Source organism: Uloborus diversus, chromosome 1, assembly GCF_026930045.1.
Source record: "Uloborus diversus isolate 005 chromosome 1, Udiv.v.3.1, whole genome shotgun sequence".
In the NCBI taxonomy this organism is placed as follows: domain Eukaryota; kingdom Metazoa; phylum Arthropoda; class Arachnida; order Araneae; family Uloboridae; genus Uloborus; species Uloborus diversus.
In genome coordinates this window covers 163,056,829-163,128,917 of record NC_072731.1, presented here as the reverse complement: position 1 = coordinate 163,128,917, position 72,089 = coordinate 163,056,829, and the positions used below count along the sequence as shown (strand labels likewise).

Sequence of the window (72,089 nt, the reverse complement as noted above, 5' to 3'; positions counted from 1 at the left end):
CTTTTCGAAAGAAACTAAGATTTTTTCCCAACATTCTTTTTTTTTTTCGTAAAATAACTGCGTTTTCCCAAAATGAGATCTTTTCTTCTCTTCAATAATAAAGAATATGTTTTTAAAAACATCCACTTAGCATTTTGTGGGGAGGGTCACCAGTCTTGTGCCCCCCTGGATGCATCACTGCAGCAAAATGTCCGGGAGTCCTCCTTCAAAAATTTTTGAAAATTTACCTTAAAAATGATGGTTTTCGGTTGTTTTCGGTGTAGATTTTATTGATAAAGTTTCTTGCAATAGCCATGTTTTTTTTTTTTGGACTTTATTAGCCATTGTTGTTTCAAAATGGAAGAATTGGTATTGATATACGAATAAACACCCAATTACAAAACATACAATTATTCTATACGATAACACAGCACTGAACAATAAATTGCTTGAGAAGTTACCTTATTTGCATGAAATTATTTATTAGGTTTTTTTTTTTCCAAAAGGATAAAATTACTTTAATTCTTAATATGAGCACAGTTATGTTTTTCTTGCACTAGCGACGTGTGGTGATACATTGGATTCAAGTAAATTTACTAGTATGGCAGCTATGAATTTTCCCCCAACTGCGTTTCTGAGTGAAATATACTAAACTAATTTTTTCAAAACCCAACCAAAACTTTTGGGGATGCGGCGCACCCCCTGGCACCCCCGTAAATCCGCCTATGCTAAAAAGAGTGCACCGTTTGCGGAAATCAAAGTAGGGGATTTAAATCACCCTAGGACAAGATTGAAGAACTAATATGTATGGGCCATGTAAAGAATTTATCGCTATTGAAAACTAATAATTTCCTCTTAGACAACATTCTACAACTGAATGGTTACCTCCGCCATGTTGGGTCAAGTTACATAAACACTACTTATTTGTCGGTATCACAAGCTATTTTTATTTCTAAAATTTTTAGAAATACAAAAAATATTCAACAGTTTTAAATGTTCCTTTAAAGTGTAAAATAATCTGCGAACTAAGTGAGCAACAGTATCAGCTTCCTAAATATGTACAAAATAATCCGTCAAACACATATATACAGCATTTTTTAACATAAAAAGTTGCATTAAAAGGTAAAATCATACTACCAGGAAGAAACATAACGGTGATATGACTATCAAATTTTGAAGAAAATACAGCATATAGCTTTTTCAAGACTGCAATGGAACCTCTTCATCAGTGCAAAAAGCTCACCAACACAACCAGAAGTAGCAAGAAAACTCTCTCGGACACTCTCAGGAGTTCTCTCGCAACTTCTGGTTGTGTTGGTGAGCTTTTTGCACTGATGAAGAGGTTCCATTAAAGCCTTGAAATAGCTAAATGCTGTATTTTCTTCAAAATTTGTGCTTTATTTTCGTTGTTTTTTTTCACTTTAATGATAACCGGCATTAGCACCCGCCTGCGTAAATTCAAAAGGAGTGCCTTCAACTGCAGGAAACTTGTTCATTAAAATGAGTTCCAGGCTTATTAGGGACAATTCAATAGATGCATGATGATTTTTACTATTGCTGATTTTTTTATTTTGATATTCGTTTCTTCATTTATATTTTTTCACAATAAGTTTTCAAAAATAATGCACTTTTTGCACAAAAGTATGAAATATGGCAAAGAAACAATAACTTTTTGATACATTTTTGAGAAATTTCTAATACTGGTATTTCGCTATTCCGTTTTAAAAAATACCGAATACCGATATTGCATTTTTAGTCCGGTATTGCAGTCCCTAAATGTACACCTCTTTACGTTCTTACGTTCTAGCAATTTAAAAAAAAAAAAAAATGAGGCTAAAACAATCTACTAAAAATAAATCGGAAGGCGACATTGTCTTGAAGATAACAAATGGTATATTATAGGAAAACGATTTGGTAAATATCTTTCGCACTTACGTTTACAATTTATGTTTAAAAATTTACTTCGTTTGTTCTTGTCGTGTGCCAGCCAGGCTGGCAATTTTGGGGTGCGCTGCTTTACTTTTCCAACTGTACCGTAATTTGGTTAAGTCCAACTTCCACAATTCACACATGCCATAAGTACCCCGTTTTTAGGGTAGGCAAACATTCCCAACACATTCACACAAAGGAAGGATTAGAAGAGAGATAAATTACATCCATGCCCGAGACGGGATTCGAACCCGGGACCTTACCATCGCAGTCTGTTCTGACGACTAGACAAGGCGGGTCGGTGGTAGAGCCCTTCAGGGTGTCTTTGAGCCAATTTTGATAATATTGCGCCACTTCATTCTTGTAATTTATTTGATGCAGAGAAACAAAATTAAAGATCCCAGTGATGCTTTCTTGCTAGCGAAGTTGTAAAATAAGATTTCTGCTCTGTATAATCTTACTACTATTATATATGCGAAAGTTTGTCTGTATGGATGTATGGATGTATGGATGTATGGATGTTTGGATGTATGGATGTTTGTTATTCTTTCACGCAAAAACTACTGAACGGATTTTTATGAAACTTTACAATAATATAGCTTATGCATCAGAATAACACATAGGGTAGTTTTCGTCCCGTTATGGGGGGCAAAACCCCTTTAGGGGGCAATAAAACACAATTTTCGTATAAATTCTCTAATATAGGGATGAAAAAATACTTGCACATATTTACATTATATGTGCATCCAAAGCTCTGATTTTTCTGCTGAAGGTGGCACCTATTCGAAATTTCTAAGTAGAATAAAAAACGAGTTATGAGCTTTTTAGTTCCATGTTCGAAGGCTTTCCTCAATTCAGTACAGTATTTAGTGTATCATCTCAACTCCCTGTCGATGGCGGCAATTGTTGTATTGTTGGCTATCTTTGCTTTTCGTGACTATTCAAGGCTTTTCTCGAGTCAAATCTTGAAGTAAGATTTTTGCACAAGATTGGCAAATAATACATGATTTGGCTGATTACTTTCCATTTAAACGGAACTTTAATGTAATTAATGGTTTTTATTATTATTTATGCTGATTGAACACTTACTCATTATCTAATCAATCAGCAGATCGCCAAAATTTTTGCAGAAAGATTTCCGTAGCTGATGCATTTGGCAGTTTTTTTCAACGTCGCTGTTTTTGAAGCCGAAGACTATGTCATAATGTTTCTCAGCTTTCACCATGTAAACAAAATATTGCCAATCAAAGAATCTTTAAAAATTTTTTTACTGTGTTAAATAATTCAGCAACTAAATTAGGCAAATCCATAAACAGCACAAAAATTTCCATTAATTTTCCTTTTTGCACAATGTCAAACAATCGCCAAATTTTACTACTTATTTTGGAAACATTTCGGATGAAACTCTTTAGCGCGATTTTATGGTGACCAAAAGTATCTCAGCACCTGGCAATAATATCTCAACGAAAATTAATATCATATCGTTTCACAAAGTAAGGAAAGAAGGGGGGAGCATCATCGAAGGTATCCCAAAACGATTCAAGCAAATTCGGTAAAATCGCACCAAGAGCTCACAATGATTGAAATTTCCCAAAATAACTAAAGCAAGTATAAGGGGATTACGAGCGCGGCTATATTTTTTTTAAAACTTCGTACTTCAATAGGTATACAGAGAAGGTTTTAGACTCCATGTTAAAAAAAAAGTATCAAGAGATTAATCTTTTTAAACACGAGAAGATTAATTTCATGTTTTGGAAATTTGTTTATGCTTAAATATAGTGCTTTCGTTTCTAAATCAATACTACTTTGTTCTTTACACTTATTGCTATTTTAGTTTTATGGGTAAGAAAGAAATTCGATTTTTAATCAAGTCAAAAAGATGTGTTTTAAATTCTTTCACTTAAAACGGAAAACAAAAGCAAGTAACGATTTTTTCTTATAATTATTACTGACCCAGGCAACGCCGGGTATTTTTGCTAGTTTTAAAATATACGAGTACTATGATATAAAAGATATGAAGTGACATGAAGTTTTCCGGACTGGCTCAAAGATACATTAAAGGACTGTGGTAGTTAATAGTAAAAGTTGAGAATACTTACCATTACTGTATCTTTTATGATTTAAGGTAGGTGTGTCAGGCGTTACGTGAACTATACTCCCCCTTACGTTTTCGCTAATGTCTCGCACAACTTCAGCAGTTGTCCGTTGAAAACGAGACTGCTTTACACCTATAAAATTATCGAATGAATTATTTACAAGCTGTTTTCAATGATAAATATTACAGTATAGTTGGTTTTTATCTTTAATTGTTATGGTTGTCGGTTTGATATTGTTGGATATAAATTTATTGAAAAATGCTTTTAAGGGAATGAAATTTCGATCATTTCCAACATTTATTTTGTTTTCTAGCTACTTGTTAGCAAATAAATTCGAATTGATTTCTGCTTTTAAATATGAGGTTTTCCAGTTTGTAAAAAAACGCAATTTCAAATATTATTTTACAAACAAAACTTATAAAAATTTCGGCCAAATTTCAATGAAATTTCTAATTACAGTTAACATGTTTGTGAAGGGCATAGTTTTATACGCAGTTTTGTGCCTGAGTACGAAAAAAGAAAGAGTCAACTGTTTACGAGAAGTGATGCGTTTTCGTTGATGCTTCATTAAAAAAAAAGAAAATTGCGATAGCATTTTAGCTCGTTAGTGGTGCGATAGCACGTAAACTATAAGGTATAAACCAACCTAAGGTAAGGAGGAAGTCGGGAAAGTGTAAACCAACTACCTAATTTCGTATATAAGTTTGACTTTGTTGTATTATGAAAATCAATCAAACTTTATTAACATCACTGATAACGTTGTTACACCTCAAGAAGTCGTCGCTCAATTAAATTAAAAATCTATCGAACACGATATCGTGCGTCTTTTACTTTTCAACAATGATGTGTTGCTATTCGGCAGTTTGTGTAAAATGAAATAAATACATATATTTAACAATTGAAATACATTACAAATATGGATGAGATGTTGCCTTATATATTACTAGAGATATTCATTACGTGGGTACATTGAAAAAGGAACTGGAGCGTCAATCGCGGTCAAGTGAGGAAAACAAGCAATTTGGATTGTTCAAAAAACATCTACATATCTAAAATAATAATAATATCCTCATATAAATAATAGCCGATGATCGAGTAACCCGCGTGTTTCAACAATGAAACTCGCACCACGGCATGATAATTTGATAATATGTTTTGGCAATGTTTAGCGTGCAGGGAAAAGCTTTATTTTGAAAAGGCTGAGCTCAATCCGGAAGCTTATTTGTTTTACTGATAAGACTGTCATTTCAGGGGAATGAAGAAACGAAAACAATGAACGTTATCTACTGGAGTTTAGGGTTAATCCACTGGTGTTAGGGTTAAAATTTCAACTATGAAAATATCCCCAAACAGGCAATTGCTTCGTTAAAATGTAGAAGAAGAGAAGCAATTTTCACCCGTCATAACTTGACGGGTGACTTTCTAATTAATAATATAATTAATAGCAAAGCAATGACATTTAATTAATGACCATAATTTCAACATATGTGCCAATCAACCATACACGTCTTGCGCGAGGGTTAAAACTTTAATGGTAGCAACTATTTATTTACACCAAATACAAAAGTAATACATGCTATCGAGGTTTTCTACCGAGGAAAGATATAGGGCAGTTTACAAGCAGTGTCAGTTAGTCTGATGCGTAAACTGAATCTAAAATGAAACATATTATGTTATTTTGAAACGCGAAAAATTACTAAACTGGCATTTTGCTTAAACATATATGGCCTCTTCATTCCAGATGCACTCGATTGGATACAGCGACAAAATGTTTGCAAAAAATTTTCCTTGGTTCAAATATCATTTAAAAGTGGTGAGCTCTACCAAAAACATTACGATTTCATTATCGTCGAGTAAATGACTGCATAGGTTACATTTTTTACACTAGTACCGTAAATGGTCCAACTATGGGCCACTTTTCGATGTTTTCAATGAAAATTCCGTGTACATTTTTGATTTAGAAATTTGAGGACTTTAACAATGGTAGATATACATCCCATCTTTCAAATGAAATGTTAAAAAAAATCTAAGTTGGAATGAAGAGGAAGGGGAATTTTTTCCTCGTGACCCATAGTTGTACCGGGGTACAACTTTAGGCCACCACATTTTAACCTAGAAAACACATTCAAAACTTCATCTGGCCTATTGTTGTCTGAGGCTACAAGTTGAAGTCTGCTTGCAACTGCATAAAGAATTTTATTAGAGAGTCTATCATTTACCTTTTTTATAAAAACTTTTTAAATTTTTTAAATATCACTTGTCGTCTCCAGTGATCAATACAGTTCAACATGGTAAATGTAGGTAATGTTCTTTTTTGTCTGCCTAGGTTTGACATAGAAACATTTGAAAACTAGAAAAATCTCACCAACTGAAGGCTAGATACCTAGGTACCTATACCTAGTCTCAGAAAATACAGTGGCTCCCAAAAGTGTTCGTACACCTTGAAATTTTGTAGTAAAACCAAAATAACGCAAAACTGAATTCGAATAGGAAGTCGAAATTTTTCCCCACCATTCCAATGCCATTTTGAATAAAACCCAGTAGTTTTTTTTTTTTTAAATTGCCAGATTTTTTTTGAAATTTGCCTAAAAACGAAGAGACAGAGAAAAAATTCGCCACAAAAGTCATTGTACACTAAATATTTTCGACTTAATTTATGATTAAAATTATCATATGTCATGTTTTTGTTATTTTTGCATTGTGATGACACTGTAAAGTCATTTGGCTTTCATTTTTTGTAGATTTATTCCCTAATATTCTGCTTATTATTTTAAAATGGCAAGTATGCCTAAAAACAACAAACACGATTGAAAATTTGATTTTTTTCCCTCACAGTAGCGGTAAATTGGTTAGAAATGACTCTAAATTGGTTAATTTATACCATTTTATAGTGAGGTGCTTGATAAAATACTTTAAAGATAAGAATCATATCGAAAACAAGGTAAGAAAAGGTCAACTGGCAAAGTTAACAAAGCTTGATCGGAGATTTACAGTTAAAAAATTATGAAAAATACACATTTGAGTACTGAAAAAGTTTCTGCAGAATTGAATGAAACATTTTACGTTTAATTGTCACCTAAAATTGTTCGCCGCGTTCTCGGAGTAGCTGGATTAAAGTGGACCTTTTTCCGCAAAAATTTTCTTGTTCATGCAAAAAACAGAAAGCTTACGCTTTCCGTCGTAAAATCAATGATAAATAAGCTCAAAACGTTTTGGAACAAAGTCTTACTTACAGATGAAAATAAATTCAACATTTTGGGTTAAATTGTTGTATAATTGCAAATAGAAGAAAAAATGAGGAATTTAATCTTAAGATCTTAGTTGGACCAGTTAATCAGGACGGTGAAGGTGTTCTTGTGTGAGGGTGCATATCAGCATCAGGACTTGGAAGTTCGGAATTTTTTGATGAAATAATGAATCATGCTGTTCATTTAAATATTTTAAGAAACAATTGTAAACTATTAGCCCAAAATTTGGTAATCGGAAACAACTTTGTTTTTCATCAAGATCACGATAAGAGGCACACGTTTTCCTTTGGTGCCTCAAAAATTGACCTTAAGTTTAGAAATATCTCCTGAATTGCTAAATTTAAACTTAATAGAACATATTTGGAGATATCTGGGGGCTAGATTAAGAAAATACACCATTGAAACGAAAAGTGAACGAGAAACAGTAAAACTCGAAGTGCGGCTGAACTCTTACTCAGAAATTGCACAAAAAAGAAAGAATAAACAATGAAATCTATTCCCAGACGTTTAAAAGCTGTTGTTGATACTACATGATATTCTACTAAGTAATAACTTAGTAAAAATTCAGATTATTTACTAATTTTTTGACATTTTATCAAAGTGTGCGAAGACTTTTGTGAGATTAAGTTTCTGGCACTTTTTGATTATTGATTTCTTAAAAGTCAAGTTTTATTGTGTTATTAAAATTTTTCATGTAGTATTGTTGAAAATAGCTTATAGATCTTGTAACTAAATACTTATTCCAAAATATTAATTTTAACAAATAGATAATGGCGTATTTCATTAAAAATTGTAAGTGTACGAACACTTTTGGGAGTCACTGAACGTAGGACAGACAAGTTTTAAAATAGATTAGCAAAAATTTTGAAAGTTGAAATATGAATTCATATTTTACATTCCGAATCTCATCAAAATAAATAATTTTTAAAAATTATCTCAGTTTATATTTGATCCGGATTTCACTTTGCACCTTCTGCAAAAACTCCCATGAATACGGACGATAGGGTGACCCCCAAGTTTTCTTCTGTCTTTTCTTGCCATTATTTACAATAAAGAACATAAAATAGGACAAAAGCATCCCTACAGAGAACAAAATAAAGCTTCAAGCCACTAAAAACCGTGAGAAATATGTGACCTATCGTTGTACCCCAATATTCCCATTTTCGATAAATGTTAAGAGCTTGTGAAAACTATGAAACATTTTAAGTCAATAAGCGGCTTAGTTCATAACTGACAAAATAATAAAGCAAATTTGAGCAGATCTTGGAAAATAGCATAAATGGTTTGTCCAAAGGAGACTTTTGGCTCTTCCACGAGTGAGTCGAATCATGCACTAAGAACGAGTAAGTTATCTAAGGTATATATAACTACAGTGGCAATCTCTGATAAAACGTATTTAACTACTTAAATGGTTACACTACCTGGGGAGTTTTTTTTGGATCTCATAAGTTTGAAAAAAAAAAAAAAGCGCCACTAGAGAGCAAAATCATCACCAATACAACAGTGGCCCATTATTGCCCCCTTGGCACAAAGTTGTATTATCTTACGGTACGTGCAAACAAAAATGGTATATGATAACTTTCTGAAAACTGGTCCAGCTTGTGATATAAAACGTAAGCTATTTTCTGATTATGCTTTGATTTATTTCTCTTGCATTACAGCGTTGTATTTTGTTAAGCTATTCTCGAACTTAAAACTAAGCGGAAATAAGTTTGTATCCATTTTTTGTTGTATGCTCTGTTTCAAAAATTAAAAAAATGATACTTCATTTTTGTCAGTCAAAAAACCATATCCCCCCCCCCCCACTTCCTCAACCTCGCACCCAAGTATTTTTCTGGTTTTATAGTCAAAAGAAGAATTTTAACCATAAAGATTTTTTCAACAGTTTTTTTCCACATGTCTGAAGAGGAAAAAATGTGTGAAAAGATTTTTAATTCTAGTAAGTGCAGGTAAATAGGGATACATTTTTCGTGCTTAAACTTAGTGCTTAAGATTTCTATCAGACATTTCTATACGAAGCCCTTTTTTCACCAAACTTCTGATGTACAAATGTAAAATAAACTCAATATTTACACAAATTAGAAAAGGACAAAGTAGGGTAATCCGATCAGTGAATGAACACTAAGCACGATTTTTATTTTTAGAAATTCATAATGTCATCAAAAAGTGTAGCGTTGTGTATTGTTGGACGTAAAAAATACTTTACTGATATATGTAATTTATAAGATACTAGAGGACCTGACAGACGTTGTTCTGTTCAAACTTTGTAAATTGAAAAGTTAAGAAATTTCAATAAACTATCAAGTGTTTGAACCGTTTTGTTGAAAAAAATAAGTGAAAAGAAAATGTTTTAAGCTGCTTGGTGTCAAAATGCTTATATTTTTTACAACTTGATTTATCTAATGCCCACTGGGCATTTGTTTCCTTAACTATTTTTTCTCCCGTACTTGATGGTTTGTTCCTTCAGTCATACTCAAAGGATAAAAAGCGTCCTCAGATATTAAGTATAAAAAACTAACTTCCCCTCTAGAACAAACGTGAAATCCCGCTGTAACATCCCCCATATGAAAAAGAATGAAACAATCGAAAGGATATCATTTAAAAAAAAATGATAAAGGTAAAAAAAAGTTCTCTGAATAAGCGAAAATCACTCATCCCTCACCCCCCTTCCGATAAAAAATAAACATTCTTCAACTAAAATGACTAAAAACTCTTTAAAAAAACGAAAATCAATTATTTGCAATTTGAAATATTTCGCCAATAAATTACATTAACAGAAGCTTTAAAATGTAAGCAAATGATCACGCAACTCTATTGTTTATAGCCAAAGTCTCCAAGCCACCAGGTTACTGTAATCCAGTCGATCAGTGAGCGAAGTTAACTCCTGCCGATTAGCAGTCCGATCTTTTGATCGAAAACTTTTTAAACTTCATATATTGCCTAGCTAGTTCTTTCCACCAAAGATGAAGATCTTCCACTGCACTAATCTTTTGTGTACATAACTACTCTGTTGTAATTTATCTGGACGAAAATAACATTTGTTTCGTCTTTAAATTCCATCATCTTTTCCTTTATTAATGTACTGATTAGTTTGACAATCCTTAAAGCATTCTTGACATTGGTGCCAAAACTCAGATGGATTTCAGCCGAGAAACAAATGTTGCTCGGAACGGTACCTTTTGATTATTTAGTTAGGAAAATCTAAAGCACCGATCCGGTCACATGGTTCAACCAAGGAAGTTATCGCTGGTTCAACTACGACGACAGAACACACGTTTTACGTGAATCTGTTCCAGTACTTTACTTTAAAATATATCACGGGACCTAAAATCGTTGCTTTCAAGAAATGTGTGTGTGTTGTGAAGGCTCCATTCTCTCTGAACGTTTTATCTATTCTCAACTGACATATTACAGTAGGAAATTTTATTACAAAAAACAGAGCTGGCTTTCTTATTGTCCTTTGGCAACGGATTAAATATTTATTTCAGTTCTCGCTCAACAATAGGTTAAAATAAATATTAATCATTTGGGAGACATAACGATGCAATGTTTAAATTAATTAACAAAAACGTTTCCGACTCTATCCATCGCGATTCGAAAAAAAGCTTGCCACAACTTAATTACAAAAAAAAAAAAAAAAAAAGATCAAAATCGGTCCATCCGTTTAAAAGCCTCATGGTGACAAACGTCCGCACAGAAGATTTTTATATATTAAAAAAAGCGGAAGAAATTAATGGTTATAAAGTAAAGCATCGTTTTTACGTCATTTGATTACACGTCTTTTACATTTATGCATCGTTTTCATAAAATTCCAGATGTATTCCTATTCATTTTAATGCAAAAATGCATTGTTTAAACTTTGCAAAGTATCGGTTAAACGTTATTTTCATCGCCCTAAAAGTCAAAAATTTTCTGCCTGTTAGTCTTTTCTTGGTTTCTACGGGTGTAGAAATCTCTTCAATCGTGGAAGGTCAAGCAAAGGAGAAAAAAGCTTTTTTCTTTTGTCAACACATGAGTACAAACACATTTCATTAATTTAATTCAATTCGTAATGCTTTAACCAATGTGCAAATGCAACTAGCACGTCTGACGATTGCTTTGTGTGTATGTGTTTGAAAATCTTCCCATGCACATATGCCGAATAAAAGTCATATAATTAATCACCTTAATTCTAGGTATATGCAAGGTATTTTTTACTTAAAAGATTTGTCTTACTTAAAGAGTCAACTCTGTTTATTATAAAACTAGCACAGAGAAAATTATAATTATAATAATATATGAAACTTTTTGGGGCATTGAAACTAATATCTGCATAAATTTGCATTATTTGGGTTAAACCCTTAAAAATCTAAGTTGTTTGTTAATGTTTTGATTGTACGTCTTTTCCATTTATACGGCGTTTCATATCATTCGTTTGAAAAACGAAAGACGTATGGTCAATGCTTTACTGTATATCATGCTTCTTTGAGGTGAAAAAGAAAAATGTTGCAGCGAACCAGTAAATACACCAACCTGACCAAATAACAAATATGGAAATTTCTTGCTGTTATCTGTATGGAATTGTTTAAAAGATACTTTTTCATATTAATCTAAGGGAAACAATTTTGAAATCTTATTTTTTTAAGAAAAATACGAAGAAGCAAAGGGATGTAAGTGGACATTTTCAAGTTTTGAGTAAAACGGTACTAAATTTCCGGTCTTAGCGTAGGTATACTTTCCTGATCATGATGTATAGCAGCACCTATCAGGGCTACTAGTACAATTGCACCAAAGAAGAGGAGAAGTTCATTTACCATTTGTATCGATTATCTTCATTTTTTAAAATTTTGCCACTTACAGCCCTTTGCTTTTCACTGCCTCAATTGTTCGAATTTCACTTAAGAGAACTTATCGAAGAACAAATTTTTGTCATCTCGGCAAATGTCGGAAAATACGTACCTGAATAACCGTTTGCACTGCTCTGTCGTCCATCTTCTGAGACAATCTCCTCGTAATCGCTACTGGTATCGTCAGGACTGTCATAATATTCGACATATTCTTCTTCCGAGTCCGAAGAATCTACATTTCTTTCATGTTTGGGCTCCTCAGACGACAATCCAGAGGAATCACTGCTCTTATTTTGAGAAGAATAAGTGTCACTTTTCAACGTCATGTTATTTTGGAGCGCATTGTCAGTAAAATTTTCTCCACTGTTTTCCGAAGTCACATTCGTGTACTGATATTCTGTAGTAATTGTACTTTTTTCTGTACTATTTTCAAATGTATTTGACTGGCTGTCTTCTCTGGATTTCACATATCTGTTGCCGAAATTAGTGTAAGGTTTTTTAAAAACGTACTCAGTGGAAGAATGTTGTGAGCCATACATTTTTGTCTCGGGATATAATCGTGATACCTCGTTGCTGTTGTCTTCTTTAAATTTGAAGTTTGAGTTTCTTTTATTGTTTTCACTGTCATCTTTTGTCAAGTTCTCATCAAAATTTTCTAAATATTTATTTTCCTTTTTTTCCTTGACTAGTGTCTCTAGGTAACTTTGGTTACCATGTCTGAATTCCTTTTTCTTTTCCCCCAAAATTCGAGAGCTTTGATTCTGTTTGGATCCAATTTTTTCGATTAATTTAATTTTCTTTTCTATTATTTCTTCTTTTTCATATTGAGATTTATCTTTCGCTATTGGCATTTCTAACTTATAGTCAGGTTTTTCATCGAAATCTTTTAGTCTGCCAAACTGGAACATTTTTTCATCTCCTTTCAGATTTTGCGACTTGAAAGTCGACACATGATGCGGAAAGCTGTCTGAATCTGATTTTTCTTCCGACCCGATAGGTAATTGGGAGGGAATCGGAAATTCTTCTAATTCGTTACTAATTCCTACTTTTGATTCATCAATGATTTTAGGTCTTACGCTACTAGCCGCAATTTTTGATTTATTAGTGCTATTTTTTTTAGGTAAGGCATATTTATTTGGAAATTCTTTTACGCCACTCTCCTCGATAGTTTCAGGTCTGATGTTTTTTACATTTTGTGGTAGAGTAGTTGGAAGTGGAAAGTCTTGAATCTCGGGTTCTTCACTGGAAACTAGTTTTTCTGTAGTGGTTTCATATTCATTACTTTTTCCCGATGTAAGTATAAAACTATCTTCGGAAGAATTTTCAACAAAATTGTCAGCTTCAGAATCCGAGTTGGTTTCTGATTTAGGTGTACCGTCTACCTTTTTTGTGAAACTTGAACCTTCATCTTGAGGTTGAATTTCATCTATTTCGTTAGTTATTGCTTGAATACTCAGCTGATAATCATCAACAGATGTTGTGGTATCCGCTGATGATAAATCATTCATTTTTTTTGTATTTTCTGCTAGGTCATCAGACGTTAAATCAGTTGTATCTGAAACAATTTCGTCTTTGCTGTTAATACTTGTGTAGGGATCTTGTTGATTAGTCAGGCTATTTTTAGTAGTAAATTTCTGATTCTTCGAATTTTCCTCTTTTTCTGCTTTTTGGGAATCGTAATCATTCTCAGTATTTTCATCGTCAATATTTTCTGCAATTTCATTTAGATTTGATTTGGTAAGGACTGTTGTTTTATCATTATTTTGAGTAAAATACTCAGTAGGAATTGCGTCAGTGGCTATAGTTGTTCGAAATCTATCATCAATTCCTTTTTTATCAATGTATCGAATGTCATCTGAGAACTTTTTCTTTTCTCGCTGAACGAAGTCAGTTTCTTGAACTTCACGTTCATCTTTGACTACAGTTTTCTTTGCCTTCAGATCTTCTACGACTCTTGACACTTGTCGTTTCAGCTCAGGTACTTGATCAACAAGAGTTGAGATATTTTTCGTGTCTTTCCTCGGTTTCTCAATTTTGCTGTTAGCATTTGTTGAACTGAGTCTTTGAGTATTTACGACTGATTGACCATTTTCTTCAATAGCGTTTCTATGTTTCTTTTCAAAAGGAGAGCTCACGGTCCCGATTACTGCACCATTTGTTTTGCTTTGATGTTTTGCAAGATGTTTAGTTTTAGCCTTTGCAGAAGATGTTGTTTTCAGAAAATTTCCGATGCTTTCTTGATTTGTATTGAGGCGATGTTTTAATCTTTTCCACTTGTTTTGACTTGGATGAAGTGGTTTTGCTAAATTATAATTGCTCATGGGGTTTTCTTTGTATTCATCGTCAGAAGCATCTAAAATTTGGTTCTTTGGTTTTACGTTTTTATTTCGTTTTCTTCTCTCCGTTTCTTCTAAATGATGCTTATTTTCATTTCCTACTTCATACGACTTAATTTTATTTTGCTCATGATTTATGAAATTCGTTTCTGTGTGCGGAGGTTCTTTTTCCACATCATGTGTAACAGATATATCTTCGTTTGCAGTTGAAGGAAGTTTCTTAGATGTAGGGAGTCTATTCATCCTGTCGAAGTATTCACTATGAGGGTATGCATTTCTTTTCCAATTAGGATTTTTCTTCCAATTTCTGTCAATATCACTCACACCATCGGAGGACATTGCAATGCCGAAAGAAGAATCAGGTGGAGAAAGTTGCGCTTCTTCAGAAATTTCTTCAGAGTTTGGTGGAATTGCATAATCATTATTGAGTCTATGTCTGGATGGAGAGTAAATTGTTTTGTAAAAACTATGTCTTTTTCTGTCTTTTTGTGTTCTAGATTCTTTGCTGATTAGACTCTCAGTCAGCACAGTTGTTTCAGTTTCAGAGTAAGGAACAGTTTCTTTTTCTGCTGGAAGATAGTTTTCATTTATATCGGAAACACTTTCGTCATTTGAGTCAACAGAAAGTACCTGATCATTGATTGTTGCTTTTTCAATCCTATTGACTTCTTCCGTGACAACACTTTCATGCCTTGTATTTTTCTGTAAGCCCAATCCATAATCAACATCAGAAACCTCGCTTGATAAACTGTTTGCTGTTTCTTGAGGTTCATAGTTTACATCCGAAGTAATTTCGTCATTTTTTGTTGCTACAACGTAAGGCATTTTGTTGGAAAGTTTTCGCTTACCAATATTCTTTACAGTCACCATACCAAAATTTAGTTCTTCCTCCGCTGGGACTTCTTTCTCGTTCAAGGAAGTGTCACTTTTTGTTAAAACTTTCCCCCTTTCCTTAAACTTTTGGTTTACATTACTGTCGCCTTTATTATCCTGTACTAATTTATTTTTTGGTGATCCTGAGTAAGTCTTATAATCTTTATTCATCATTTTCTCGTCCAGTGATAAACCAAGGGGTTCAGTTATTTGATGTGCTTTATTTTTGTGAATGTTTTTGTAGTTTGGAAAATTAATTTTTTTATCTAAAATTTCTTTTCGGTCAGCGTTTCGAGTATCTGTTTTACCTGACAAAACATTCGGAACCTCAGTAACTGCTACAGAATGATCCGTGGTGGGATCAAAATCCACATTCTCATCATCATTACCAAAAGAGTAAATAAGGGTTCTTACTGCAATGTCTTCATCTTCCTCTTCTCTAAGTGAAATGGTACTAAAATCTTTGGAACTATTACTTTGTTCTATTGTCTTGGTGAACTCATCATGTGAATCTTCGTCTTCAACATTCCTTAATGCTAGACTTTCGGAATATTCACCATCTTTTATTGTATCTGGAGTGATTGTTTTATTTTCTTTGCTGAATTCATTTTCACTTGTTGGGGTGATTCCGCCAAGGTACGTATTACTGTTCTGAGTACTTCCATTGACTTCGTCTTGAACATCCGTTAAATCAAATTTAGTCCAAGAATCAGTAACTTTCTCCTCATAAGTAGCTCTTTCACTAGTACTATCAAAATATTCACTGGAATTTTCTGAAACAGCAGTCGTAACTTCTTCTCTAAAACTTCTATGTGTGTTTTCAATCTCATACGATTGCCTTGGTGGATCGTCAAGTATTTTAGAATCCCTTTCTGTACTTTCCATGCTTGCAATTTCCGAAAAGCTACTCTGGGAGTCTTCATCAAATTCCTCAGCATCATTGTTGTACTCTCTTCGATTTGGATCTTCGTCATAATTGTTTTCCATAGCATTTAGTGAAGTGAACTCTTGAAGTACTGAACTTGAATTTTCTTTGGAGCGTACAAAAGTACTTTTGCTTGACGGATTTTCATATGCATAGTTACTATCCTGGTTGTGTTTTGAAACCATTTGCTTATTTATATCGTCAGATAAGGTTTCTTTCAACTGCACTGATGAAAGATCAGTTATACCTGCACTATTTGGTATAGTGTTAATATAATTGTTTTCGCGAATCTTTGTTCCTTTTGCATACTGAGAATTATCTTCTTTGTCATAATTTTTAGGATGCTGTTGATCGTCTTGTTTTAGGTGAAAATGCTGAAAAGAGTTGGAATTCGCCTGATTTTGGATTTTTGTTGGGGAATGATCTATATTTCTATGTGCCTTTATTGAATATTTATTTTTTATCATTTGACTGTCGTCCTTAAATTCATCTGAAGAAAATACCTGTTCGTCATTTATGTTGTTGTAATGTTTGCGTTTAAACACTGGCTGTTTTCTTTTAATCTTTTGCTTTATTTTACTTTCCAAAAAATCTCTTATATTTTCTTCGATCTCTTCAATATTTATTTTATTGCTGCGGTTTACTTTGCGTTGTGTTTTCAGGTTTTCAGAACCTTCATTTGTTTTTATCGCTGAATTCGGATGTTCATCCCCCGCGACCACCTCGTCATAATCAGACTCAAAATGCACCGCATTGCGAGGCAAGATGTGATCTGATTCTCTTGGGAAAGAATCGAGAGTTCTTTTCATATTAAATGATTTTGGCTGTGTTGACATTTCTGAAACATTTCTTTCGTTCTGTATTTCTGCAGTACTAGCAGTGTGTCCTAACCCATTTTCTTGTGTGAAATCATTTGCGTTCTTTTCACTAATGGAATTTAGGTCATGTTTCAATTTTAACTTAGGTAGATTTTTGTCTTGGAATATATCTGTAGCTTTACTCGGTTTCAAAATTGTGCTTTTACTACTGTGGGGTCTTACGCCTCGTATATTTGCGTGCATAGGAGAGTTTTGCATGTTTTTAAAACGCTCTTTTTTCTCACTAAAGTCACTAAATGACGGTTCTTCATCAAATTCTTCTTCGAAGTTAAAATCTTCTTTGAACTTCGTCGGTTTTTTAATTTCTTCATTAAGTAATGATTCAAAATTTTTCTCTTCCTTCAATTCATCTTGAGCAGGATTATGTGATGATATTGTTTTACTCTGATCGAAATTATCGTCAAAATCGCCATCGATATGCAAATCATCATTTTCCAAACGACCATTGGTTGTTGTTTCTTGGACATATTTCTTGTCCCGTTTTCTAAAATTTTCGCTCTTGTCCTGAAAAGCCGACTGCTTTAGATTTTCATAACAACTTTTCTCACTTCTGCTTTGATGTGGACCTATGTTGTCCTTTTTATTATGAAATTCAGTCTGGTGATGATTTCGTTTTGCTATTAGGTTCTTCTGAGGATTTGTATGTACATACTTTCGCTGCTTTTGGGTCGAACTTTTTGCATTCATTCTCAATTCTGGAACACGTGTATAATGAGCGTTCATATTATATTGACTGTCTTTATGTCCAATAAGCACTCTATTATGATTCTGTTCTTCAACATCTACTTCATTACGCCGATGACTTCCACCAAAGTGACCGAAATGATGCCCTCCCTTCTTACTTCTTTTTTTTCGTTCGTTGTCCTTATTTTCAAAATTTCTGAGATCGTTCATACTTTGTGATATCAATAATTTTTTAAAGTTATGAACGCCATGTGTGAGTAGAGCTCTTCTTTGCCTCAAGGCCTCTGTATGCTGATTTTCAAATTGAGGAGTGAAGTTCGATTGTTTAGAGATATTTCTTCTCCGAACAGTGCTGTCAATTGACACTTTTATTCCGGCCTTTGGATTAACAGAGCCTAAAAAGAGAAGAAAAGAAAAAATGGACATTTATATTTTTAAAGAAAGAAAAGAATAACAGCAACAACAACAACAACAATGAAATAAAGGAGAAAGAAGATAGTCTTCCTGGGAGCGTGCCCGGCTTAAAAATTTTGAATTCAAATGTTGAACGGAAGAAAGAAAGCATTTGTATTCCTATTCTTGTTTATTTCATACACTGGGAAATGCTGTTAAATATTCAACTATCTCACTAGACATTTTGTCCCTAATGTCACTTTGTCAATAATGCTCTTGTTAAAATATTGCTATTTTTTAAGACTAGAAAATCACCCGTCAAGGTATGACGGGTGAAAAACTGCTTCTACATTTGAACGAAGCAATTGTCAGTTTGGTGATATTTTGATAGTGAAAGTTTTCAGCAGAATTCCAGTGGATTAACCCTAAAATTCAACCACTTTTTTGTTTCTTCATTCTCCTAAAATGACAGATTAACCACTAAAAGGGTAAGTTACCGGATCCAGTACAGCCTTGTCAAAATGAAGCATTTTCCTGCGTGTCAAACCAAAGGCTTCAGCCGATTCGCAACTTCAGCGCTCGAATACGCTACCTTGCGATGATTTATAAAATTAAAGAAAAAGGTAAAACATTGCGTTCCACATGTGTCTGTTTGTAAACATAGCCCGCATTCGATGTATCTTAGATTGCATTCAGGAATAGAAATTGTTTCGTCCCTTAATGGTATTCTTGAGCTTCTCAAAATAATGTTAGTTTTTATTATTTTCCTCTAAAAAGTGAGTTTATCGTCGTAAATGGCGAAAGCGTAAACACAAGAAAACTCTGGATTAACAAATTTCTCATTTGCACGGAATTATACTCGTCTGTTCGATGCATTTTTTTTTTTATTTTGAAAAAGGATAACGTTATACCTGGTAATTTTTCTTTTTATTGTTTTGTGTAAATTTGTAAGAATGTGGGTTTTTTTTTTAAATCTTAAGCTCGAAAGAAGGATTTGATAATATTAGCAGAAGAATTAGAGGTTACATCTCCGCCTAGTTTATAGATAATTAATTTAACTAACCTTATTTTACTGCTGCATTTAGTTGGAATGGACAGTAAGCAAAATATTTTCTTGAATATATTATCGTAGAGAACGAAATGAAAAATGTTTAACGCTGAGAATTTTCATCGCCAAAATAGTGCGCCAACTTAATTTTATTGCTTACATTATCAGCTGAAGAGTTTCACCAAAAATTTGTTTAGGGTTATAGTTTTAGTATTGTGTCAGTCATAAACCATTTTTATTTTTTATCATGCGTGGATTAAAATGACAGAAAGATTACAGAATTCGATAAGTTTAAAGAAATAACGGAAGATCAATTAAAAAGAAAACTACCACCATGTATCCGAGAGAATTTTATTGATGACGTATGAAAGAATTACATCATAATTCAGAAATCAGAAATATTCGAAACAAAAAAAAAATATAATTAAACGAGTCGGCAGTTTGAGAAATAACTCAGCTATAAATGTAGAACAATTAGCGCTAGCAAACAAGACAAATAAGTATCATCTTCCTCGTTTGATAACACAGGTAAACAAAGGTTTTGCTGCATGAAATATTTATCGTGTTCTTATGGCTACAATGAAAATGTAGTTCCATCAAGAATTGATATATATCGAATTCAACATCGTGGAAATGGCTGCTTACAACTTCGAACTACGAAATTTGCATTAATTTCTAACGTTTAGTAATGCTTCTTGAATGGTCATTTCTTTCTACGTGGACCAGAATATCCACAAGACTTTAAAAGTTAATTTAAAAAAAAATAAAACAAAAAAAGTCATGCATACAAACAAAAATTATTCTTTAAAAATAAAGAATTATTTTTAAAAAAGAGGCAAAATAGAACAGGGTCATTCTTTAAAAAAATGTAACTCTTCCTTCACACGCCTTTTACAGTAAAAACTTTAAGGGACAATTCATTCAACAATGTTTTTTAATTTCATCCAAAATATATGTATTTAAACTTGCCAACAATCTTTTAATAATAATTTTTTTTAAATATATTTTTGTTTCACAATATGTGAATTCCCACCGCCGCGGCTTGTCACACACCTGGTGTAACTGTTTATGTTGCTTAATAACTTGTTGAAGTAAAAGTAATATTTATTTATTTCTTACTCCATTTCCAAGTGTCTCAAATACTAATTGTATAAGTATATTTAGTTTTTTAATATTGTGTTTTTAGTTGGATGAAGAATTATGTCACACAATAAATTCTCATTTTCGTTACCCAAACACAAAAGGCCATTTCTCATAAAGAGATGGCAGTAATGACGTCACATTTTATTTTTAATGATACAAGAGAGCCCCCTTGTTTCTTTTCAGTCATAAAAAAGTTGTGAGATTTTTGTTAAGAAACAACAAGATAGATTTTGTTTTATAAGCCAAGTCTAGCTATTGGGAGTTCTTGCGCCCGTGAACTTGAATTTCAGGCATGTAAATTAATGTAAAAAAAGAAGTGCACATGTTTTCGAATGTTTAACATGTGCAGATTATAGAAACGAAGAAAAGGAAAAATTCTCTGAAAAATGTATCCATTAGGCCTATATGAATGGAAAATTCCTGATCTCCGTGACAGACCTTATCAATGTCATTATTTCTGAGATGAGAATAAATGATGGAGGGGAATTATAGGCATATTATAGCCAGTCTACCAAACTTATAAATTACCAGTATATTTTCAAATTTGTTAATTTGGAAATATATTAATTATGTAGGGGATACTGGGGATACTTGGTCCCCACTTTAGCTTTCAATTTTTTTCTCTGCAGCAAATTATCAATTTTTTTCAAAAATCGTACGCGAACAAAGGTAAATTTTCCCTCTATCTTACAATATCTTTTTAAGTTTAAGTTAAACAGATAGTTTTGGTAAAATAATTTTTTTCAATAAGTTTATAAAAAGATCATGTATTCCCGCATCAAGGGATACATGATCCTTTCATGGGGGATACTTGATCCCACTGAGAAAATACATACAGTTTTCTTTAGATCAGCAATTTATTTATGAATTTTAGTTTTCTACATAATGTTTCTAAAAAATAACACTATTTCTAGTTTTTTTTAATTAGATTATAATAATGTGAACACAAAATAACATTGTTTTAAAATTCCACTAGGACATTTGTAAAAAAAAGAAAAAAAAAATGTACACAACTTTTTGAACTTATGATGCTTTTGATCAGTTACTTATCCTCCAATACAGTTGTAAACAATATATTTGATAAATAAAACTCACAATTTTTTTAAAAGTAGTGTAATGAAGCTAAAATTACAAAAAATAAAAGATATAGGATGACAAGCACAAAAATCAAGTTATTTGTTTCTTGTCTTGCAATAATAAAATTAAGAGTTTTATGAATTGAATTAATTTAAAAAAAAGGAAGAAAAATGTAAGTATCAGTATACTTATAAAAAAGAAAAGAAAGCCTAACACATGTTTTCAAAACCTGAAAAGTCAAATGCCAAAAATTCCTTTGTTGCAGTTCTTAAAGCTCCGTTGATCCCAACTGGATGTGTGCCATTTAATACAGTCATTCTCATTTACTGTACTTTCGTCAGTTTTTAAGGAAAAATAGATTGTTTAAATAAATCAACTTTTCGCTTCAGAAAACTTATTTCAAACTCTAGAAATCCAACTTGGCATTCTATCCGCTAATGTGTCTACGTAATGGGCAACTCATTTTTTTTGTTGTGAATCAAACTGTAGCAAAATCATTTTTTTTAAAATTCAAACAAGGATTTAACATCTATTTCAACTTGTTCAAGCTCATTTGGCTGTTAGAACATAATGCATCAGTAGAGTTAGTTTATGTTTACATGCTTGAGGTGTTATGTGTGTGGATTAAAAGTGCGAACTGATATTTTAATTGTTTAGCATATTTACTGCAGTGATCGGAAATTCTATCACTCATCTATATATATAAAAATGGACTTAGGTAAATTTGTTCCCTAAGATCTCAGAAACTACCCGGCAGATTTGGCTGAAACTTTCACCGTTTGTTCTTTTTGGTACTGGGGAGGTTTGTAGACCAGTTCGATAAAAATCCGATTGATAGTTCCTTTTTTATTCTAATTTGTCCAAATTTTCGCATAAATGCCCCAATATGACGGTTAAAAAATACGTGCACATACTAAAATTAAGTGTCCATCGAAAGCGCTTATTTTTCTGCTGAAGATGGCATCTGTTAGAAAGTTCTAATTTGTATGAAAAACGAGTTATGGGCTTTTTTTGTTCCATGTTCGAAGGCTTTCCTCTACCCAATTCATTTTTTAGTGTATCATCTCAACTCCCAGTTCATAGTTAGAATTGTTGAATGTTTTTGTGTTTCATCTGACTGTTTGAGGCTTTTCTCAAGTCAAATCTTAAAGTAACGTTTTTCCCCCAAGATTGGCTAATAATAACTAGATTTGGTTGATTATTTTCCGTTGAAACGGAACTTTAGTACAATTAATGGTTTTTTTTATTATTATTTGTGCTGATTGGAAAGATTTCTGTAGCGGATGCATTTGGCAGTTTTTTCAACTGTCGCGGTTTTTGAAGTCAAAGATTACGTAATAATGTCTGTTAGCTTTCACCATGTAAACAAAATATCGTCAATCAAAGAGTCTTTAAAAACTTTTTTTACTGTAAAATAATCCAGCAACTAAATTAGGGATCACGGGCGCGCGGCTACATTTTTTTTAAACAGTTCGTTCTTCAATAGACATACAGAGAAGGTAAGACTCCATGTAAAAAAAGTATTAACCGATAAATCTTTTTAAACCTGTGAAGTTTAATTTCATATTTCGGAAATTCTTCAAATTTGTATACGCTTAAATTTCGTGTTTTCGTTTTTAAATGAATACTATTTTGCTCTTTTTACTTACTGCTACTTTAGTTTTATGAGTGAGGAAGAAGCTAGATTTTAAATCACGTCAAAAAGGTGTGTTTTAAGTTCTTTCACTTAAAACAGAAAACAAATGCAAGTAACGATTGTTTCTCATAATTATTGCTAACCCAGGCAACGCCGGGTATTTTTGCTAGTACTATGATAAATTTTATAATGTTAACATGGTTTTGAATGTTTAAAGTTAATGTCATCTAAGTAAACAACAGTTATATTGTTTTCATTGTGTTTTGATTGTCATATCTATACTTGATCCCTATTATCATGTATCCCTCTAAAAGAAGGGATCAAGTATCCCTAATATGCGATTTTTACAATTATGCTTATTTTATTATTAACAATCAGTGGCAATTTACTAAAAATATGTCTCAATTATTAAAGACTGACTATACTTTAGTATTGCACTTTGGTATTTTTTTTAATGTTGTATATAACAAATTTTGTAAACTTCAGAATGCTCTCCTGAAAAATAAGTTTCCATTGACACATTCAGACATTCATTTCTTGAACTAAAACAAAATGGCTGAAAAAAAAAAATAAGAAAGCGGCACAATACGAAACTAGAAAGCTACATAATTATGTTTCCATCGACGAAAGTAAAAAAAAAAGAAAAATTAATTTGAATTTTGTCATATTGAGTTCAAATTATGTTTTTCGCAATCACGAGTGTGTGTTTGTATGTGTGTGTGTGTGTGGGGGGGTATGTGTATGTGTGTAGGCATGTGTGTTTGTGTCTGTGTGCAGTCATGAGTGTGTGGGTAGTTGTGTGTATGAGTGTTTGTGTGTGTGGGGGCGGGGTATGTATGTGTATGTGTGTGTGTGTGTAAGCATATGTGTTTGTGTCTGTGTGCAGGCATGAATGTGTGGGCAGTTGTGTGTATTTGTGTGTATGTGTAGGTGTCTGTATGCATGCGTGTGTGTATGTGTTTGTGTATGTGTAGGTGTCTGTATGCATGCGTGTGTGTATGTGTTTGTGTATGTGTGTGTATGTGTTTGTGTATGTGTGTGTATGTGTTTGTGTGTGCGTGTGTGTTGGTGCGTGTATGTATGCGTGTGTGTGTGTAGGATATGGACGCAACCTGGAGACGGTTTTCGCTAGAGGAGCAGCATCGTGAGGCCGGCCGACGCGACGGGTGGTGCTGGCAGAGGGTGGCGCCGCGCCGGTGGGAAAAATGGTAGCACGCCAAAAACAGTCAAATGAAAGCAATAAGCAATCGTGATTGCTCAAAAAAAAAAAAAAAAACAATGTGTTGCTAGCTTTTACGTACAAGTATAACTTGAACATAATTGTCAGGTTTTAAATCTGTACTTAATAATTTTGGGACATTTTTGGTTGTGGGATCATGTATCCCCAGGTATCAAGTATCCCCAGTCTCTCCTACTATTTTAACACAAATTTGAATTAAATGGACAACTAAAGTTTAAGCCGTATTTTAATCAAGAAATATTAAGATTATATTCACAATAATCATTAAAATAGCTCATTGTTTGCACAATTAAGAAAATTACTACTTTGATATTCAATTGGCCTCTGCTTTCAAACACTAAACTGTTTTTTTTTTTTTTTTTTTTTTTTTTTTTTTTTTTTTTTTTTGAGTAATCACGATTGCTTATTGTTCTCATTTGACCGTTTTTGAGGTCCGTGCTTTTTTCAGCTTGAACCAGAAGCCTCTGCAGCACCACCGCCCACTGTCCTCTGCAGGTGGCGCGGCGCGGCTGCTCCGGTCCTGAGCTATCCGCTTCTCTTGGTCGGAGGCGTCCATGTCCTACACACACGCACGCTCACACACACTCACACACGCCTACGTGCATACACACAGGTCTACGCACACACACAAGCCTACACACTTACACACACAACTATGCACACGTAACCGCCCAGGAGGAGAGGCAGGCTTGGTGGGGGGAGGGGGGGGGGGCAAGAGTTGCTTCTAGAAACAATAACTCCAATGAGAAGGGTCCTGTCCCAGTTCGTGATTGCGAAAAACATAATTTGAATTCAAAATTTCGGAATTCAAATGAATTTTTTTTTTCCTTTTTTTTCATTCCCGTGAACAAGGTATTTTTTTATTATTTTTATTTATGAGCAAAATAATTGGAAATTAACTGGGTCATTGTTTATGGTTACTTTTAGAAGGTAGCACTTTCATGTAAGTATGAAAAAAAAAAAGGAAGAAGAAGAAAGCATAAGGTTTTGAAATTGAAAAACATTTTCGTTCAAAAGTTACACATTCTGGAGAATGACGCAAGAATAATCTATTGCGTCAGAAAAAATACTTCATTTACTTTTACGCAACAGTTTTAGTTTAGGTCTCGTCTCTTTGCCCTTTTTAAAAGTTTTTGGTATTATCAATTTCATTTCCATCACCAAACAAAGGTACTCCTTCACTTCACAGTTATGAGACTTTGAATTTAAACTTTTATACTATTCAGAAGAGGGTTCGAAAAGTAGAACTAGAAGATAGAAACGCTTACTTTGTAACAAATTGTTAATTATCATGAAATTAAATTTATATTGTCTACTCTATTCAGTGATCTTATAGTTTAATACAATATACAAAACGACACACTTACTTCGACTTCTGTTATCTGTCCAAAGCGAACTGGAAAATGGTATGTCTATGACTTTTTGAAATGGATGTGCCAAACACTTTTTTTGAAAATATAGAAATAGGAGCAAAAAAAGAACCATATAAGGTAGATTTTTTGAGCACTGTTTTGGAATCTAAAGAAGACAAGAAATCAATATCACTAATATTAAACAGACCAACATAAAAACAAATAACTTTCTTTCCATATAACTGGTATATGAATTCCAAAAAAAAAAAAAAAAATGTTTGGTTGACAAGCACTTTGATCAAAACTAGAATGTCTATTTGTTTTCGAATGCAGACATTGGGAGCAGAGTTTTCCCCCCTCTGATTGATCTACTTTGCTGGCTCTGACAGATGAGACGTAATACTTAACATTGTAATACACTACACCCAAGAGCCAAAACAGTTAGATCACCCTCACATTTTTCGATGAATTCGTCTGGATAACATGGACGGCACATGATTAAGTGTGAACAGGATTTAACTGATGTTAGAGAATGTAATAAGACATCCCTGCACTTACTTTTGCAAGTGATGAGAAAGGCAGTTGATCTAAGTGGATTTGATAGAGGACAAAATGTATTGGCTTGAAGACTCGGATTGTTTATCCCCGAAACTGCGGGACTGGTAGGTTGTTCATGATTTCTACACCTCAGAGCCAGAAGGACGAAAGTCCAAAAATTTCGATTTTCTGTTTATTATGTCATTGTATGTAGAAGCCAACCCCGCATCGAACCATGTGAAAGTAATTCTTAAAATAAAGTAATTTTCAATCTTTTACCAGGGTTAAAAGAACTCGTGTCACATCCTTTGCATGCGGCAGAAAAAAGTTTTTCCTCTCTCCTGTAAAAGTATCATAACTTTTACAGGACGGCTTACGTTCCTCTGTCTCTGAGGTACAGATTTGACTTTGTTAGTTTTATGAAAAATGAGAAAATAACAGTGAAACCAACAACAGACGCCAAGGTACAGGACGTTCACGTGCCATCAAAGAAAACAGCTTGTCCCGCTTGGTAGAGCAAAAGTGACGCCAGACAGTTGCTCAGTTGACAGTCTATTAAAATGCAGAATCAAGTACAAGATTTTTGGAACACACAGTTCAACGGACACTGTTGCCTATATGGGACTGTACAGCAGTCGACCCAATCGTGTTTCTATGTCGAACCGGCGTCATTGTTAACTACGGCTATAAAGAGCCAGGGAACATTGAAACTGGACCTTGGCTAAGTTAGAGTTGCCTGGTCAGATTTACCCCTATTTCGTCTTCATTACATCGATGGTCCTGTCTTTGGCTGATGTAGAAAATATCTGCATCAGCCAAATCAATTATGCGAGCAACATTTGTAACTAAACAATAATGTTATAGGAAATTATCCTCTGTAGGAACCAAAATGGCATTAAAATAGCTGATATTGAAGAAGTTCTTGGTGTTCCAGAAACATACACTGCTACCCGAAGTTCAATCGCCAAGTAAACAAGTAATTAACTAACATAAGAAGCACCATTTTGTGTAAAATTAAAGTACGAGGGGAAAAAAATAAAAACAGCTTTTTCTGAAATGTTTTTTTTCCTTTTTTTTTTTTTTTTGCCAATTTGGCATGTTCCACTTGACAGCAATAAACTCGTCGATTTGTACGATATTATTGTTCGATAAAATTTATATGCTTAAATTCAAAGTATTAAAAAAAAAAAGTTTTTTTTTTTTTTTCAAATTTGGTTGGTATTATGGGATTGAGGATATTTCGATAATTGGGAATCTGGCGCGGTAGTTTCATTTTTGGTGTAAATAATTTCATTTTGGTAACCCGGCTGATTTATAGTAACCCTATGTGAATAGATGTTTCTGATCTCTTTGTTTTGATTTGCAAAGAAAAATACCTCTCGCGCAGGCCCTGAAGCCAAAAATTGATGCCAATGAAGAAAGATCGCCAGATTCCCGATTATCGAAATATCCCCCATCGCATTTTCTAAATAGTATGGACCTACCTGAAGTGTCTTCTTGTTAGCAAAAATGTGAACCATTATGTTGCCACATTGACTACTTTTCATCTTTCAGACATAACTCTAAGCTCAGATTAGTAAAAAGCGGATTCATCTAAGAAACAGAAGTCAAAGAGATGTTATGAACTACCAATTGGTTTTTTTGAATGTTAAGGTAATGAAACTGAAGCTCTTAACATACTAGCTACATTTCCGTTTTAGTTATGTGCTAATATGTGCTAAATCTTCAGCGATTCAAAATAAACAGCTTAAAAACTTTATGTTTATATCGAATGTGCAACTTCTGTTGCCATTTAGCCTTAAAATAAATTTTCTGATATTTTCATTTATGGCCCCACTTAATTCTTGTAGGCCGTGACAATCCCTAAAACTCATGGCAACAAAGAGGGCGCTACAGGGAACCCCTGTTTCCATCACGCTGCCATTGATTGGTGGATGCAGGGGTTCCGTTCAGCGTCTCTTTCGGTCAAAATGGGCGACGTCGGTATAACTTTGATATACCCCCCCAAAAATTATGCGCCAAATATGGCACTACTACGGACTTTTTAGTGTTGCTGTTTCTTATTTTGGTTTTGCGAATTTAAGTTTTTTTTCAGATTTTAGGTTTTTGCTGTTGCCAAATTTAGTATTTTCTTGTATTTTGTATCATTTTTTGAGTTTTTAAAAAAAAGTTTTGTGAAAAAAAGGCGCCAAAAACAGGTATTTCCCTTGGCGAGAAAAAAAAGTCGCCAAATTTCCGATTTGGGGGGGGGGGTATATCAAAGTAGTTCCGCGACGTCAAAAAAAAAAAAAAAAGAACAAACTTTGAAACGTTGACATAAATTGTCAAGGCCAGTTAAGCGCCAGCGCCATCTAGTGGGGCCATTGTTTCAGGTTTAAATATTTATATTGTTGCCAATAGAGCATCACCGTACTGACTCTAGTGCGGTGATGGGCGGTGATGAATAGAGACGGGTTTAGGCAACACCAGAGTGTGCTGTTGGTTTGTTTTGGCAGTTTGGCGAGACTGTCTAATTTCTCGCGTGTATGATTTCATTTTGATGGCCCTATGATTATAATCATACGCGAATAGATATAAGCCTATTCTTTGTTCAAAGGAAAAATATTCCTCTCGCAGGGCAGTAACGCCAACAATGTGACGTCAATGAATAAAGATCGCCAAACTCCCAGTAATCGAATTTTTTCCCTTTTACAGAAACACTCTTGCGTGAGTACAGCCGTGGTACAGCATTGCAGAATATTAAAACTTCCTACGTAAAAGTCCATCTGACGGGGAGACGGTGATGTGGTCCTTTGGCAATGTATGCGATAAAATAATAGTTGGCGGATTATTTTAGATTTTACCGGAATTTATGCTATAAAATGTCTTTTTGGATTAATTTGGCGGGTTATTTTAAATTTTAATGAAACAATGCAGTTTTTTTTTATTTTTTTTATTTTTTTTTTACAGTCTAATTGATTTATTTCTTTGGGCATTTCTTTTCAATGAACCGTTTTAAATTGCTGTGACGCGAAGTTTCTTTAAAAAAAAAAAAAAAAAAAAAAAAAAAAAAAAAAAAAAAAAAAAAAAAAACCCTCGCCACCACTACGTTATCATACCTCTTGTTGAATTCATACACAGCCCAAGTAGTAAGCTTGAAAATATTTGAAGAAAGAAAAAGTCCTCGATTAAAACATGTAAAATATTGTCTGCGAGAAATCGAAACGAAATATCGTGTTTTCAGCAGTTTCACCATTAAGAAGGAATCCTTCTCAATGGGTTTAACCAACCTCATGCAGCCCGTGATTTCACTATAATTAGGCTTAGAAAAACGTATTTGACTTATAATTTCCCTTTCGCATTACATCGATGGCTGAATACAAACTACTCAACTTCAGTAGTATTCTTCCTCGAGGTACAAAATTTTTATTTAAGTCTACAAAGTGAGCTCTTACAGCTTTTCAAAATAGGTTAATTACAATGAAGACTTGAAAAAAACATTCAAGTACCAAACCCATTTTATCATTTTTGACTTGCATTATAATTTTCCATGAATTTCAGAAAACTATTCCATAGTTTTTTTCATGCGTCATCAGTTAACACAAATGACTTTTCGAGCTGTTGTGAATCCTTAAAAGAAAATGAATCTCTGGAAAATCATACTTGTGTCAAACAACCGACATTGGGAAACAAAACGGATGAAAGCAAGCAATCTGCGAGTTTTGTGCCCCTCGTAACCTCCGAAAAGAACTCGGATACTTTTGACTTAATGTTCAAAAAATCATTTGGGGCTGATGTCAAATCAAATCCGTACGCAGTTGAAATACATTTTCAGAACGGAAATGAAATAGATGATTCATACGAAAATGGTACTTTTTGCAAAAATATTGATGTTGAACCTGCTAAAAATGCTAATTTAGATAACTGTGATATGAGTTGGTGTTTGAAAAAAGATTTAAGGGAAGAAATTCGACATATATTTGAACACGAATCAAAAGCTTTGCACAGCACTTTCTTATCCGTAAATGAAGAGGTGCAAGATAATGTTACGCTTCAGAAAGATTTTTCCCGTGGTAATGTAGCTTTTATAAGCACATTTGAGACCACTTGCCGAAATATTGACAATCATTATGATTCTTTTACGCAGATCCCAAAGTGTGAGTTAAAATGGAAAATAAGTAGAATTGAATTGCCAACGTTAAGTAAATGTCACTTAACAGCATTTCAATCATCTTCTAAAATTAATGAGGAGTGACGAATTTCGGCTAAAGTTGTGTTTTTGACACGTATTTCATTGCAATCTTCAGAGTTAGAACCATAATTAAATTTATTTCATTGTTCTAATTCAAAAGTTTCTTCATTTTTTTTCACACACAATTTCTTTAATATTGCCAGTTGTATGGGTTTTGGAGCAAAATGACATTGATATTCTTTGATCAAGGTTCTTATTATGGCACATTCGTCATTTTTACGCCGTTTTGAAACACTTAATTTCAGAACGCATTTACTTCATACGCGTTTCTTGCTTTTGAGTACTTAAACTCTTGCTTTTGGCTACTTCTAATTTTTTAATTCAGTGGTGTGTGTTAGTGAAGTGGATTTTATCTTTACGAGGGAACCACACAAATAGTGAAATAATGAAAATAATAATAATAATAATAGTAATAAGAGTTAGCAATCGAAAAAGCATTTAAGATATTTTTTGAGGCAAAAGCTGTCTGTCCTCGTCTGTCTGTTGTCCAGATACAAGGTCTTAAAGCCTGCTGACATTTTAAGAATAGTGATAAATTTTAATAGTTGACAATAAATTGAAAGTTTCACTAAATTTTTCGATCTGCACGGTGTCGGACATCCATCTACAAAGTGTATAAAAGTTGTATCCCATTATTCACTAAAATTTGCTTAATTTGTCAATTTTTCTTAAAACTTTAGCAGATGTCAATAAATTCAATTAATCTCTGTTTCTCTAAATATTGAAGTAAATACATTTCTTTATTTGCATTTAATTCGCTTGATTTGATTTGGATGCCTTTATAAAATTGATTATTGAGCAATCACATTGCTTATTGTTCTCATTTGACTCTTTTGAATTCCCATAATTTTATTCCCCCCCCCCCCCCCCCACCAGCCCTCTGCAGCGCCAACGTCGACAGGGCCCTTCTGATGCTGCTCCTCTAGCGAAAACAGTCTCCAGGTTGCGTCCATAGCCTACACGCACACATTCCTACATACACACCTACATACATACCTACACCTACATACTCACACCTACACACACACACACACCTACACACACACTCACCGACAAGCCCACACCCACACCTGCACACACACGCACACTTACAAACACACACACATATTCGCACATTCATGCCCGCACACAGTCACAAACATACACGTGATTGCGAAAAACATAATTTGAATTCCAGATGTCAAAATTCAAATTAGGATAGTTCCTCCAAAATGAAACGGGATTTTACTAACAACAAATGGGGGGGGGGGGGCTTATCATTACACGGAACAAGCTAAATAGGCGAAAATGCAGCTTTAGTGTAATCCCCGGTTTGGCGACATTTCCACTGGACGATATTTTGTGATCCCAAGCTGTGCTAACACATTTAAATTTTACAGCAATCCCTGTAAGCTGAAGAGGCAAAACAAAAGACAAGACAACACAATTATTGACAAATTATCACCAGAAAATGTTGCAAAAACCAAAAAATGTCGCCAACCCGAGAATTATACCAAAGCTATGCCATGGGGGAAACATTTTCTATCGTTAAAGTTGCTATCCATTTTTACTTCTCATGATTGAATTTTTCATTTTAGTGGAGCATTCATTGTTTTTTTAAGAAGTCGATATATTTATGTTTGTTGATTCGTTTTACTTTTCAGCATATTAACAAAATATTTCGCGGATTATTTTCCATTGGGAAGGAGTTTTTAGGGTATATCTTTCTCTTTGTAGGCACCATTCTTTTTCTGCGACTTTTTGCGGTGCTAACTCGCCAAGAGTGTTTGTTGCAAGTGGTTTGTGATCCGAAATTACCGAAAAGTTTGGGTTGAAGTTTCTGAAAACTTTGAGCGAACGACATAACGTAAAACTGAAAAATTATTAAAAAAAAAAAATCTTTTGAAATGTTTTTTTTTTCTTTTCAATGATTTTTGTATGCATATTTGAAGAGTTTTTTAGTTGGGGTTGGGTAGAAAAATCGAGCTTCCTCTTAGTTTCCAAAAATTTTACACTGTCTTCAGAAAATTTTACTTGAGTCCACTTGCACCCTTGGTTTGCTGTCTTGTGTTTCGGTTATCTTTTACAGCTTCTATAGCCATTCTGCGGCTAAGTTTTTTTTTTTAGTTTTTGACGTCAAAAAACACACGCCTAGCCTAGAAGTTTCCAAACCGGGGATATCACTAAAGCAGTTTCATTTGTTAGTGTGGTTTAACAGCTAAGTATTAAACATTTAATTCTAAGTTGCAGCAGCAATGTTTTTAGCCTCGTTTAAGAAACAAATAAATGCAAAAACTTTAAAATTGTCCGAAACATTCCACGTTAAGACAATTCAATGAATATCAATTAGCAAGGGAAAACTGCGATAATGGGATCGTTTCCAAAATGATGAATGGCATTTCATCATTTGTGATGTCATCAGCAGAAGCGTAAACAATGAAAGCACGTCGGTTAAAGTATTTTTTTATATTAAACTGAAACAAATTATTTTAAAAAAAATTAATTTGAATTCTGAAATTATGAATTCAAATTATGCTTTTCGTAATCACGAACTGCGACAGGATTCTACTCATTGGAGTTATTGTTTCTAGAAACGGCTCCTGTCCCCCCAAGCCTGCCTCTCCTCCTGGGCGGTTACGTGTGCATAGTTGTGTTTGTATGTGTGTAGGCTTGTGTGTGTGCGTAGACCTGTGTGTATGCACGCAGGCGTGTGTGAGTGTATGTGTGTATGTGTGTGTGAGCGTGCGTGTGTGTAGGACACGGACGCCTCCGACCAGAGAAGCGGATAGCTCAGGACTGCAGCAACAGCGCCGCCTGCAGAGCACGGTGTGCGGTGGGTGCTGCAGACGCCCCTGGTTCAAACTGAAAAAGGAACCACAATGCCAAAGACTGTCAAGTGAGGACAATAAGCAATCGTGATTGCTCAAAAAAAAAAAAAAACCCTTTTGAATTTTCAAAATTAATTTGACTGAAATTTTGAATTTAAATTGTTTTTTGTAATCACGAGTTGTGACAGGACCCTACTCATTGGTTACTACCCCATCCGATTGTTTCTAGAAACGGTTCCTGTCCCTCCTCTTGGGCGATTACGTTTGTATAGTTGTGTATGTGTAGGCTTGTTTGTGTGCGTAGACCTATGTGTATGACGTGGGCGTGTGTGTATGTGTGTGAGTGTGTATGTGAGCGTGCGTATGTCTTGGACATGGATACCAACGACTAGGAGCAGCGGCTACCGCGGGACAGCGCTCAGGACCAGAAGAGTCGCGTCGGAGTCGCGCCTGCAGAGGGGCAGTGGGGTTGAAAAGGAACCAGACATCAAGGACGGTCAAATGAAAACAATTAGCAATCGCGATTGCTCAAAAATGGTCAGATCCTATGTTTTTAAGCATGCTCTTTCAGAAAACAATACTTTTTAAAATTTTGGAAACGACTCTATTATTTTAATCGTTGAGCAGGTTCAGTTTATTTTTTTTTACTCGTCTACGCATGACATCACAAATGATGAGCTGCAATTCACTGTTGCCATTAGCGCATAGCGTAATATTTAATTCAATTCTTTACTCATTTGTAGTAGCAACGATATGGTTGATAGCAAGCGTAGAGCGCAATGTTTAATTCGCTTCTGAATTATCATAGCCTGGGAAAGCGGTAGACAGCAAGCGTAAACATTCAGGGCGCCAGTAAAAGCACCAAAGTACATCATTTGTGACGTTATAAAGACGACGCTTTTTTTTAAAATCGGACATTTAAAAAAATAATTATAAATGAAACGTTTGGAAAATAAAAGCTCCTTGCTACATATTGCTTTTTTTGCTTATTCCATCAACTTCAGTGACTAAAAGTAGTACTTTTGTCTGATGGAAACAATCTCTTTGCAACAACGGGAATTGTTTTTATCCTATTTAAAATGTTCGAGGTTATGACAACTCGCTCCCCCCCTCCCCAAATAAAACTTTTGGCTCCTTTTTTGTTTGTCCAACTTTTTTGACAACGAAGATGATTTACTATTTTGACTTGACTAATATTGCCAGAGTTTAAACGATCATCGTTCAAAATTAAACGATTATTAAGCGGTCATTGCAATGACTGCAGCTTCGAAATTTCATAGACTCAGCCAGTGGCTCGCGAACACGATCCTGGTGGCCCTCTAAGAATCGAAAACTGTGTTCTGAAAACTTCCGAAACAACTGCTCATCTTCATTCAGCTTAAGAAATTATTGAAAACTTGGTGCCAGATGAAAAGAATTAGGCTTCTGAAAACAGATGGAAGCTACGTGTTGATAAAATAGTATGCAGAAAAGTTATCAGCAGCAATTTTTGGTTTGTAATTTTCCTTACCTTCTCATTTTTTACCCCTGACACACAAAAGAAGGTGAGTTATAAGTTTGACGTGTCTGTGTATATCTGTCTGTGACTAACGACTAAACGGATGGACCGATTTTGAAAAAAAAAAAAAAAGTTGTTCGAAAGGAGAGTTGATCGAGAGTGTTCTTAGCTAGGTTGCATCTTTGGATGACATTAATTAACGAAGATATTAGTTAAAAACCTCTAAAAGGTTTTTCGCTTTTTTGCAGTGAAAATATAGTTAAAAATTTTTAAATTTAATACCAAAATAAAGGGAATTTTTTTTCTGCGTCCGATAGAATGTGTTTGGAACTTTCATGTTTCATAGAATTTGAATTATAATGTTTTTTAAAAGTAGGTTTTAATAACGGCTAAGCCTTTATTCACGCGATTGATAACCGAATTCATTGCTGTCCGATAAGGAAATAAAACGCGTTGATTTAAAATATTTATCTGTTGCCAATTTCGATTTACTAACAAATAAAATATTTGACATTGATTTTTAATGATATAAGGCTTTCAAAAGGATTTTCAGTTTTCCCTCTTGATTCTACAGTTGCAACTCAGTCGGGATTTTTTAAAATTTTTAATTTTATCGTTGCTTGTTACTTCCCTTTATATAGGAAAGGAAGTATTGTATTCGCAAAAAAACTTACCCTCAAATTTACGTTAATTAACCTCTTATTTTCATTAGAAAGAATAATAAACCTAAATGATCATTTCGACGATCCCAGAGTTAATTATCACGAGTTGTCTCGTGACGTCTGTATGTGCATATGTATGAATGTAGAAATTAAATATAATGTAATGATTCTGTGTAATATGTCTTTTTAAAAGAAAAGTAAGTATATAAATGTTTGACTTTTTTAAAATAATGGTTACACTTTTTAATTAACATTCATTTCTTTAATAACAATCAAACATGCTGCAACAGTCTTTCATATTCTTCCAGTTGAATTCAAAAAGGAATTTTGAAAGGGTATTCCGGATGGTCCGTTAATCTAAAATAAAAATAAATATAAATTTTAGTAGTGAAACAATTTAAAACAACAATGAACTCGAAATGGAACGTGTCCTTGATCACTTTGTTGTTTATTACACGTTGCACTATTACATTAAATTTCGAGAGACCTCGCTGGAGCTGTTTTAAACTATACATCAAATTTAAGTTTTGAATACCTTATCGTGCAAAAAGCAAAGACCACGATCCAAACTACAGTTTTATTACATCAAATATACCGACAGCCCAATTATACAATGCAGACGCTGCAGTTTCGTCCTTGTTTGGACATCACTCTGGAATAGGGAATAACCAAGCTGGTGGCAGATGTCACCTCCATGAAGCTGAGAGTGCCGACAAACTGGAAATTTATCTGACCAGCGAGAGTCCGCAGTCATGATACGGTTGAACTCGTAAATTGAAGGCAAACTTTGAGTATTAAACAGCAAGTTACTGTCTCTAAGCCAAAGCTAAGGCTGAACTACATGCAATATAATACCGACAGCGCAGATATATATATATATATATATATATATATATATATATATATATATATATATATATATATATATATATATATATATATATATATATATATATATATATATATATATATATATATATATATATATATATATATACACAGTCGACGCTCGATATAACGACCATCTCCGTGCCAGAGAAAAAGGTCTTTATAATGAGTGGTCATTATAAGAGATAGAATTTTTTTAAAATATGCACATGCTTCATGCATGTTCCGTTGTTCCAATACAATTGGCACTTTTTTAGATTCCAGTAAAATGCCCATATTATATTTTATCGTAAGATTTTTTATTTTTAATTATGGGTGCAAAATATTATGACAAAATATTTCTAATTGGAAAATATAGGAAAAATTGTATTACAGTACTTACAAATCATTTATTTTCTGAAGATAAAATCAGAAAGAGTTGCTTTCCCTTTTAGCACATGAGATTTTTGCAAAACATAATTTTTCATTTCAGTTATAAATGATAAATAGTGTTTTTCTTGCTTTTCAAAGAAACACGAAAAAGTCTCTCGATTATTTGAAACATTTTTCATACTGGGAACTTTGGTCTCAATTTCTTCTTCTTCATCTGATCATGATACATTAATTTGTTTTTGTGCACAATACCAAGAGGTTCTTCATTTTCTGACAGACACATGTTTGACACATTCTAAACCATAATTGATTTTAGCATAACAGTCAAAATTTAACACTTCTCCCAATTTCATTTTTTTTTTAGAAATTTTTTACTGCATTTCATCTTTTTCGTCAAAATTTTCATTTTGGATTGTCTGACAAATCATTTAAGCATTTTTCCTTTGCTTTTTAAAATCAACATGGTGGAGGCAATTCTTGATGATCTTTTCTGAATTCCATCCTGATTTAGAAAGATGTAAAGCTGTAAGGATACCCACTTTGTAATCTGCACCTTCTTCCAGTCCGTAAACGGCAATGAAGGTCATTTCAAGTTACATATTAGTATCATTGGAATAATAGTGTTCGCTGAATTCGGTCGTATTGGATTAGATGATGCAGAGCGGTCGTTATACCGGAAGCAAATTAACATAGAGTTCATTTGAACAAAGTTGGGACTATTACCACTAGTCGTTATAATGGATTGGTCTTTATAATGAGTGGTCGTAATAATGAGCACCGACTGTATATATATGTTATTGTCCCTAATTTTCAGATCAATTTGGTACCAAACTTTTAATGATCGTCAAAATACTTCCGAAGTTATCAATAAAATAGTAGAGGCTGTGTGCATGTGGGACCTTTGTGCATTTTAACTTTAAACGCGTTTTTCTCAAAACATAAAATTTCAGATTATTTGAATGGAAAAAGGGATTCCTTGAAAACCCGAAACACGTGTATTCTGTAATCTGTGTATTTGTGCTAAACAACGTTGGATATTTCCTGTTGTTCTGAAATTTTGTGTACACATTTTGTGGGACCTATTTTAGGGTTTATACCTCAATTTAATTAAAACTAGTTGAAACATATAATTTTAAGGACAGGATTTACTTCACAATTATAAGTTTTTTTAACAAAATTTTAATATTTATTGCTACAAAAAAATAGTTGTCACTTTATGAGCTGAGGAAAAAGAGGTATATAGCATCTTACTGTGACACTTGGCTGTAGTCTAAGCTTATTTTAGAAAATATAAGCTCATTATTTAATTTAGAATCCTGCGCGGAGCAGAATATTAATGTATCACGATTTTGAGGAAAATCATATTACGTATTGCCTCATAGTCTTAATTGTATTGAATGAAACATTAATTTAAAGGTTCTGTATTATGCATTCATATGTTTACTTGTAGTCATAGAAAAAAAAAACAACTGATAAAACTATTTCTTCAATTAGATAAACATTTTTAAAAACAGAGCAGTTTTTGCATGCTTGTCAGCGCAGGAAAAGTACTGAGACCCCTTAAGAGGTTTTATGGAATAATGCATAGCCACTTCACTAAACCAAGACACCTTTTTTATGAACTTAGTAGCAGCCGTTCCGAAGTTAAGAGGGGAGCAAAAAAAAAAAAAATTAGCAGAACACACTGTATGTGTGTTGCACTTTGTGCCTCTGTAGATCAGGTGGTAGAGTATTGAGGTTGAATACATTTTGATGTTTTTCAAAAAGTCTAATAAATATTGTGTACACGGCCTTTTGCTCCTTCCCATGAAAAAACGCTGAAATAACAGAACTATTTGAGTTAATGCGAAAATTGTAGCTTATAACTTTTAGTATGAAGCGCTAGTTTTTGCAACTTTTAAGCATTCTAGCGATTTTCCAAAATAATTTATATTGCCTCTGTAAGACGCTGGCCAATGAGTGAGTTTTGCACAATATGCAGTAGAAAGCATTATAATCGATAGTCAGTTTTGCTACATTGTTTATCACATTTTATAAAACAGAATGGTAATTAATTTTGTGAAATAGGATAGAAAACTAATATTCACCCTTTTACGATATCGAATGTGAAATATCTGAAGTTCTTTCCCATCGATTTTAAGATATTCATATCGTCATCGTCAAGAGTAAAATCAAAAATCTGCAAGAAAAAGTGTTAAAGAATAAATTTCTCGTTGTAAATTTCGTATTTTATGTAGTTAATACGTCATTCGTATCACTTATTTTATAAAATAACAGCAGTTAAACTTAATGAAAAAAAAAAGAACTCAAACAAGAACTAACCAATTAACAATGGTTGAAAAATACTGAATTTTAATAATTAATGCGGTTTTTCCTAAAGTAACATGTTCTTCGTTTTTTACTTCCTTTTAAAAAAAGGAAGTAAAAACTGAAGGACGAATACAATACTTCCTTTTAGAAAAAGGAAGTATTGTATTCGCGAAAAAATTTTCTTTAAAAAATCGACCCTAATTTTCATTTTACTCACCAGTTAAAGAATATTGAGTTTTTTTTTCGACTCGACCACACTCGGATAAGTAAGTGCCTAAGAACGTATAGACATGCGAAATATCCATAATGACGATTTTCGAGTTAATTATAACGAATTTTACGAATTTTCTTGTGACGTCTGTATGTATGTATGTATGTGCGTATATGCGTATGTATGTCGCATAACTGAAGAACGGTAAGTCCTAGTAAGTTGAAATTTGGTACGTATACTCCTAGTGGTGTCTAGCTGTGCACCTCCCCTTTTGGTAGCATTCGGATGTTTCTAAAGAGGTCTTTTGTCCCTTTTTGGGGGGAAATCATTGTTAATTTCGATGTAAACTCAAGTGGTGTTATAATTTGGCGGACACTTGGCGATATATCGCCAGTCTTTTGGTCGACAAGTTTTGTCGCCAACTTAGCGACATATTTGGCATTTTTTTTCTTTTTAATCTGTTTCAATTTGGCCACTGTTGGTGATATTTAGAGAGTAAACTATTGAATCATATTAAAATTGCCAGTAATGGGGAAATTACATTAAATTGGAGTAAAAGGAAGTCATGTGATCAGCTCCTTTTCTTTTCTCTTGTCGTAAATGTAAAGTTTCGTGTTGAGGAAAAATCAGTGTTTACGTTCAACTGTTACCGTCAGTTGAACTGCTAAGGAATGAAAGCTAAATAAAGCGTAGTAATGCAGAAATGAAAGAGTTTTGTAATTTATATAAATAGAACACAGAATATATACAGTGGCTCCTAAAAGTGTTCGTACACTTTGAAATTTTTTAGTAAAACCAAAATAACTCGAAACTGAATTCGAATATGAAGTTCAATATTTTTTCACATCATTCCTATATCATTCTAAATACAACCTATTGGTTTTTTCAAAATATTGACGGATCTTCTTTTTGAAATGGGTCAGAAAACGAAGATACAGAGAATTAACACGCCACAAAAGTCATCGTACACTCAAATATTTTCGAATAAATTCATGATTAAAATTATCATATGCCGTTTTATTAATAGTTTTGCATTGTGTTGACCCTTTTAAGTCATTTGGCTTTAATTTTGTTTATTTATTCCTTAATATTGTGCTTATTAGTGTAAAATGGCTGGTATTCGTAAAAAACCGCAAACACCATTCAAAATTTGAATTTTTTCCCCCCAGAATAGTGGTAAATTGGTTTGAAATGTCTCTAAACTAGTTAATTTATTTGTTTGTATAGTAAAGTGCTTGATAAAATGCTTTAAAGAAAGGAATCGGACCGAAAACAAGGTAAGAAAAGGTCAATCGGCAAAGTTGACAAAACGTGAGTGGAGATTTAAAGTTAAAAAGATTATGAAAAATACACATTTGAGTGCTGTAAACGTTTCTGCTGAGTTAAATGAAACATATTACATTTAATTTTCACCTAAAATTGTTCGCAAAGTTCTCTGATTAGCTGGATTAAATGGGACCTCTTCCCGCAGAAATTTTCTTAGTCGTGCGAAAAACAGAAAGCTTACGCTTTTCGTCGCAAAATGAATTATAAATAAGCTAAAAACGTTTTAGAATCATGTCTTACTTACAGATAAAAATTAATTCAACATTTTTGGTTAAATTGTTGTATAACTGTAAGTAGAAGAAAAAATTAGGCACTTAATCTTAAGAACTTATTCGGATCAGTTAATCAGGACGGTGGAGATGTTCTAGTGTGAGGGTGCATATCAGCATCAGGACTTGGTAGTTTGTAATTTTTTGATGAAATAATGAATCATGCTGTTCCTTTAAATATTTCAACAACCAATTTTGAACTCTTAGCCAAAAATTTGGTTATTGGAAACAACTTTGTTTTTTTAAGATAACGATAAGAAGCACACGGATTTCAACATTTGCGTCTAGTGCCACGAAAATTGTCCTAAAGTTTAGAAAATACCCCCTCAATCTCCAGATTTTAACTTAATGTAACGTATTTAGAGATATCTGGAGGCTAGATTACGAAAATAGGGCTTTAAAACGAAAGTAGAGCTAGAAACAGTAAGACTCGAAGTGTGGTAGAACACTTACTCAGAAATTACGCAAAAAAAAGAAAGAAAAAAAAATGAAATCTATTCCCAGACGTTTAAAAGGTGTTATGAATACTGTATGATATTCTACTAATTAATAATTTAATCAAAAGTAAGATTATTCAATAATATATAGACATTTTATAAAGTGTACGAAGACTTTTGTGAGATACAATTTCCGGCACTTTTTGGTTTTTGATTTTTAAAAAATTAAGTTTTAATATTTTTTAAAAACTTTTCATGTAGTTTTGTTAAAAATTGATCATAGATCTTATAATTAAATACCTATTCCGAAATATTAATGCTAACCAATTGATTGGGGCCTATTTCGTTGACAGTCGTAGGTGTACGAAGACTTTTGGGAGCCACTGTATGTATGTTTGTGTATGTTTCCTATACAAACCCACAGTTTACGTCGGATCTTGACAAAATTTGTCAGAGAGGTACTTGAGCAACCGAAAAGGAACCTAGGATTCGAACATCAAAAAAAAACCGAACCGTTCAAATTTGAATTTTAGGACCAGAAAATGGCATTAAATAGTTCTTTCTATCCGAAATAATTATTCAATTTTCTCGATTTCGATCCCATTCAAAAGCCCGCAAAAAATACCCCTGGAAAACATTTACTTCCTTCAAATTTCAAAAATATCCATAAGCATTTTAAGCCGAATAGTAGTGTATTTTTGTGTCGGAAAATTATCGCTTTGCGCGATCTCATTTTAAATTAGCGTGAATTAAAATATTCAGAAGGTTTCTATTTTTTTACTTCCTTTTACAAAAAAGGATGTATTGTAGTCGCGAAAAAAAATTCCACTCAAAAATCAGCCTTAATTTCCATTTTGCTCACCCCTGAATGAATGTTGAGTTTTTTTTTCAACCCGGTCACACGCGGATAAGTGCCTCGGATGGTAAAGACCCCCGAAATATCTATTTTGTTAATTACAATAAGCTTTCTCGTGACGTCCGTATATGTACGTATTTTCGGATGTGAGTATGTGCGTATGTATGTCGCATAACTCAAGAACGCTATGTCCTAGAAAGTTGAAATTTGGTACGTAGACTCCTAGTGGAATCTAATTGTGCACCTCTCCTTTTGGTTGCAATCGGGTGTTTCTAAAGGGGGCTTTTGCCCCTTTTTGGGGGAAAATCATTGTTAATTTCGATGCAAACTCAAGTGGTGTTAATAATTTGGCGGACACTTGGCAATATATCGATAGTATTTTGATCGCCAAGTTTTGTCGTCAACTTGGCGATTTTTTTTTAAATTTTAAATCTGTTTCAATTCGGTCGCTGGTGGTGATATTTAGAGAGTAAACTATTGAATCACATTAAAAAATTGCTAGTAATGGGGCAATGGCATTAAATTGGAGCAAAAGGAAGTCATGTGATGCACACATCAGCTCATTTTATTTTCGTCTTCCATTCAGCAAGAAAATAGCTGATAACGTCTATTTGTTTAAGAAATTTGTCTCAAAATTATCGTAGTTACAATGCAATATAATTCAAAGTATCGCTTAGTTGATTTCATTATTCAAAATTAATTATCCTTATTCGCCTTAAACAAAATTTCTTAGAACATTCGCTTAACAATAGAAACAACTACTCAATGAATTGGCATTGAGGAGCGATTTTCAAGAAGTATATTAATTAGTGCCAACGAATTTCAGCAACAAAAGAAATAATTTCCTAGTAATTACGAACAAAAACCAGTTACTTTAACATTCAACGTTACACGTGACAGTTTTTCTAGAGCATAACATTTTAAACAATTATCTTGTACAAAATTTGTCACTGGAATAATGAACAATTTTTAAATTGTTTTACAGTACACATAAACATATGCTTTTGAAAACAAATAATTACCTGAATATTTTCTTTGATTCTCTTGGGATTTGAACTTTTTGGAATCACACATATGTTGCGTTGCACAAGAAATTTCAGTAAAACCTGTAAATATTCATTATTGTATTACAGGGAAATGTTATAATTGTGTACAGTAATACATGCCGCCCTGAACTACCTTCGCACCTGCCGTTTGCACGCTCTATAGGTTGTAAGACCTTTTATAAGGTTACGCATAATAGAATTGTACACTCATGTTTGTGAAAATTGCAACAACATGAAGGACTCATTGGAAATGAATAAAATTTATCACACATATATAGTGCTACAAATAAACGATCAAAATTAGAGATCGATGAAATGAAAATAACAGACGTAAATTAATATCGAATATAGCCGTATATCGAATATAGCCGATATTCGATATCTCGTAGCTACCCCGAGCAGCTACGAGAGCCTGTACACGTTTTGGCATCAAATTATAGAGATGCTGAATGTAACGATTGCGAATAGTATCCCATATGGCTTTAACCTGAAGCCAAAGTTCATCCGTACCCACTGCCGGACGAGATACATGGACGAGTCTCCGACCAATGCAATCTGAAACATACTCAATGGGCGTCCTATCTGGAGAACGATCAGGCCAAGGAAGTAGCGTAACCTGTCGCACACCGAAGAAGACTTGAACGTTACGTGTGACATGTTGACATGCATTTTCCTGCTGAAACACTGCAACAGGAATGCTCTGAAGAAAGGGTAGTACCCCCAGCGCCACTGAAGTAGCACTCGCTATTGAGGTTACCCGTAATTCAGAGTAGATGGGATTGCCCTTGATATTCAATAGCGCTCCAAACCATGACGCCTGGCGTTATGCCGATAAAACATCGGATTTCACACTCTGGGAAATGACGTTTTCGTGTGTAACGTCTGACGTGTACACGTCCATCGTTATAGTGCAGATTAAATCTGAACTCATCCGAGAAGACGATTTGTAGCTATTCCGCACGCCATTGGGGTTGCTGGTTGGCCCATTGAAGCCGTGAGCAACGATGATTGAGGGCGAAGGGAACCCTCTATGGGAGAATCTTTGCTTGCAGGACCTGGCGCAGCAGACGTCGACGAACTGTGGACGCAGCAAATGTGACACCTGTAGTCATACTCCAACGTTGTGCTATCATGCTAGAGGACGCTATACGATCCATCACAGCTAAGCGGGTGAGGTATAAAAAATCCCGTGGCGTCGTTCAGTTGCGTGGGCTAGCTCGATTCCTTCGGCTAATTTCATCGTCCTCTGTCTATCTTTTACAAATACAATACGCATCAAAGTTGAGTTGTTACGCCACGTGCGGGCACTGATTTCTCTATAGGTAAGTTCACCCTCACGCATGCAGATCATGCTGCTCCATTCGAACTCCGTTAAGCACTGGTTTCCTAGGTCGCGTTAACCGCGTCCATCGCCGACGTCAGCGTGCGACGAGTTGAAGAGCAGCGATGAGCTATGCCAAAGTGGATTCCTAGGCAACCCCAATCGCGCGCGGGAAATCTGAACGAGTTGTTTTCGCGAGAGAGCAGTTGCGTTGCAAAACTGAAACAAATCGAGAGACAAAACGAGAAATGGATCTTGCAACTAAAAAACGTCTTATTACAGCATTGCTGCTGGAAGAGGAAGAAAATGAAGAACTAATAACATTAAATAAAAACAATTGTGAACTTTAATTCGTGTATTTCCAGAGTACGTTGAAGGTGAATTGTTTAAGTAACGTTTTGATCACATATTCTTATTTAGAGGCAGGGAAAATCAAATTATATGCATCGTTTACAGAATAATGAATTTAGTTCATTTTCTTAGACAACAGTAAAACAGTATTTTTGACATTAGTAAACATGAAAACAGTATTTTTTTTACAATTATTAACTTTTAAAATTACCTAGAACATTTATCGATTCTGAAATTGTTTTCCAGCAATTTTCTTTTGCTAGTTGGTCCTTGTATCCTTTCTTCGATACGTTATATAGCACAGGATTCAGCTGAACCATCTCAATAAATGTTTCTTCTGGGAAAAAATCTAGCGACATTTTGATTGGATTACACCGGCGTAAAGCTCACGCTTGACGCCGAAATCAAAGTCAAGTTGATTCCGACGTGGCGATGCACCACGTCGGTTTAGCTCGGGCGCGCATGTGCAGAAGAATCAAGTTTTCTCCTCGGCGGAGAGCGACGCCGAAGACTGGCGCCTTTGCTTCTAGGAAACCAGGGCTTTACTCGTTCGTATGACGATGACGCTCTGCGTTTTGGACGAGGCATATTGAGTACTAGAGAAACATCTACCATCGGCAGATAATCATACAATGATTCCAAAAAAACCTTTACAGCCGTTTATATACAGCGTCTAAGCCGCAGTTCAGAGGGCGTTACTCGGTTCACGCATGCGCAATGTCCCTGTTATTTTAATCACTTGCATATCTTATCCTGTTATACATTTGCTGTGAATATCAGTTCATTTGCATAATTCATTCTTGGTGTTGCAATTTTCACAAACAGTGGCGGCTCGTGCTTTGAAAAAGTGAGGGGGCCAGATCATGGGTGTACTCGCAACTCCCTCCTCCCCCCCGGTTTTTGAAAAAAAAAATTAATATTTAAACTTTCTAAAAAAATATTTGTGTTTAATAATAAAATTAAATTTCTTTTTAACGCAGGACATGCTGCAAAACATTTAAACTACTCACGAAAGATATTAATAGTATCATGTTTATGTCCTTGATTGCCGGCAGGGTGGTGCACTGTCACCCCTTGACTTTCTAAAATAAAATTTTATTAATCAGATCCCTTCTGCATATGAATGTGCCGGCGTCCATGGGCCAAATTCAGAATTTTTACGCAAACAAAGAAAAAAAAAAGTCGAACTCTTTTTATTTTCTTCAAATTATTGATAACGTGTCACATATTCTTTAAAACTACATGAGTAGTAATTTAAACAAGAAATAATTTCTGTGCAATAATGGAAAAAACATTTTTTTGAATTAAAAAAATTAATCTTGTAACGATATATATGCATATACGTACATACAGCACAACACACAACAGTGGCGCAACTAGAAAATAATTAAGGTGGGGGGAGGGCAAAATAGGGAAAAAATCTCATCAATTTGATTGATTTGATTTGCTCATCAAATCTCTCAATTTTGAAATATATTGTCTTAAAAACACAATTTTGGCCTGTCTTTTGGTGATGTTTGGGGAAAGAACGGTGCAGGTGACTTCGCGGAAATTTGTAGAAATGGAAGCCTTAAATCGCGGTGCTAGGTCATATTAATTAACGTCAGAGTAAGGATGGAGCTCCGGGACTCCCCCCAATCGTTTGTTTTTTCTCTTTTTTTTTTGAAAAATTTATTGAAATCAATTCCTTCTCCTCCGTCCAATTTTTTGAGAAATTACAGTTCCAAAAACGCAATTGTAGACAACTTTGAAGATTTTTACGGAAAGGGGTTTTGGAGCTCTCCCCTGAATTTTTTTTCCAAAGTTAAAGTCGTAAAATCGGCCTGAAGGAAAAAAAAAATCTTTGTATAATCCGCGGATAATACGATGCAAAAAATAAAGTTTTGATTTAACATAAAATTTTAGCAACTGAATTAAAAGCGTGAATAATTAATAACTTTTAAGGTATATTCAAAACTAATACAAAAAAAAAAAAAAAAAGTCTAAAAAATCATGATTTCTTCTTGGAATTGTTATTATAGACGCTAATTACTTGAAGACAAAGAGTCAAGAAAAGAGCAAACGGTCTAATCTTGTGCAAATGAAGGCTTCTTCCTTTACTGTATGTTGTTTATTTTACACAATCTGAATCACGAAAGAAGGACATTCAAGCTATGTAAAATAAGCAACATACAGACAGGGTAACGGTCTCGGCGAATCCTGCTGTAAATATTGTTACAAATTCTGTAAATAGTAATTATTTCTGTGATTAATTTGTTGTAATTTGGCTAAATTAGGCGTTTGTTCCATTATTTTGCGTCTAAAATTATCTTCGTAACGTAACTTGTAAATAACTTCTTGTAATGTACATACAACCCCCCTAACATTCAACTGAAGTATACGGTCCCCCCATTTCTGAATGATAAGATTTATGAATGGAATAAAAAGAAAATACGAGAAGCATTTCGAATTTTGTCGAACTTTCCAAAGCAGTATAAAAAGTCGAGTGGCATTTGAAGGAGAGTTAGTTATGCTCTTTGGGGGGGGGGGGGGGGAGTGCTGTCTGAGATTCGTCTGAGCGTTGCTCTGTTTATTGTGAGGCATTTCGCTGTGTTTTTGCGTATACAATGTAAATACATATGCCATCGTTGAGTATACGGTGTTAATTGATATTCGCTTAATTGCTATGGTGAATTTAGCAGTTGTTAGTGATATTTCTTGTACGTAGTCTTTATCTTTACTAATAATAAAGCTCAAAGTCTCTTTGTCTGGAGGATGTCTGGATCTCTGTGACGCGCATAGCGCCAGACTGTTCTGGCGATTTTCATGAAATTTGGCACAAAGTTAGTTTGTAGCATGGGGGTGTGCACATCGAAGCTATTTTTCGAAAATTTGATTTTGTTCATTTTCTATTTCAATTTTAAGAATATTTTCCGGAGCAAAATTATCATAAGATGGACGAGTAAATTACGAAATTATGATTACGTGGAATGGAAGAGCGAATGAACATAGCCAATTAGCGAGAAATTCGTCATCCATTATTTGTAAATATACAGGCGAACCGAATGACCTTTTAATTTTCAACTACGGGCAAAGCCGTGCGGGTACCACTAGTCGTAAATAAATCTCCAGTGTTTTTTCTCAAGAAATGTGTCGTCTTTTAAAGAAAGTTTGAAGCTGCATCGAACGTGTAACTATATTGAGGTTGTGTTCAGAGGGTGGGGTGGGGGTGGGGGAGCACAGATCATCCGGGGCAGCGTATAATCCGCACCTCATTAATTCCACTTTTCTAACAGATAATCCATGGATTATGCGCAGAAAAATACGATAGAATCCTTTTTTTTTAATTTCAAGCACGTACGCACAAAGAAAAAAAGTAAAATAAATTAAAAGTTTAAAACTTTTGTCTGTGCGAAAACAGTGAGGGTGCCCGGGCCCCTTCTGGCCCCTTCCACACTGTTCACAAACATGAGTGTATAAAAGTATTTAGTTTTAAACCGATGTTCGTAAATTAGGAGTAGTTTTATAATTTCAATGCTCTTTCAATTTCATGAAACTTTAAGTAACGAAATACCTCTGCAAACATTATCTAGTTCATGTATTTGAATTGGAAAGTGGATCATGCTTTAGTGTTGTTATGCAAGTAATAATGCACTCAAAATTCAAATTGAGGAGGTGCTAAAAATTGATTTGAAAGTATAAAAATAGATAAAAATAAATAAAAGACTAGATCACTAAATTTATAGCTAGAAGCCACGTAATCATTTGCACTAAAATCCGACCCTATCTATTTGTCTATGTGTGTAGAGGAAAGGAGGGTATTATGGAATAGTCAGGGAAAATGGAATACCGAGGTTTCGGCTCTGCTTGATGATGCAACTATCTCGTGCGAACACCATGAACTAGTTAAGGAAGACTCCCATGATACAGTGCAGTGAGAATTGGCCGGTTGCTGTTGTTGTACGACTCAATACAGAACAAAGTTTATTTATTTTCAAGCCTTTTTGTAGGTAAGTTTTCAAACACTCCTATTTACTAGTGTACATGTGACTTGAACATTCATGTTAAGCATAATGTATACTAAAAGAATTGCAGTTCATTATAGTGTGGTCGTTTTATAGCTGACAGTGTTTTATCCGTCAGTTTAAAATGTTCACTTTTCAAGATGTGTCGGGTATTATTTCGATTCTATTTGTGACTTTTGTAATTCTTCCTGAAACAGATATGACTTGCACATTGATTTTATAAATACAGTTGACGCTCTGTTTAACGACTTTCAAGGGACCACAAAAAATCGTCCTTAAGTATAAAGCGTACTTAAATAGAATGCTTTTTAAACTATAGTGGACCATCTGGGACCATGAAATGCTGTCTTTAAATAGAGAAAGTCGTTAAATAGAGCGTCGTTAAGCAGAGAGCCAAATGTATATCTTACTTTCTATTTAAAAAATAACTAGGTTTTATGACGTCTGATTAGTTTTTCCATGGTGTAATCGGCGTATTCCATGTTACCCGACTATTTCATATATTTTAATCTATTTCATTTCCCCGTAGGTGCAATGTTAGAGATCCCGCATAATCGATTAATTTCCCCGGTTAATCGAATAATAGTGATCAGCTTTCGCATATATTTTTGCTGAGAAAATTTTTGAATACATTAAAAATGAATTAATTAAGAGCAATTATTGACGTAAAAATATATAAATAGTATTATAATAGTAAAAATTAAAAATAGTATTTTTCGGCAAACAACCGGCGGGGAAAAAACATTCATAATCCATCAAAGCATATCCACTATTCTATCTAGAACAATTAGGCTGTTGGTTATAGATCCCGGAATTCTAAAGGCCCCCAAAAGATTAAAATTGCTGTAGTTTTTTATTTAAGAAAAATAAGGTACTCTCCTGCATTTATCTACATTTTTTATGTGTACAAGTGTGGGTTGCTCTGAATCAGTGGTTTAACACGTTAACACATCTGAAACCACCACCCCTGATTCTTCATTAATGCTTTTGTTTTTAAGGTTTGACTGCAGAGGACCCCCAAAAAAGTTTGTTTAGGGTCTACATTAGTCGGGCCCTGAAAATATTATATACAAAGATCCAATTCGTCACCCACCACGCGAAGCGAATATATGCATTGCAAGAACTTACAAGTTGACCTTAATTCATTGAAGTGTTGTTACTAAATTTGCTAGATATTTACTCTATGTAGTGAGTTTTTCTGAACGTAACTGGACTGCAGACTGACTATAGATAGAGCAAATGTGCTGGAAGCAGTCCTTGTTTGTTGGATAAACTTACAGTAGTAAATTCCTTCTATGCATTTTCAAAAAGAAAATAACTTAAAAATTATATGTTTGTCCATTGGTTAGACATGATTATTTAGTATTTTCCTGCAATTATTTCAAACCAAGATCTGGAAACTGATTTGAATCATTGCTTGAGGTTGCTCACCTGGAAACTACACATTTGTGTTATAGAAGGGGAAAAAAAAAGGAAAATAATCAAATAAGTAGCGTTCAATGAGATATTTAAACATGGTTTTTAACGCATAAATTTTCATTTTTAAGTCGCCAATTTTACCTATTAATAGACACTCAAATTGTTGCTGTAGATTTGTTAACATTTTAAGACATTGGTCTCCAACCTTTTTTGCTCAAGGGCTATATTGTACATTTTTGGAGGCAAGGTGGGCCAACAATTCAACGATATTTCAGTTCAGATTGTTTAGTTATTTTCGGTCAAATGAAGGGTTAAAACAGGTAAGCGAAGATCCTCCAGAAATTTTTTGAAATTGATGTCTCAAAAATGTAATTTTAAAATATCTTGGATGACTTTAGGAGGAAAGTGAATGTTTAGACTCTCCCCTAGAGAAAGGCAGTTGCCCCTTCTTGCCCTTCTCTGGCTACGATCATGCTTAGTAGTGGTTTTGGGATTTTCTTGGTTTAGTTTTCTTCTAAAATTCTTAAAAAGAAATATAATAGAAGAAAAAAAATGTTTTGAGTTTGTAAGCTTCTTGCGGGCCGGAAAAATTTGCTCCTAGCTGGATTTGGCCCGCGGGCCGTAGGTTGGAGAGCCCTGTTTTAGGATACCGACAGTCTCTGGTCACTGTTTACAGAATCTTCTATTTCTCGCTGAATTTGGTTACTTTTGTTAAAATTTCGCCTGACTTTATGACGTTATATTTTGATAACGAGGGAATGATAGAAAATGATTTGTGCATAAAAAAAACCCACCTGTTTTAGATTATGCTGTTTCAACTGTTACGTATTTAATATTTTTTCCAATAGTACGCTATATACGTGTAGTTCCCTGGTAAGAACAAAAATATAACATTCAACAGTGTTTCAATTATACCGCCAACAATCACAAAGTAGAAAGTTTCTGTTAAAAATATCATAAATACCTGAGCAGGAGATTTTTGATGTTTATCGCATATGGGTTTCAGCCTTTCATCATCCAAAAGGCGCTTTCGTTCTGTTTTACTGGAAAAACATTGAGTAACATTTTAATTGATTCTGAAATTGAAATTGCTATGCGTTCCTTTAGAGGAGGGTGGGCCGCAATGAGACATTGGCCACAATGAGACATTATAAATTCAAAAATAAGTACAATTCTGCTAGCTACTACCACCTAGGAGGAGTAAACATAACCAAAATGCTTCCCAGAGTTCTTAGTTCCATGTTGTTCTTTGCTTCTGTTTTTTAGGAAAAAAATTAGTTACTTTTTGGACACACTGAAAGCTATTTGGATACTTTCTTAAATGTTATCATAATCTCGAAAAACTTCAACAATTAAGCTAAGTGTTGTAGTTTATGTTGTTACTGACACTTTGATCTTCTATTATTCAGCTATATTATTTTTAACTCATGGTTTATTTTAATGATATGAAGCAAAAATCTTTATTTTGTTGTTCGGGTCACAAGGAGACACATTTTTTGGGACATAATGAGACGTCTGGCCCAAGTAGCGGTAAGCAAGTGTAAAATACTAAGACAAAATCCATTTCTTAAGTGACTCGGGAACTTAAAGAAATGGATTTTGTCTCAGCTCAATTCCCTTTGAGTGGAAAAAGCTCAAGCCGGCGTACTTTCTATAAATATGTATCTGTAATTACAAAGTGTTCTGATAATGAGGTAGAAATACAGTACCTGAAGAGTTAACGCCTCAAAAAAAAAAAAAAATGAATTTTGACCCCTTGAATTCAAATTATGTTTTTCGCAATCACGAGTGTGTGTGTGTTTATATGTGAGGCATGTGTTTTTAAGTGTGTGGTGTATGTTTGTGTGTGTATCGGGGGTAGGGGAATGTGTGTGTGTGTGTGTAGGCATATGTGTTTGTGTCTGTGTGAAGGCATGAGTGTGTGGGTAGTGGTGTGTGTGTATGTGTGTGTAGCTGTCTGTACGTATGCGTGTGTGTATGTGTGTGTATGTGTTTGTGTGTGTGTGTGTGTGTGTGTGTGTACGTATGTGTATGTATGCGTGTAAGTGTAGGATATGGATGCAACCTGGAGACCGTTTTCGCTAGAGGAGCACCATCGTGAGGCGGCCGGTCGACGGTGGTGCTGCAGAGGGTGTTGGTGGGAAAATAAAATCATAGGACATCAAAACAGTCAAATGAAAGCAATAAGCAATCGTGATTGCTCAAAAAAATTCATTTTTATAAATAACGATATTTCGAATATTAGCTTCCAAGACATCCTGGGAAAACTGCCTCGGCCAGATATCCATTCAGAAGGGAGAGTGCTTATAATGCAATTTCTAGAATGTACTAATACTGTTGAAAGACACTAAAATACTAATACTGAATTGTTTAAATGCAGTACTGAAATGTTGAAATGTTGTTGCAAAATGTTTTTTAGTAACTCTGTACCGAATTAAGTTTCTTTAATAAACCAGCTAAAGGTACTTATTTTTCAAACTTTAGGTAAAAATACAGTGATTATTCAGCTGTCCCATTGTGATTCTACTTAATGTCTCATAGTGGCCCATAACTGGGCCACAATGAGACACTTTTCATCGAATTTATAAAGCCTCATAAATTTTTTTCTTACATTAAATGGGCTAAATTTGGTGCGATATACTATAATTTGATACCTGTAATATAATCAAATATATCTCTGTGCTTTAGAACTCACCAATATACGAAAATGAAAAGTATGTGTTTTTTGTCTCATTGTGGCCCTATATCATTCAGTTAAATGAAAGCAAGGACAATTGCAAGATCTAGAACTTTGGTTAAAATATAATTTTACTAAATTTTCAAAACTATGACGTTGTCAGTAAAATACTTACAATCCAAATATTTTCGACGAATATTCATCGAAACCTGGGGATCCAATTGGAGCATAAGCAGTTACAGAAATGTTCAACTTTTTGCAGAAGTTGAAAATCTCATTTTGCGGTAAATAAGCGTGGCATTCCACCTATAACATATTTATTAAAATTAACCTATCATCTTCGAATATTAATGACATCAATTTTTAACACTTGTCATGTATTTTGCTGTAGTTTTAATCATTTTCGTAGATACTGCCATTTTCCTGCCTCTGACATTACAAACATCTGAAGCACTCACTCTTTATTAATTAGTTGAATTGTACAAATTTGAGACTTTGTAGTGTAGAAGGAGACATTTGTTTTTGAATTACCTTCTTTATCTGTCCCTTCTCTTAATAAATAATCTACTAATATTATAAAGAGAGAGGGCGGATTTTTCTGTGTTTATATGTTCGAGGTAATCTTCGAAACCACTGCACCTATTTGAAAAATTCCTTCACTATATGAAAGTTGCTTTCTTACTGAGTGACAAAGGCTATAATTCGGAAAAAAAAAACGATAAATAGTTTATTTTTTATTCTAATTTAGACCCAATTGTCACATAAATTCCCGAATATGGGAGTGAAAAATTACTTGCACATATTAATGTTATATATCGTTGAAAAGGGTAGAAGTTTCCGCCTTCTAAACAATTTATTTCAATGCTCTAACTTAATTACAGCGAGAGTAATTTGCGTTTTTAGCTCGAACCTTTTTAGGCTTAGCTGAAATTTAGACCATATTTTCTTCATTAAATCCATCAATATAAAGTAAATGAATTGTCTCGCAGTTTTCTTTTTGACACCATTGGAAAAAGCGACATGTTTTACTCCAGATCTCTCTCGACCTATGGTGGACAAACTTAGCTTCTGTCTTCAAAAGAAAAAAAAAAGTTACAAGCGTTTTTAAATCAAGTTTGAAAAATGTCATTTTGATTCAGGTTGTCAACCATTTTATTTTCGCGTTTCCACTGTTACGTGTTTTGAATCCATTGTTTCTTTATTTATTTTGCATTTAATTTCTTAAACTTATTTTGTTTCGTGTTTTCATGGTTGCGCTTTTAAAATCCATCTCTCGCATTTTAATTTCTTAAAAGTATTTTAGTATCTGTCGTCATTGTTTGGAAGGGTAATTTTGCATGGCGTTTTTTTTTTAATTTCAGCCTGATTGTTGAATATATGTCACTTGAGGCAATTTTTATTCTCAAGGTAGACCGGGCAAAGCCGGGCAACGCAGCTCTTAAATATAAAGATTTGCAAGCTACTGTTAATGTGATTTTATACTTTTTTGTTTGTTTGGCGAAACATTTATTATTGCCAAAGAAAAAACATCCGCTTCACTCGCAAAAGGGTGGGGTTCCGGTAGCGTGGTTGTTGAGCGCGTTAGGCGCTGAGCAGTTCAGTCTAGGATTATTGTTTTAAAGCAACTGTAAATGTAATTCATTGTTTAGGCGATCTGTTTTGAAAGAAAAGAAACTTTTGATTTGTTTTTATCCGAGTGAAATGTACGACATTTTCTTCTTTTTTTCTGACGATGATTTTTGAATGTTCCACGGGATGTTTTTTTTTCGTTAGACGGATGGATTATGATAGCGTGGTTGCTGGGCGAGTTTGGCGATAAACAATAGAGTTGCGGAGTTATTTTTACATTTGAAAGATATTAGTCTTTTTTTGTTCATTTGGCGAAATATTTTAAATTGCAGTGAAAACCGCTTCCCATGCTAAAAAGAGTTTTGAAGCAACTGCAATTCTAATTTAATGATTTGACGAAAAGTTTTAAATTCCAAAGAAACTGTAGTAGTTTTTTTTGAAAAGTTGTGTACGAATTTTATACAAAACATCTTTTCACATCATAGGGCATCAATTTTTTTATTCAACGGACTTCCATTCAATTTTTAGCACGGGCATCTCTGTGCGGGTACTCCTAGTACAATATATTTTGCAAAAGCAAGTATTTCTAAAAAGAAAAAATTATTATATAGATATATGGACCTTTTCTATTGATTCAACCACCTGGTTTAATGTTATAGAATGAATTTCCCAAAGTTTACATAAGAGAGAGGTGAAATCTGAGCTCTAAATCCACATAATTCAATAAATGCCCGTGACAGTAATTAAGAGTTTTAAAATGCTCCACTCGCATCAAAAAGAAACATTGTGCTACTTAAATAATATTTGCTTAGTAGAATATAACTAAAGTTTGTAGAAATTTATGTGTTTTTAGTTTTGTAGCAAACACTAAGCCTGCTTAAGCAGCTAAAGCATGCATTACAAAAATACCCAAAAGAGAAAAAAAAAAAAAAAAAATTGGGAATGTAACATGTACCTGCAGGTTTGCTGGTTTAATTTTTGCTGCATTGTAAATTCGCTGAATTTGTTGACTGTTAAAGTTAGATAGTCCAATAGATCGAATCAAACCTTTATCAACCAGAACTTCCATGGCCTGTAAATTATTAATGTGTACAATTAGTTACTAAATATATATTAAAAAGTAGTATTTACACACAATATCAGTCATTCTGCGACCAAAACGCACACTTTCCAAGAAAGTGGACATTTTGCTCAGCATTAGCAGCTTTTAGTTACTTTATTCTGTACTGGGTTCTGTACAGGGTTCATGGGTGTAGGGTTATAATCCGCTAGGAGATTTTGAAGCCCCTCGAAATAGTATAAAGGTAAACTAAAAAAAATACTGTAAAAAACCCTTGAAGGAGTACAGAAACAATTCAAATTTTATTTATATACTAGTCACTGGGGCAGCTAGAATATCCACCTGCGGTGGCTACTTTGACCTCACCAACTACGGTGATTCGTGTAACCTACCTGCATCGGGTTGGTGTACACCGTCTTCGGTGCTGCACTTCGGTAGATTCGTCCCTTCTTGCCACCTGCGTCGGTACATTAATTAATGGTCGGTATCTTAGTTTTTGGCAAGCTGCGCCTCTAACTTAACCCACCGTCCTTTGAACCATTTCAAGGCCAACGGCACGTCTCTAAGACTGATTTTATTTCCTTCGATCTACCGAGTCACTTTCGCTTTTAGAAAAGAGAGAGAGAGAGAGAAAAAGAATCTATATTGTCACTTTGCCAGTGCAGATACGAGATTTTGGACGAAGAAATAAGAGAAGAACTCGAAGTTTTTAATTAATATATCCGGAAATTAAAGATTAAAAGTCATACAAAGATGCAACTTGGATAAATAGGATCTCCGAAAAATAATAAATCTTTCGATACCTGGTTCAAAATTCAAATCGTAATTGTTTTCCAGAAGATAGAATGACATACATACATACATACATTTTGGTGCTGCCATTTATCATTTGAGACGTTCAATTTTAAGATATAAGGTCTTATAGGCGTTTCATGTGTGAGTCATTTTTTCCACATCATACATCAGTGCAATAATCCAGTTTCCGATACACTCCACTCAACATAGTACTATCAACGTAATTGACAGCGCTCGTTGACGAAATTATGCTAAATTATGTGCAAAGTGGTACGAAAACTTCGGCTTTTTTAAACCCCCACAAAAAATGTACACAAAAATAACACGTGCGGTAAATAACGTTGGTCGTGTATCATCTTGAGTAGGTGGTTAAAAACTGGCTATCGCATTCATGTATGCAATGGGATCAAGGGTTTGCTCTTACAGCACCTATAAAATATGCAAAAAAACTAAAATCGTAAGCAAGTACTTTGAATAACAAGGTTAAAAAAAACACTTAAATTTAAGGCACCTTACAGCGTAGATTCAACATGAGTCAATATTTTTAGTTGTACAATATATCCTCAGTATATTGTGTATACATGCTTCGCATCATTAGTTAAAAAAATAATAAATTATTCATGAGACATTTTGAAAATAAGGATATTTCTTCATGGTTATTTTCTTATAAACACAGCTTCATGGTAAAGGATTTTAGCTGCAGAAAAATAAAGATTCGACTTGTCTATCTCTTTCTTATGCACTTTTTAATGTGCTAAAATTCTCATGTATGAACCATGAGCGATATTTCTTGCCGAAACGTACAAACGCGTGAGAATTTTGACGCCCAGTTTCCCTCCAGATGGATTCACCTGTGTTCTGTTAATGCAAAATGGCATCAGGATTTAACTTAAGCCAAGAGTGCCTAAGCCAAATATATCCAAGAAACCTTTAAGATGCCGCACAATCAAGTGCATGTTGAAGATTAAAGCTAAATCCTTTGGTATGAAGAAAGAGCTTTATCCTGCTGCGTGCATTGCAATCTTTCAGTAACCAAGGGCTCTACAATGGGAATGGCGGGAAGCCCTCTCCCAAAAAAGTCCTTGTTTGGCAAATTTGTCTAAAAATTCTACAAATTTGTAGGCATAATTTCAATATTGTAATTTTCTATATCTGAATGTCCTTTTTCAGCAGATGTACGCCTAGTGTGTGCCCGTATTTCATCATCCGACAAAATTTGGAGTTCCATTGGAAAAATTGAGAATTTCCCTTTTTCCAAAATATCAAGTTCGGGGCGTTTCTTTCAACAACCAGCACCGCTTAATTAGTTAGGTTAGCACTTGTCATTTTCGGGACGTGGAAGCTACGCGTCACCTTATGCAGTCAGATCTCGATAACTCGAAGCTTATAACTCGAATATTCTTTTTTCTCGAAGTTTTCACCGGGTCCCAAACTCTTGAGACTCTGTGCAAACTTCCCATAACTCGAATTACCAGGAACTCAAACGTTTTAGCCGGTCCCTTGGGACTTTGTGTTATCTAGAGTTAACTATAAACTGAAGTTACGACTGTTTTAAACCCAAGAAACTTTTATACCCGACTTGATTCTCATATCCTTCGAAATTACGTGCTTATCATATACTTGCCGTTAAAAAGTTGAAGTTTCTTACAACTGATGAAATTTTCTAAACTGTAAGGTAAGAGTATCATTCTAAAAACAGTATCTTATGATTCTTTTACACTAAAGTTAGTGTGGAAGTTTTAAAAAGTTGAAGTTTCTCATAACTGAAGAAATATTCTAAAAAATATGAAAGTATCTTCCTAAAAATGGTATCTTAGTTTGATTCTTTGAAGCTTAAGATGGTGCGGAAGTTTGACAAACTTTTCGTTAACTTACTCGCCAAGTCTCTACTAAATCAACACTGGTGTCTGGTTCAAATGCCCCATCTTTAAAGAATAGGATTTCGTAGTCATCTGCCGTTCGCTGAAAAAAGGAACACAATTAGATAAGAAAACACAGCATGAGTAAACGGAACTTGAATCTGAAAAACTGCATCACACACGATCTTGTTTAAGGGATAATGCAATAAATGCATTTTAGTTCTTTGCAAAGAAATTTCTGAATTTCAAATCCTTGTTAATATTTTAAGATTTTTTATTAAAAAAAAAAAAAATAAGATAAAAGACCTGTGACCCGCTTCCTTCCAATCAACACTAATTTGAATTCTGAAACTTTGAATTCAAATTATGTTTTTCGCAATCACGAGTTGCGACAAGATACTACTCATTGAAGTTGTTGTTTCTAGAAACGGCTCCCCTCCCCACCAAGAATATCTCTCCTCCTGGGTGGTTACGTGTGTCTAGTTGAGTGTGTGTGTGTGTAGGCTTACTTGTGTGCACGTAGGCATGTGTAAAGACGCGCGCATGTGTGAATGTGTATGAGCATGCGTGTGTAGGACATGGACGCCACCGCCCAGCAGAAGTGGATTCCGTGGGACAGTGCTCAGGACCATACACTGTAAAAAATCTCGGAAAACTCTCTGAATATACAAAAAAGTTTTCCGTAATACACAGATTCGTACGCCCTCCGCAGTTTTCTGCGATAATCAAAAACGTTTCCCGTTTAGCCAGAAAGTAAGAGTCGACGCATGCGCAGGTGACACGGCAATTTTATAGTTCAGCAGCAAATCTAAACTGAAACTTTCGAAAGCACGCAATGAAAACAACTGCTGACTCATGTATGCGAAGTAACACTCATCAAGGGGATTAGTAGAAGTTTTGTTCCTCACATGAATTCACTGAAGATAATGTTAAAGTCTTATATTTTCTTGCTTATGTATCGTCATGAGATTGAATTTGAAGCTATGTCACTTATTTTTAAGTACGAAGTGCAAATTCTCGACGCATGCTCGCGGAAGGAATACAAACTGAAATTAAAAACCAAATAATTGCCGAGAGGACGCCATGTAACTTCATTGCGTCGCATAACTTGTGTAGGTAATTTTTCTTGGATACTTTTCTTCTTTCTACCAAATGGGTAATTTTTGTTGGCAGAATTTTATTCTGTCATAAAAATCACCTTTTTGGTGACCAAAGCCTGCAAAAGACCACCACCGACGAATAGGTAAGTCGCTTTGCAACTCTATTACTTTAAAGAGATTTAGTTCATATAAATCTCGTTAAAAAAACTATTTTTCTTCAGTATAATTTTTTCGTTGTGAACTATTGCAATTTGAAAATATTTTACATTACATAGAACACATATTTAAAGTGCAAGTGTGTCTAGTTATATTCTATAAAATTTATGAATTGAAGATTATAAAAAAATTTAAATAAGTGTTATTGTATACTTTGTTTTTATGTGGAAATCTCAGTTAATATTTGGCTGAACATTTATGTATCAAGCATTATGAATTAAATGTTATAATATGCAAATTGTCAGGTTTGATAGTTCGTCTTTAAGGTTGCATGTTTTCATTCTCTTGTAAACAGTGTAGCTAGATTGTATGAAGTAAAAAAAAAAAACTATCTCTTGTAATTAGGAACATAGTGCTTCAGTATTATCTAAATGACGATATCTCTTTAAATATTTGCATTAGCGAAACGCTTTAAATTAGTTAAATGTGTATTAATTTATTTAACAAATAAATACATATATGTATTTAAAAGTGTCTTCATTTTTTTCGTTTTACGAGCCTCAATTTTACCAAAAGCAAAAAAAAAAAAGACTTAATAAAATAATTTTGTATTTTTACACCATATTAAAGTATTTGACTTATAATTTATATGATACTTTGATTTATAATGTATATGATACTTTGATTTATAATGTATATGATGTTGCTTTTTCAAGGGGGGGGGGGGGGCGCTTCATAGCATTTTATGGGTGCACCATCACTCTTATGGTGTGGGGGGGGGGGGGGTATTCTCGTATATATGAAATGGAAAAATCATGTAATAGAGTTCAATGTTTTAATAAATAAAATATATAATGCATTTTGCGCACACTATAAAAATAAAATCAGTAACCTATTTTGAGTAAGTATTTATATTTGTGATGAGCTGGAAAAGGGCAAGAACAGAAGAATCAACCCGAATGGTTCCAGCAGAGGGACTTGGTGTCATATTTAAATTCATCAATTTCTCTGTTGGTACTTTTCGGTACACTTTGTTCGTCAGATAAATTGACTTGAGGTGAACGAATTCCGGAACGCGAAGGGTAGGTAAGTCCTGTCAAATTTTATCCAAAGATAAAAACTATCAAGTTTGATACAAGATATGTTTTTAAATTCTGCATTAAAAATACAATATGTTGATAGTTTTGTCTTGAAAATATTGAGAGAAAAACTGAAGTTTAAGATTGTTTAACAAACAATCCCCACTTTTCAGAAGGTACCCCCACTCCAATTCCCCGACGATTTTGTGATTAGGAATGAAACTAGTAGATTATTTCATAATTTTTCAAAAATTTATAACTGTGCATATGTTATGCTGTTAACCATGCTATTTGTCATTAGAAATTCCAAAAAAAAAAAAATCCACGAATGATTCTAAAATTGCTTGTATTATTGCTCTTAGATATGAAAGAATTGAAACTGATATGGTATGCAATACTATAATAAAGAATTATATTTTAGAAAAAATCACGGAAAAAGGATTCCGAAATTCTCGGAAACGTTTTTGAAAATTGTTTGGAGAATTCCGAAATACTCGGAAACGTTTTCGAAACTTTCATGAACCACAGCTGCACAGAATACTCAGAAACATTTCTGGAAATTACGGAAAGAGGATTCCGAAATACTCAGAAACGTTTCTGAAAATTACGGAAAGAGGATTCCGAAATACTCAGACACGTTTCTGGACATTACAGAAAGAGGATTCCGAAATACTCAGACACGTTTCCGGACATTTCAGAAAGAGAATTCCGAAATACTCAGAAACGTTTTCGAAAATTTCATGAACCGCAGCTGCACGATATACTCAGAAACGTTTCCGAATTTTTTTTTACAGTGTAGGAACCGCGCCAGTGGGATGTGGTGCTGCAGAAGTTCCTGGTCCGAGCTGAAAAAGGAACCACAACATCAAAGACGGTCAAGTGAGAACAATAAACAATCGTGATTGCTCAAAAAAAAAAAAAAAAAAAAAGTGAAATATCTGAGAGACAAAGAATTCATTTTGTGAATGTCAAAAGGAGGTCCACGGAAGTATTTTGCATTTAAATGTATTTTTTACAAGGGTAGACAGAACAAGAATGGGTGTCAGTGAAGTGCACTCTCTAACGGCTGCAGCGTCATTGAGACTCCCCTCCCGTCTATTATACATTTGTGGCATCCTTGATATCAACAAAAACCAAAGATGGACGAGTGACAACAGTTGACGCAATTCTAAATTCTTTTTTCCGTCACGATGGTAAAACATAACTTTCTTTCGATAAAATTTAACAAAAACCGGACAAATTGCAATCCTTGCATCCAGGCTGGACAACAACACTTTACTGGTGGTTTTAAAAACAAATAATTTTATACAAAACATTTACTTCCTACTTAGTTCCGACAGAATTTAAATAAAAAATAATAGATTAAAAAACTATAAAAACACGTTTTAGTAGCAAAATGAACTAACAAGTTAGAAATAATCTTTGGATGACAAGTATATAAAGTAATTGTCCAAGCACTTAATTTTACTGTAATAAAAAAAAGCTTGAGGGGTTGCCTATTTACATTTTTGCATGGATAACAATTGGTAGAAATTTAAGACAACTGATAAGAAGCCCCCCACGCTTTTTTTTCTATTACAGTAAAATTAAGTGTTTGGTCAATTACTTTATATACTTGTCATCCAAAGATTATTTTTTACTTTTTAGTGCATTTTGCTACTAAAGCGTGTTTTTTTAGTTTTTTTAAACTATTATATTTATAATAGAATGTACCTTAGTATTCAATTGCATTATTTGCATCAGACATTTTGAATGCTTTCTGGTAAATTCATGTGCAAACATTGTTGCACTCCGGAGCTCTGATTTGTACATTGTAAGTAATTCTAATAAGCCACTGGCTATTTGTCCAAAGGAAAGTTGGACCCACAAACATACAAGTTAAGCTAATAAAAGCGTGTTAATTAGAATAAACTAATAACTTATCGTTAATAAATTAATTTGATTACAGATTATTTCATTGTCATCGGGTCTGAGGTTGCATTCCAAATTTTAAAAGAATCCGATCACAAAAAGTGGGCGAAAATTGAGTTGCAAGATTATAAATTTAATTTCGATGTAGACGGAATTAGAACGTACGCCCAATAATTCTCGGAGGTGGACGTCAGCGAAGACTCGCGCCTTAGACCGCTTGGCTACGAACGCTTATAAAGTGGTGGAATGTACTAACAGTAATAAGCCACTAGCTCTTAGTCCAAAGGAGAGTTACAAACATACAAGTGAAGCTAATAAAAGCGTGTTAATAAAAAATGATGGACAGCTATCGTACTTCACAAGTTCTTATGCTTGCATTTTACGGAAAGTGCATTGCTACAGTAGTAGAGAGAAGATGAATCCTGTTAAAATTACTTTATTTGGGTATAAGTAATTGGACTGAAACTTTGATGTCAGCTTTGATTTCTCTAAAGTGCAATAAGAAAGATACATCCTCCATGAAATAACGAACGCATGCACAATCTGGTAAAACAAATGCATGTGTTTTACCAAAACACGCAAGGTAGAATGATTTATCCTTGCATGTCTGATTTGCTTTTCCATACATGCTACACATTTCATCACAGAAGATGATAATGAACTTACTTATGTTTCGTTTTACTTTTATATTTAAACGCATAAATATAATCTTGAACGGAAAAGTATTTTAAATTACTTTAAGAGTTCAAAAATCTTAGTAACAAATTGACAAGTTCATACTGTGAAGTCAGTTCTGCCTGAAAGCATTTGTGAGAGTTTTCTAAGTCATCAAAACATTAGATGTTTTGAAACGTTGATGGTACGAAACATTTATGCTTTTCGGTCGATACATCAATACCACCGTTGCTTTAATTTAAACATCGACGTTACCTTTATTAAATGGTAAAAATGTGAAACTGTATTGATTTTTTTTTTTTTTTTTTTTTTTTGTATTTTTCTACCTCTAAAGGTCGGGGAGAAATTTTTTTTTCTTTGAAGAAGAGTGTTCTGTAACAAATTACCCAGCTTTATGTAAAACAATGCATGATTCTTGCCTTAAAATACTGTCAGGAGTATAACGTAATATTGTTACAATTGTTTCTCGTTCTTTGAGACTTTTAACCATTTAGCACGTTTAATGTACCCATTTAAAGACGTTCAAGCTTTCCTAAATGGGGTGCGAAATTTCTTTTGTGTTGGATAAGCAGAGTTCTTAAAGCGAACATTTTAAGAGTTCTTTGGAGGTTAATGCGTTTAAAGTTTATACTATGCATAATTTCACGAAATGTAATTATAAATTTTGAAACATGTTTATGCATTAAGGAGAAAACTTACTTTTGATGCCATGGGTCCATGGATCAAATAAAGGTCAATGTAATCCAACTGAAGTGCTTTTAGGGATTTTTTAAAGAAATACTCAACGGATTCTGGTCTAAGACCGTTCTGAGGCAGCTGAAATTAAGGAAGAAAAAAAAGTGAAACAACGCAAAACAAAACATGAAAAGCATTTACATTACATATTATTAATCATAATCTTCTGTCAAGTATATTGGTTCTATCAAAGATTAGAAGAGCGCTAGTTGAAAAGATCACAAACTGAGTTGAGTATAGTACTTTGTTCATTTAAATCCGCGGTAATCAATCTTTCAGGCGCTGCGTCCCCTTTTGAACACTTCTGTGAGATCGAGCTCTTCCCTCATCGGATCACCATATAAAGTCAATACAAGGTAACAATACAAATTTGACACTGAAGCTACAGGCAGTTGTCAAAATAATGGAAACACTTGTGAATAAAAGTGACATTTTTAAATATGCTTCGTACGTAATAAAGAATAAAAGTAGATATGTTTTTTTTTATATAATAAATAGCAATGTACATATTCTGGTAGTATATGTTGGATTAAGTGAAGTTCTGGACGTCTTGGATTTTTTTCAAGCGCGTGAAATTTCGGACCTCTCAAATTTTAAAAGAGGTCAAATTGTGGGGGGCGTCTAGCTGAAGCAAGTGTAACTGAAACATCTCAACTTTTTGGTGTTTCTAGAGGTACAGTATCTAAAATTATGACAGCATGCACGCAGCGCGGTAAGACAAGCTCGGCAAAGCAAAGTAGTGGATTCAAAGAGAAGCTTAGTAAAAGAAATCGACGGTATTGAAGAGGATTGTAATGTCTAAAAAGCGAACAATATCAGCAAAAATGACCAGAGAACTCAATCACCATCTGGATTCACCAGTGTAAGTGATTAGAGTCAGAAAGCACCTTTATTAACAGAACATTTATGGCAGAGTAGCGATTCCCAACACACTTGTCACAGAGTGTTTCCGTTATTCTGATAACTACCTGTAGTTGAGAGTGCTGAAACTGGTTATTAAATAAAAATATAGATAATTTCCTAAACAAATTATATATACAGTCGTCCCTCATATAACACGGTACTTGTACAACACGGTTTCGATATTACGCGGTACCAAATTTGCGATTATTACAATACGGTTTCGATATTACACGGTACCAAATTTGCGATTATTACAACACGGTTTCGATATTACACGGTACCAAATTTGCGATTTTTACAACACGGTTTCGAAATTACGTGGTACCAAATTCGCGATTATTACAACACGGTTTCGAAATTACACGGTACGAAACTTGAATTTAATACTTCATGGTTTTGATATAACACGAGTGTTATCTTTTAAAAAGAAGGAATTTCATTTTTGTTTAATACATTGTGTTAATGTTTGATATCTCTAATAATAAGTTTTTATTTTGTTTTTAAGAAACTTCTTCCATACTGTTTCCATATAACGCGGTACAGATCCCTTGATTTACATTATTTCTAAATCTCCTACAACACGGTTTCGATACAACACGATAGTTATTGACATGAGTTTTACTATGTACATGATTAATTAGTGTAAAAAAAAAATTAAAAAGTTATTTTTAAAAAAGTCTCGTATAACACGGTTTTGATACTACACGGAACGAATTAACCGTGTTATACGAGGAACGCCTATACATAACTTTATTTTGAACACTTTTGAAATCTAACTAACACTAACTAGAACTAAATAGAAATAAATCAGAAGTAATGTATCTAGGTGATTAATCTAAATCCATTGTTTACCTTTGTGATTATGAATAAATCTTCTCTTTTTACTACGCCTTTCTGAAAAATTCTTTTCAAGGTATTCCCGATGAAGTGCTCATTCTTGTATGCAAAAGCCGTATCAATCAACCGATATCCTAAATCAATGGCTGTTTCCAAAGCAACCGCAACAGAGTTTTCATCATCCGACTAAAAATATAATCAGTAAAATTAAACTGCAGCATATAAAATGTTGTTAAAACTACAAAAAAAAAAAAAAAAAAAAAAAAAAAAAACCGTTTAAGTCTGAATTGCAAGCAAAAAACCCAAGATCTCGGTTCAATATCCAGAAACTGTAGTTTTTTACCCTTGTTATATGGCTATTCCATCAGTCTGGAAAAGCCATAACTAGGCTTGCCAGATTTCTGAAATGTTCAACCGGGACACTAGAATGCCCCCCCTCGTCGCTAGTATTCAAAGGGGTACACATCCCTGGCTGATTTTTGGAGCTTTATAGGGCAGTATTATTATTTCAATGCTATGAATAAAAGGTTACTAATCATGAACTTAAAAAGGGGTAATAAAAAATGACAAGCAGATAAAATTTGAACATTTCGCTTCCCAGATGTAAATTTTTACAATTTATTTCAGTTAGGAAAAACACTTTGAACGAGGAATAAAAAATTGAAAAATATTTAGATATACTTTTCATATTATAGGACTTTTTTTAGTCTTCCTTGGCTTTAATCTTGTTGTAAAATTCCCCACAAGCTAATCCGGTATTAATTTTACAAGTCAATGATACAAATCATAAAGTAATTATCCTAAATAATCATTCAGTTAACTATTTTTTGAACTTTTTGGTAATTTGTAATCAAATTTATCGTTTTTCGGGACGTGAAGTAAACCGGCCGGGACACCGGGATTTTGTCTGAGAGCCGGGACTGTCCCGGTCAAACCGGTACGTCTGACACGCCTAGCCATAACAAGGCCAGGGTTGTGCATAGAGGGGAGGGGGGGGGGAAACATCTGTTGGCCAGGGCCTTACCCTGAAGGGGGCCTGAGGTTTTTAAAAGGAGGGGTGAAATATATGTAGGGACGTAGGAGTAAACTATATGCAGGGGTTGGTAATAGTCATTTGTGACGGGCCCCAAAATTTCAATGCACGCCCCTGAACAAAGCTAAACGCAACAAACCTCGTTATAGTGTGTTTTGAGGTTTTAGTACCTTCAGCTTTGTTGTGGCTAGTCAAGCAATGCATTGCGTTGAGTTTTTTTTTTTTGAGTAAAACACACTTTTTTAAAGTTATTTCTTTTTCTTCGAGGAAGGGGTGACCGGTATGTCATTTACAAGGATCAGGAGAAGTATTTGCTCCACTCTTCAGGCTTTGGGATATCAATTGTATTTCTACATATGAGATAGTGAGAAGCAAAGGGATGCAAGTGGCAAAATTAAAAATTTGAAAATAACCAGTACAAATGGTAGGTGAACCCCCTTCTCTTTCTACGGCAAGAGATAGTACTAATAGCCCTGGTAGGTGCTGCTGTACAGCATGATTTAGAAAAAAAATCAATGAAAGCCTACCTAGGACGTAATCTTTATACGCGTTTTACTCAAAACTTGAAAATGTTCACTTGCATCCCTTTGCTTCTCACTGCCTCACATGTGGACTTAATTTTTTTCCTACGCATCGACTCGATGCCTTTTTCCCCCTTTCCCTGGAAAAATTTAAGGGACGTGCTTGGTGGAGAAATTTTTATTTTGTTTAAAGTTGAAATCGATTTTTTTTCAGAGGATTTTTTTTCTTTGAATTGAAAAAAATTCCGTTTTTTTTTCGGGGGGGGGGGATTTTTACTTTTTCCGATTGTAATACGTATTTTTGTTGAATTCTTTTTTCTTCGAGGTAGGGGGATTTTTTCATAGTTATAATTGTAATGCACATTTTGATCCACATTTTTCTTAAGGGGATAAATATTTTGAATTTTGTTTAATTTGTAATTCTTACTTCAGTGAAGTTTCTTTATTTCGATAGGGTTGCTCACATAATTTAGATTAAATTGAAGGCGTATTTCATATTCCATGCAGTAATAAAGCATCTACATTAAAATAATGACAAAGGCTATAGCTTCAAATTAGAACAATATTTAAAGTTCCTTAACCGTCTTGTTATAACATTCAAGTACGCACAGCAGGAAGAAGTGCACTCTCACCCCAACTCCAAAGGGAAAATAACTTTATTAAACTATTCATTAAAATTACTGGAACAAAATGAAAATCTCTCTTCACATAAAAAACAAGGAATTTAAATACGCATTGCAGTTAGAACAAAGTAAAAATCACTCCCTCCCCCCAAAAAAAACATTGATTAAAATACTCGTTACAGGTTGTAATAATTCTCAAGTGGTAATTGCTATCTGCCAATGGTGTGCTACATGAATGAATGGATATCAGCCCCTGAAAAATGCAGTAGGTCTGTAAATGTTGCGGAACTAAGATGAAGCCCATTATAAATTATAAAAACAAATTCCTAATAAATTAGTTCTTAGGAAACAAAGTCATTCGGACAATCGGATTCTACTCTCAACTGTGCCAAGTCTGTTCACGCATTGTTACCTTACAACTTTTTTTTTTATATAGCAAAGGTTCATTTGGTATGCGATGGATTTTTTTTTTCTTTTAGCTAAACTAGTTAGGGTAAAAGCAAAAAGTACCGCACACTAATGTGAAGTAAAATAAAAAATACCCTGAGAATGTTATGCTTTTTATTGAATATAACATTTTTAAATCACACATTCTTAGTCTTCTCATGTATCATAGTTCAGATAAACATATAACTCTTTTCATTTATTAGTTTGCCCAGGAATCAGAATTGCATGGAATGAAAATTCAATAACTGGGGAAGAGATTTTTTTTCCGTCCATTCTTAGTGGAAGACGAAATATAATGAGAAATTCTCAGTATTATTAAAAAATAAATTAATTTGCTAATTAACTTAATTCATTGATATTAAACAGCTTTTCTGGGGGTTCATATTAGCTAGACTTGCAGCTTTTCTGAAACGCTCAACCGGGACACCGAAAGAGAAACATTCCCCCCCCCCCTTTTCACCCACCAGTGTCGCGGATATTCAAAAGGGTTCACACATTTGGCTGGTTTTAGTATTTTAGAGTGTAGTTCAATCTCAATGCTATGAATAAATGGTTACTAAATCATAAACCAAATAAAACCAGGAGTAATAACACATTACCCAAGCAGATAAATTTAAATATTTTATTTCGAATACGTTTCTATCTTCAAGTTATTTAAGTACGTTGAAACATTTTGAATAAGAGAAAAAAAAAATTAACAATATTTACGTGAAATACACTGCCAACTACTGAAAATATTTACGTATACTTTTCATTGGCTAGAACTCTTTTAATATTGTTGTAAAAACCTTCACAAGCTAATTCAATATTTATTTTACATGTTAATGTTACAAATGACAAAGTAATTATCCTAAATAATCTTTCACAGTTAATTACTTTTCAACTGTTTTGGTCATCTATAATCAAATTTATCATTTTCCGGGACGTGAAGTAAACCGGTTAGGACACCGGAATTTTGTGTGAAAACCAGGACGTCTGGCAAGCCTAATATTAGCATACACTAAGTTTTAAAACACTAAATTTAAATATTTGTATTACTCATTTTGAGCCCAGACTTTAGAAGCTAAAACCCTTGCTGAGTTATTTTAAAGGTTGTTTTAATAATGAGGTAGAAAATATGCACTGAATTAATAAGAAATGAATTAAATATTGATGCTGAAATCATAGTACTGTTTGAACAATAATACTGAAAAATTCTTAGAAAAAACCCTGAATTTTAAAATCAATCACTTTTTCAACACTCTATTTTCATTCAAAAACTTGGCAGAAGTAAGCTAACAAGTATTTTTATTGTGAAAAATTTGAGAAAATTGTGTTCGATCTTTAATAAGGGGAAAAAATCAGTTTCACTTTTAAGCATTTCAGAAAGCAGTGCACGGTATGAAAGTTTTATAAGAAGCTATTACAAAGTTATAAAAACTAATTAAGATGAAAACCTTGTGCTGCTTTGGTAGTTAAAAACATTAAAGCTCTTTCTTTTTTGGGAGGACAGAAAGCTGAACGCTTTCCATACAAATAGCAGTAGCGAGTTTTTGCACATAGTATGAATAAATAATTTCTACCTTCAGCATGATTTAAATAATAATTTTTTCCGTTTTCTTTTTCAAATGATTTTTTTTTCACGGCCAATTTTTTTTTTTTTTTTAGAAAATCATTAAAATTATTCTTACCAACCACATTCCCAGTCCAAATAATGGCATCTCGTATCCACTAGACAAGCGAATTGAAGGCTGTTTCTGCATATTAAAAGCTGGAATCTTAACAAGTTGTGAACCGAAATGCCAAATTCGTAAATGAAATTTTGCTTGTGGTAAGTTTTAGCGCGTGCGGTATATCTTATCTTCAAACTCTAAGAATACGATAGGTGATTAGAGTTATCAGTTTAAGCGGTATATACAAAACTTCATTGATAATTTCCAGAAAAATGTTAAAGATAAGATGTTCATAAATCTTGAAGTGTAATCTGCTTCTTCTTCTTTATAAGTGGCGGTTAAAACTTACGCAGGCTTCTGTCTCCATCACGACAAATCTCCACTTTTCCCACAGCAAAGCCGGTGTAATCCAATTCTTGCACATCATTTATTTCGGATCTTTTTCGATATTATCAATCCATCTTTCTATGGGTCCTCCTCTATTTAGACAGTAAGTGGTGGAGAGAAAAAACATGGAGTAGCTTAGGTCATTTAAGCAATTTTAGAAATTACAAAAAAAGCTTTCTAAGTGTTTCGTATTAATAGTTGTACAAATATACAAGTTCTATATTTTATTTATATTTTTTAGCTTAGCTTCTAATGGGCTGTCCATAAATTATGTCACATATTTTTTTCAGCATGTTTGACACCCTCCTTCCTTTGTCACAAAATATCACTTCACTACCCCTCCCTTCTCCTTGTCACAAGTTACGTCTTATTACTTGAACATATTCTTACAAAAAAGAGCACTTTCATTTCGACCTAAATGTGTGATGACACGCTTTTTCTTCCTCCTTGTCACAAACTGTCATAATTTCAGGGACCCCCTCCTCTCCCTCAAAGCGTTGCGTCATTTGTAGACGACCCCTTAGTACTTTACAAGCCCAGTACTGCCGTGCGCAGTTAAACGGCAGCATCTGCAGAAAAGAATTTTCGATAAATTCGAAGAAACGCGTTCTGGATTCAATATTAGCAATAGGGAAGTATCTGAATTGGGCGTTTTTTTACGGTTTTTTTTTTCAGCAGAAACCATTTAAGCAAGTTTGTACAATAAAGCTAACGTACAATAAATCAGTGCTTCTCAACCTTTTTTACTTCTTCTTACAAAAAAGGAAGTTTTGTATTCGCGAAAACTTCACTTTCACTTTGTACTAAAACTTCATTTAACAAGCTAACTTCTTTGTTTCTCGCAGAAAAAAAGCACCCCCACCGTCAAATTCAAACATTTATTTTTTATTTTACGCCCATTTTAAGTAGTAATCAATATTATATCGTAAATCGGCAGACAGTTGCACTTTCGCCTGAGTTTTTGATATAACCAACCAAACATTTGCTCAGATTCTAAAATAATTAACTATTTTTGACTACTGCGTTTTAAACTTTTCTGAATTTTTTACACAACATTTCATACAGTTGCTATTTTGCTTCAATTTGCATGGCGTCTTAACGATAAAATACACATAAAACAACGTTTTGCAATTTTTGTACTTCAAAAATTTTGTTAATTGATTATTTTAATTTTCAGCACAAAGGTATTTATTCGTTACACAAATCTTAGTTTGCATACGAGCTTTAGAGCTTAGAGGCGGCGATTGGGACTAAAAAGGGGGGGAGGGGCAAAAAAAAAAAAAAGAACCAAGTTTTGCTACGGCTGATTTTGAGAGCATATGAGTGGGAATTGATGCGAATCTAACAGCTTAACTCACGTTTTTCTTAAGATTTTGATACTTTGTGCAAACAATAACTTTTCCCTAAGAAACAATTAGCTATGAGTTCGACTTACATTATTTACCCCGACGTATTTTGAGGTGTCAGAAACACTTGGTAATAATGTTATTAAACAAGTCTGGCTTGTTTCAGTAAAAAAATTAATTTCCTAACATCTAAAATTCGAATACATAAACTAACAGTTAATGCTTGTGCTAAATAATCTTTCCTAATCCAAAGTAAAACAAATAATTTTGTTCTGAAAATTTTGACCTTTCTGCTTTTTATATAAATTCTTGTTTTGGTTCCTACATTGGAAAATAAAATAAATAAATCAACCATAAAAAGTGAGGGGGGAGTTGCCTCCCCCACCGGAACCACCGCCACTGCGGGAACCGAGTTAACTGCACTTTTTTTAAAAAATTTATGCACATGTTAACATTTTTGGCGAAGCTCAGGCTATTTACGCATAAAAAAAAGGTGGGGACTATAGGGATCTTCAA

The 72,089-nt window shown here is 33.9% G+C and overlaps 1 protein-coding gene across 2 annotated transcripts; it reads right to left on the bottom strand.

Annotated features, from left to right (window-relative positions):
* Positions 1 to 35,627: 35,627 nt before the first annotated feature.
* Positions 35,628 to 70,322, bottom strand: LOC129222620 (1,5-anhydro-D-fructose reductase-like). 2 transcript variants are annotated; one of them, XM_054857149.1, is made up of 10 exons: positions 70,190 to 70,322; positions 65,580 to 65,750; positions 63,789 to 63,905; positions 58,185 to 58,271; positions 55,410 to 55,526; positions 53,061 to 53,191; positions 51,173 to 51,251; positions 43,090 to 43,173; positions 38,746 to 38,837; positions 35,628 to 35,755 (listed from the first exon to the last, which is right to left on the bottom strand). In XM_054857149.1, exons 1-10 carry the CDS (start codon positions 70,265 to 70,267, stop codon positions 35,713 to 35,715), a joined length of 999 nt encoding a protein of 332 aa, XP_054713124.1. In that variant the 5' UTR covers positions 70,268 to 70,322; the 3' UTR covers positions 35,628 to 35,712. The 2 variants fall into 2 exon arrangements, with proteins under 2 accessions (XP_054713124.1, XP_054713133.1); XM_054857158.1 differs by lacking the exon at positions 70,190 to 70,322 and adding an exon at positions 69,859 to 70,123.
* Between the last annotated feature and the right edge of the window lie 1,767 nt (positions 70,323 to 72,089).

Coding starts and splice junctions, on each gene's coding strand:
- LOC129222620 (XM_054857149.1), bottom strand. CDS start 70,267: ATGATGTGCAAGAATTGGATTACACCGGCTTTGCTGTGGGAAAAGTGG. Junction 51,252..53,060: donor TCGTCGAAAATATTTGGATT/GTAAGTATTTTA, acceptor ATGTTTTTCCAG/TAAAACAGAACGAAAGCGCC. Junction 35,756..38,745: donor ACATTCGATATCGTAAAAGG/GTGAATATTAGT, acceptor TTTTTATTTTAG/ATTAACGGACCATCCGGAAT.